The sequence below is a fragment of the Chionomys nivalis genome, chromosome 3, assembly GCF_950005125.1.
Source record: "Chionomys nivalis chromosome 3, mChiNiv1.1, whole genome shotgun sequence".
In the NCBI taxonomy this organism is placed as follows: Eukaryota; Metazoa; Chordata; class Mammalia; order Rodentia; family Cricetidae; genus Chionomys; species Chionomys nivalis.
Genome location: NC_080088.1, coordinates 6,488,101 through 6,559,156, shown reverse-complemented (window position 1 = coordinate 6,559,156; position 71,056 = coordinate 6,488,101). Strand labels below are relative to the sequence as shown.

The 71,056-nt window shown below is 46.3% G+C and overlaps 2 protein-coding genes across 2 annotated transcripts; both read left to right on the top strand.

Moving 5' to 3' along the window:
* The first annotated feature begins 16,001 nt into the window (after positions 1 to 16,001).
* Slc5a3 (solute carrier family 5 member 3) lies at positions 16,002 to 42,569 on the top strand. The gene is made up of 2 exons (XM_057763622.1): positions 16,002 to 16,139; positions 32,990 to 42,569. The coding sequence occupies exon 2, from the start codon at positions 33,319 to 33,321 to the stop codon at positions 35,473 to 35,475; it is 2,157 nt and encodes a 718-aa protein (XP_057619605.1). The 5' UTR covers positions 16,002 to 16,139; positions 32,990 to 33,318; the 3' UTR covers positions 35,476 to 42,569.
* Positions 16,008 to 67,204, top strand: Mrps6 (mitochondrial ribosomal protein S6). The gene is made up of 3 exons (XM_057763623.1): positions 16,008 to 16,139; positions 55,651 to 55,790; positions 66,721 to 67,204. Exons 1-3 carry the CDS (start codon positions 16,095 to 16,097, stop codon positions 66,911 to 66,913), a joined length of 378 nt encoding a protein of 125 aa, XP_057619606.1. The 5' UTR covers positions 16,008 to 16,094; the 3' UTR covers positions 66,914 to 67,204.
* Positions 67,205 to 71,056: the final 3,852 nt, after the last annotated feature.

The following is a 71,056-nucleotide window of genomic DNA, read 5'->3' as shown; positions in this document are numbered from 1 at the left end:
TGGCTAACAAAGGAAAACATGGAGTTAGAAAAATATGTGAACTATGATTACAAGGATATAAATAAATGTATCCATGGTTAAGTCTTGGAGAAAGGTCTAGAATGCCAACACTGGTTATGCTCAGATTGTGGCATATGTTAGTTCTTCATTTTGTTAACTCTCTGTGATGTGACTATGCATCTTATAACCGAAGAATGTACATAATAAAATAATAATTTAAAATGTAAAAGTCTAGTTGAACTGGCTGGGTCTTTTCTGGGATTTCTGAGCTCAAGGCTGGCCCTGGCCTGCCCTCAGTCTTATTCCCTTTCACTCCTGGGGCCCATCACTCCACACCTGGGGAGGCTTAGGGCAGGGCCACTCTGGGAACCAGGCCCTGCTCCCTGGGGTGGGGCATGCAGGCCTCAGCTTGGGATATTGGCTCTTAAAATGTATGGAAACATTTAAATCAAAACTTTATGGCTTTTCACTCAGTGAGAGAACGGGAAGCTCCCTGGAAGCGCTGGAGGCCTGTTTCCCACAATGCACTCCTGAAGATGGTTTAGAAAGCTCCAGAATATGGATTTTTTTGGGTGTGGTCATTTTGGGACCTGCAGGCCACAAGAAAGCAATGCCACGGGGGCCAAAGTAAATTAAATTCTGATAGGCCAGGTGATCCAATTTAGGAGATTAACTAAAATAAAGGAATAGATCTGGTTCTTGAGGTGGGAACAGGTTCCTACAAGTTGTTCTGTTTTCTTGTCTGCACAGGTAGAATACAGGGCTTCTCACAGGCAGGGACCCCTGGCCCACACCCTTGCATAGAGGCCGGCGGGCAGTTTACTCTTTCTGGAATGATCCTTTGCATGCATGGGTGAAGAAATACCTTTGCCTCAGGAACAATGTAGGAGTGGTCTTCAGGAACTTGGAACCTCGGAATCAGACACGTGGGTGAGGTTTCCTCCATTTCTGGCCAGCTGGGTGGTTTGGGAACAAAACACTGACATGTTTCCAAATCCCAGCTCTCGTTCTTTTTCCCCATGAGAAAAATAAGAACTCCCACCAAACCCTTCCGGGAGGATGGAGAAGACAGCAATGAAGGGGCCCGACTCCACCTGAACAGTTTCCAAGTGCTCCTGTACATTCTTCCTCTTAGGAAAGGACCGGAAGTTGTTTATCAGAGGTGACCTTGAAGGGCAAGCCCTGGCCAGCAGAAGGATAACTGGATACTCAATCCAAGCTGCTGAAATAGAGCCCTTAAATCTTGTCTGCTTGTTTCATTTCTCTCCTCCCGATCGCTGGAGTACGGCAGTGGAAAGAGGCCATGTTTAGGAGAAGAAGACTCAGACAGGTGGGGCCAGAGAGAGCTCAGTCAGGAACATTCTTGACTGAGGACCTTGTGAGCATGAGGACCTGAGTCTCCCGTACCTGTGTGAGAACTGCTGGATGTGGTGGCACGTGCTTGTAACCCCAGCAACGTGTGGCACACACTTGTAACCCTGGTGACGTGGTGGCACGCACTTGTAACCCCGGCGACGTGGTGGCACATGCTTGTAACCCTAGCACTGGGTGGAGTGGAGACAGGTAGATCTCTAGGCTCGCTGGATGGTCAGCCTGTTCACCCACCACAGGCCAGCGAGAAACTCTGGGTCCAAAACAAGTGGGTGGCGCCTGGAGATGACACGCAAAGTTGTTCTATGATCTCCACATGCACAAATCCACATGTACAGGTGTGTCAGCACATACATATGTACCCAGGTAACCCCCACCCCTCCACACACATGCCTCAGACAGGGTTGTGGTGTTATCAAGGCAACAAAAAGCAAACTTTGCTAGTGTGAGATCCCAAACACACACACACACACACACACACACACACACACACACACACCTCCCACACAAGTCCAGCTCTCTCTCGTGAACTTACACTTTCCCCAGCCTTTAATGCTCTACCCTTGCCCTTCTACCATGAGAGGACGCAGCAGGTCGTCCCTGATCTTGGAGCCCCAGCCTCCAGGCCTGTGAGAAACAGATTTAGGTTTATAATTTCCTGAGTGTGTAGTATTCTGCAGCACAGCACAGACCGTGATGGTGCCTGTGTGAGGGCAGGAGTGTGTCACAGTCATGAGGGGGGCTTGATAATCTGATAGAGTAAGGAAACTGCCATATTAGTTTTACAATTTTAATGTGAAACTTTTTGTGGTGCAGGGAATTGAAATTTTGAACCATTTAAGAGACTATAATTAACTAAGTTTATGAGTTGACTTTGAAGGGTGTATTACAGAACTATAGCCTAACCTATTGGTCAATATAGATAGATGTTCATTTCTCTCTTATTTGGTAAGTTAGACAGAAAGTGATCTGCTGTACTGCCTATCATTTTTGTTCACTTTTCATTGGCTCACTGTGCTGCCAATCATATTTTATCACTTCTCATTGGCTCATACTCAGTCACATCATGACATATAACTGCAAAGGAGTCTGTAAAATACAATCTGTGCTTGGGAATCAAAACTCATCTGTGTAAGTCGAATCAAAACTCATCAGTGTTATTGAAAAGTCAAAAGGGTGGGAATTCATGGTCAGAAGCAGTTGTCAGCTAATCACTGTCTTTCACTAGATTTCTTAATTCCAGTCATTTCAGGGGCATAGGTTTGCCCTGTCATATTTTCGAAGATCAACTCTAGTGTACCCAAAATGTTTTAGGAAATTAATCACTTTATAAAATTAGATATTTAGGGGAATTTATGATGACAAACTTTAGTCATTTCAATATTAAAGAGAAAATGAAGCTGATGAATCTTATTTTTATACAGAAATACTAGATACCAATAAGCTATAGTTGTGTGGTGGGACATGACTGTGATCCCTTCACTTAGGAAGCTGAGACAGAAGGACTGTTGGTGTGGGCCAGCCTGGGAAGTAGAAAATTTCAACCAGTCTTGACTACATTAAAAAAATTAAAAGTATGAGTGAAATGCAAAGGTTTAGAAGAACTTAGGTCATAAACGTTTGACTGCAGAATTTTGAATAATTTATCAAAACAAGTAAATGTAAGTGGTCACCTGCATCAAGGAAACCTCCCTTAGATGCTGCAGTCTCAAGGGATATGCGTTGGGGTCTGTGTTAGTTTGCTATGTACTGTTGTAACAGGCCACCTGAGACTGGATAGCTCATAAAAAACAGTTATTTTTTTCACTGTTTTGGAGATTTGGAAGTCCAAAGTAAAGCAGTCAGGAAGGTTGGTTGCCTGGGAGAGGATGTCTCTCCTTCTAAGACAACATCTTGAAAACCGCATCCTTGGGAGGGGAAGATTTGCTGTTGTCGAAGATGAAGTCACTTTAAGGGCGGCTGAGGATGTAGTTCAGTTGGTTGAGCGCTTGCCTAGCGTGCAAGGGGTCCCGAGTTCCACCCTAGCACTGTCTAAACACATGTACTGTTGCTGTAACTTCAGCACCTGAGAGAATGTCAAGTTTACTTTTGGTTCAAGGCTAGCCTGGGCTACATGAGACCTAGTCTCAAAAAATAGTACAAAACAACCAAAAGAATCACAAAACAGAAGAAAATAAAACCAACTAGTCCTATATGGAGCCTTTGTGACCTAATTCCGTCTTCGAGACTCCAAATACATTTTGTGGAGGACACTTTTAGACCACAGCAGGGCTCATGGTTTCAGCTACGTCCAGAGAAACCTGATCAGTACTTCCTGAGACCTCTCCTCCTTTTTCCTTTTGTTTTGAATTCTGGGATAGGCATCCGCACACTCGGCTCTACCTCATGGTTTCGTCCTCCAGTGCAGGTCTTGTATGCATGTTTGTAAAATTAGCTTACTTTCCCCATACAGAATAACGGGTTCCACTGCGACGTTTGCACCCACGGCTATAACATTCTTTGTTACTCGCTCTTATTCTCCCTTTCTTCCATTCCATAATACTCTGCCTCTTTCCTAGTAGTCCCCTTTCTACTTTTTTTAAAAAATAAAACTCTGAATTCCACATATGAGAAACAATGTTGCATATATGTTTCTTAAAGTTAGGACAGCCCCAACCGTGTGTTGTGGAGGCGCTGCCTGTGGAGCAGATCATCTCATCTCCCTGTGCCATCCGGTGCTTTTCCTAACTGTAGCTTTCACGTTAACTGTTTCAGAGGCAGCTCTTGGCCGCCATGGTGATGTGGTTAGGCTGATTGGCCCAGTGGAGGGTCTCTGGCCCAAGCTAGGCTAACCTGTGAACAAAGCGAAGAGTGTCCCCAGCTCTGTCTAGGCAGTTAGGGGGATTATATACAGTGTAGACCAAGGAGCCCAGAATGGCTCTTCTATGGTGCAAACGGAAGGCACAGAAAGTGGTTTCTTAACTAAGCTGATGGATGAAGAGAAGCAAGCAGAAGACGGAGAATCTCTCTCTCTAGTCCATTCCAAAATCCGGGTCAGCTGCACGTTGCCTTGAGTCTCGAGAGAAGAGTGTCACAGTAAAAGTCTGTCCTTCCCTTATAGACGAGCTACAGCTGCTGTTGTTTGTAGCCTAATAAACCTGACATTCATGAAAATACACTAAACTCGTTGTTTGATGCGAACTTGTATGTTATGTTTTCAGTAAGTAGAAGATCCCAGTGGAGAATTGATCTCTGAGTTATGGGCCCTGGCAAGTCGGTAAAATAAAATGTAACTAAAGCCTAACTCTTTTAGTAATTTTACTCTGATAATCCCTTACAGATGCCCAGGACTAACCGAGTATGACAAATCAATGACGGTAGCTGTGGGCCACATGGGGGTAACTGCGTGGCCACAAGAGGATAACCGTAGGAAGCCATCTGAGACCGTTAGCTCCCCACCCTTCTCCAGCTGAAGTTAAGTTCACCATTTCCTCTAGAGGTCATGGAACCACAGAGACAGTACTAAGTAGTGTATTGGATTCCCTGGAATCAGAGTTATAGACACTGTCAGCCACCCAATGTGGGTGCTGGGAACTGAACTTGGGTCCCCTGGAAAAGCAGCAAGTGCTCTTAACTGCTGAGACATCTTGCCAGCTCCCCACTTGGGATTTTTCTCCTGCCTTTCATAGGCAGCCAATTGTTCTCTCTCTCTCTCTCTCTTTTTTTTAAATGTTTTGTGTTTCTTTAGAATTGATACTTAAATCTTGCCAGGCTGTTTACACTTAAAGACATTTATGGTTTCTCTTGCTAGATTATAACTTCTTGAGGACACAGGCTGCTTGTCACATATATTTGTTTTGTCTATAGAGATTAGTAAAATTCACCCAATACTTATTATTAATTTTAACTTGATTGACTTGAATTCCAGACCTTTACCTTTTTCTAGGAAATTGGAAAAGGGGAAACAGGGACTGTGCAGATAAAGTCATCAAACCATGATCTAAAATTACATTCATTCCTCAGGGAATAATAATGTTATGAACATTTTCACAGTTTTTGAAGTATAATTGTCTTCTAACAATCAGTACATAACTAACCAGGCCTGGTGGTGCATGCCTGTAATCTCACCTACTTTGAAGACTGAGGCACGGGGATTGCAAGTTTGAGGTTTACCTGAGCTAAGCAGAGAATTCAAGACCACGCCAGGTAACTTAACAAGACCCTGTTTCAAAAATAAAAATAACAAAGGAATGGGAACGAAGCTCAGAGGTGGAGCACTTGCCTAGCACGTACAGGGCTGTACGTTCAATCCCGGTGCTGTAAAACATACAAGCAGAGATGGCTGCTTGGTAATATCTGATATGAGCACACATTCACTAATCAAGATAACCAAGAAATGAGATCAGTCCCAGGCCCCCAAGGTTTCCTTGTGCCCCCGTAATCTCTACTTTACTCCAACTCACAGTGACAATTGTCATTTTTCATTTTAAAATTTTTATACAAATGAACATATTCAATATGTACTTTTTAAGATCTGTTTTTTCCAGACCAGCTTCACTGAGAGGCATCCATGCTGCTAACCACACCAATAATTCATTCCTTTTTACTGTTGAGCAGTATTTCATCCTGCGGATACATAGCGGCTCGCTCAGCCACTTACCTCTTGACGGCCGTTTGAATTGTTTTCGGTTTTAATCCTGTGAACAGTTATTTGCATGGTTCTGCGCCCTTCTTCATCATGTGGAAGTAAGAATAGAGTGTTTGAGTCACATGATATCTGGATAAGACATTTAAGAAGGTGCCACAACGAATTCTCTGTTTTCATCCCCACTGAGTGTTTCAGTGGCTCTGAGTCCTCCACGTGGTCTTTGGAGTCCTTTGACTTTCCTCTCCTCTAAAGGGCCTGCACCGATAGTACACCTTAGCTTTAACTTGCATCTGCTTAGAAGTGATAATGTCGAACACCTGTTGTGGGATACTTGCATGCTGTGCAAAGTTGTATTGCTGTGATTGGTGTAAGGAAAAGCCGAGCAGCCAATAGCTGTGCAGGAGAGCACAGGTGGGGCTTCTGGGCAGGGAGCGAACTTTGGGGAGACGAAAGGTAGAGGAAGCAGGATGGGCAGTAGGCAGACCAGGTAATGAGCCATGTGGGAAAACATTATAAGAACTCGTTAGGAACAAGTCTAAGCTGAGGTTGAGCTTTCATAATTCATAAAGGGCTCCTGTCATTATTTGTGGGCTGGTGGTCCTGACCAGAAAGTACTACCACAAACACCTTCTCACATTATTACATGCCACAGGACCGGCCCTGTTCTCTTCCTCTTGGACACTGTATCCTATTTGAGAGACTAAGCTGTTTTCCCCTGGCTGAATTCTGACTTTTCTCTGTGTTCTCTGGGTGTAATAACGTCTATCAGATGTGTCAACCTCCATCAGGACAGTCCGATATGTCAGATACAGTCCGACTTCACACTGCCATGATGTTCAGCCATGGTATGGGTGACTTTTTGGTTGCTGTGATAAACACTGTGACCAACAGGCACTTATGGAAGAAAGACTTTCTTTTGGCTTCGGGTTGCAGAGGGAGAGTCTCTAAGTGGTGGGGAAGGGAGGCGTGACTGATTGCCAGAGCAGGAACTGAGAGACCACATCCTCAACTATAAATAGGAGGCTGACAGAGGTAACTGGAAGTGGGGTGAGGCTGTAAACTTTCAAAACCTGTGTCCAGCGATGCACTTCCTTCAGCAAGGCCCTACCTCCTGAAGGTTTCATCCCCCTCCCCCAAACGGCTCCACCAATGGGGACCCGGTGTTTACATATGGGGGACGGTTCTTCCTCAAACATCAGTCACTGAGGACTATGTGACTTTAGCCTAAATGGAGCAGAGGCATGGAGGGACAGCAGTTGGGGACCTGGCCAGCAGTTTTCCACATCCAATAAGGTATGCTAGCGTGGTGGTGGAGGAAGCACAGGTGGAGACCACACAGGCAGGGGTCCCTGACTGTCTTAGTGAGGGTCACTATTGTGGGAAACACTGTAGTCAAAAGCAAGCTGGGGAGGAAAGGATTTATTTCACTCACAGTTCTATGTACCAGTTCTTCATCAAAAGCAGTGAGGGCAGGAACTCACACAGGGCAGAAACCTGGAGGTGGGAGTTGATGCAGAGGCCAGGGAAGGGAAGCTGCTTACTGCCGTGGTCCCAATGGCTTGTTCAGCCTGCTTTCTTATAGAACCCAGGACCAACTAGTCCAGGGATGGCACCACCCACCATGGGCTGGGCCCTCCACCATCAGTCATTAAAAAATGCTCCACAGGCTTGCCTACAGCCCGATCAAAATACAGACCGGAAGTTAGCAAAACCATCCACACTGCAGATGAAAGTGCTGGGTAGGCCACTTCTTCGGAAAACCTTTGCAATTAGCTGGAAAAGCTGTTTTGCATACCAGGAAGGCACATTCCATTCCAAGGTCCTGGTCTTAGCAAACGCTCACAAGTGCACATCTAGATATGAGTCTACAAAGGCAAGAATGTTTCTACCGGCTGTGTCGGTAATAACCGTCCACCTGACAACCAGCCCGTCATCATCGATGGTAGAATGCAGGCATGGAGGTTTCATTGTACAGTGCTGTATCCGCAGAGGAAATGAGCTGTGTTCGATGACTGGATGAATCTCATCAACCTAATGTTGGGGAGGAGAACAAGACACCCAACATTCAAAACAAGCAGGAACACGCCATCGCTTAGCAACGTGTATACAAAAGATAAAGACCTTGAAGAAAAGCAAGGAAAGGGTCAGAGGAGCGGTGGTATTTCTACAGAGGTGTGGAAAGGGTCGTTAGCTGACGCTCTTTTAGATTACATGTGCTTTGTGCAACTTCTGCTTATGAGATATCGTTCATAATAAAAAGAGGGGAAAGTAGGAATAAGCCAAATGAAGGAAAAGATGTGCAGGCCAGGCAGAGGGCAAAAGTCAGCAGGGTAATAGGCCTGCAGAGCTATAGGCGAGACAGCAGGAATGATGGCCTGGCCAGGAGCGGCCAAAGGAATGGAAGCAGGCAGGGCCCCCTGCAGAGGGAGGAATCTGGACTTCATCCTGGGGGCGGTGGGGAGCCCACTGCTGTATATGGACTGAGGAGAGACGGAATCAGCCGTCTTCTGTGGCGACTCTGAAGAAGCCTTTGACCACACCTCAGAGGATGTGCCTCATGGTACCCAGGTGAGTGGCAGTGGAGTGGGGAGTAGAGGGTTTGAGTCCTAAGGGTGTTGTTACTGCAGGTGGCGTCACCCAGAGCCCTGCCTGCATCCCAGAGGCTGTGTGCCCACGTGGAGTCCAGTTCAGTAGCGCTGCTCCCAGAGCCCCTGGACCAATGGCTCTGCTAGTTGCGATGATGCAGTGGCTGAATCTGGGACCTTGTCACTTCCTGATCACAGAGTTGTTAAGGACGGGGGCAGGGGCAGATTCTCCTGTCTTGTTGCTCTTTAACATCAGCCAGGTTGATATGTGATTGAAGAGGAAGTGTCGTCCCTGATCCTGGACACCATCTCATTTAGATTTTGAATATTTTAGAGCAAAGGAGAAAAGACAATAAAGGATTCTGGTCTGAAAACAGCGGATTGCTGGAAGTTAACCCTGTGTAGGAGCCATGTGATAAACTAATAATGTAATAATACCAAATACCACTAACGATGTTCAGCTTGTCGCTAAAACGACTTGCTTCATCTGCAATAATAACAGAGCCTCTGTCTTGGGAAAGGTCTTCTCAGACTTGGGGGCTCCTTTGTTCAAGTTCGGAACCAAGTTCCCTAGACAGATTCTACACACACTCTTAGGTTCTCAGTTCAGGATGAAGGATACTGAAAAGAACCACCTGAAAGTTCCCAATTGCCTTGTAATTTTAATTATATCTGAAGGATTTACCCCCAGGTAGTATAGATAGCTACTGACATTGTTGCCACTAAATTTATGTTTTAAAATAAAGCAACCTAAACACACACACACACACATACATTATATATTGAAATAGTATAGATCAACTTAATAATTCTAAATTCAAAATCAAGAACATTTCCCTTGTTGTAGGAGGCCGCTTGTTTATTCCTCGGCTGCCCAGACTCCCAAAATAACTACACAGACGCTTTATTAATTAGATCACTGCTTGGCCTATTAGCTCTAACTTCTTATTGGCTACCTCTTACATCTTAATTTAACCCATCTCCATTAATCTGTGTATCGCCACGAGGCTATGGCTTACGGAGTTAAGTTTTGGTGTCTGTATCCAGCGGGGCTATGTGGTTTCTCCCTGACCCCACCTTCTTTTTCCCAGAATTCAGTCCAGTTTTACCCACCTAGCTCTGCTCTGCTATAGGCTCAAAGCAGTTTCTTTATTCATTAACCAATAAAAGCAACACATAGACAGAAGGACCTCTCATACCATATCTGCTTATGAGGCGTTTAGCTTGCTATGAGATATCTTCTCCTGTAAAAGATTATTTATTTCTCATGTTCTCTGTTATAATTCCCTTTGCCTCATACACATATCAAAAACAAGATTTATTTTTATTATTTTGAATGAAGAGTGTGTGTGTGTGTATGCAGGCATATGAGTGCATGCTCCTGCAAAGGCCAGAAGAGGGCATCAGATCCCCTGGAGCTGGAGTTAAAAGGGGTGGGAAATGTCCCACGTGAGTGCCGGGAAGTGAACGTAGATCCCTTGGAAGAGCAGGAAGTGTTCTCAACCACTGAGCCATCTTTCCAATCCCCATTTCTCTCTATTCCTTTTCAATGAATCTGTTTGTCTTGTTCCACAATAAAAAGGAAGCTCAAAACAGTTCAGATTCAGCCCGGAACTATTTATTCAGACAATCTTCATGCTAAACCAACATGTGCTGAACAACTATTGAGCATGATTTGGTGCCTGTAAGACTGATTCCCACGACTAATCCTCTGTTCAGTCTGAACACAGTGTTCCCTGTTCACACTGGAGTCACCTCCAGACCGAGCCTGCAAGCCACGGGTGGGATGGTCTTCGCCAACCGGAGATTCTTGGACATTGACCTTACCAGGAAGTGTTGGCTGGTGGTACTGACACTGTCTATCAGCATTCTCAAGGTGTCAGGATCCTTTAAAGGGAGGCTCCTGGGGGCCTGCTGTGTGACTGCCCTCCTTGACTGTTGAGGCCAGAGTGATGAAAGATGCCACTGTAGCAGATCCGAAAGTCGTATTTCATGAGGGAGAATAAATGAATTGAACTGAGAAATAAGCCTTATGAATTAAGAGCTGAGGACATCCCCAAGACAGGTATGACCTGAGCCAAATGAAACTGACTCAGGAGGAGACATCCTACCAGTCCTGAGCGCTACAGTTCGGGTGTCCTCACATGTCTTTAACCTTCAGGAACTGAGGAGCACCCCCTTCGCCTGCTACAGCAGCCTGGGCACTGCGCTCTACCCTTGTCCCCTTTGTTCCCCTCCTGCTCCAGCTTCTGTCATGGTCACCTGCAATCTCAGAGCTCCTTCTGCAGAGCCGCCCAGCCCGCCGCACCACTGCACGCCTAGCCTCACTTGGAGGACCCCCCCCTCAGAGCCTCACTTGGAGGAGCCCCCCCTCAGAGCCTCACTTGGAGGAGCCCCCCTGGGAAAGCTGATGCTGGAACCCCTGGGCAGATGGTGTTTGTCTCCTCTCAGGATCCCCCAGCTGCTTACCTTTCTTCTTTTTGCTAAATCTGAAAAATGCTTCCAGAGAATTCTTTTTTTTTTTTTTTTGGTTTTTCGAGACAGGGTTTCTCTGTGGCTTTGGAGCCTGTCCTGGAACTAGCTCTGTAGACCAGGCTGGTCTCGAACTCACAGAGATCCGCCTGCCTCTGCCTCCCAAGTGCTGGGATTAAAGGCGTGCGCCACCATCGCCCGGCCAGAGAATTCTTATGCATTTGTTCTGGTGGCGAGAAAGCTGCTTTGTCCCTCCAACATTATTGACACTGAACACCAAGGACCCTTGTGGGCCTATGACAAGCTGGTAGGGGCACTCACGACACTGTTAGCAAAGAAAAACCAGCTTGGCAAGTGGGAGTATTTTGCCTTTAAAAACTATCGTTTAAAAAAATCTATTAAGTATCTCTTTACTAGAAAATGTGGTAAGAGCATCTCTCATAGAACAGCCCATAACTTTTCTAAGAAAAAAAATTATTTTTATCACTTTAGTGTTTTACACGTGTGCGTGCGCATGTGCGTGCATGCGCGCGCGCGCGCGCACACACACACACACACACACAGAGGTTAGAGGTGTTGGATTCCCCTGGGGTGAGCCACACCTCGACACACATACACACTGGGAACCTCTCTAGGTTCCCTGCTAGAACTGTATATATTTGAACAGTTGAGCCATCTCTCCAGCCCCAGCTTTTCTTTTTAACAGGAGAGGGTGAGGTAAGAGAACTTATACCATGAAGACCTAAGCTGTTCCTTTTTTTTGTTGTAGCAGAGTCCCAGTTTGAAACCCTTCTCCCTCAAAATTTACTTCATCAAAAATTTTAAAAATAATTTTGAAATTGGCAAATGAAAAGTGAGAAAATGTTTAAAGAATTCTTCAGATTTCTGCCTTAAAAAATGTTCCATACAGCAATCTGTTCTGCTTTCAGGGTCACTGATAGATAGCACATACAAACTGATCTAGACAGGCAATGGTTAGTTAGTCCACGTTTACTGAGAAGAAAGGGAATCTGAGGTAAGTGGGCGTGACCAAAGGGTAGGGAAGGGTTCATGAAGGCTGCATGTAGAGGTTTAGGAAAGACCAGAGAAGAGAGGAGAGTCACAGGTAAAACACTTAAAATAAGTCTGGAATGTTGTGGCCTAAACTGGTCCGCTGGCTGACAAGCACAAATGCATACTGAGCCACCCGGCAGGCACAGCGGGGGCATGCCAGGCCTTCCAGGTGTAGGTCATGGGAGCAGAAGGCTGTGCAGCAATCCCCGTCCCAACTGAGAGCACGTTCAGGAAATACACGCACTGTGCCTTTAAGGCAAGCTCCTTTTCATGAGGGAGAAGATGACAGGTGGGTGATCATTTGTTAACAGAAAACTTACCTATTTCTCCACTTCCTTTTCATTTTTAATTATGTGTATCTACGTGTGTGTGTGTGCGCGCGCGCGCGCACACACACACACACACACACACACACACACACACACGGCCTCTCAGTGTCCAGAAGAGGGCACCAGATCCCCTGAAACCGAAGTTACAGGTCGTTGTGATGTGGGTGCTGGAAATCAAATTTGGGTCTTGTGGGACAACGGTAAACATCAGCTCCCCACCCACATTTCTTCACTTTCTGGAGGGTATATTTAGGTACAGCAGGGGTCACAAGCAAAACGATTTGGATGTGACTTACCTCTCCCCAGTAACAGTCCTGCACCCTTTAGATTAATCCACTGATAACAGCAGAATCCAAGGCTTGAGCCCACAGATGGCGAGAAGAAGCTGGTAAGCTCCTTTGAGCTGTACCAGCCCAGGGCTGTGTGACTCAGGATAAATAATTTACCTTGCTTCCTTATCAGATTCCCTATCTACAGACCAAGAACTCATCACTTTTATAGACCTGCATCACCACAGTAGACTGGGATCCGGGCAGGGATCAACTCAAATTCCTTCCCAGGCAAATTCCTATGCACCTGAATTAAGGGAACTTGGGTAATGGCCAGCCCCCTTGTGCCTTTAATCCTAGCGACCGGGATGCTGCCTCTGTTGGAGATCAGCTACAGGGACGGGGGGGGGGGGGGGGGGGGGGGGGGGGACGACGGGGGGACGACGGGGGGGGGGGGGACGACGACGACTCAAAGGGATTATCAGGATGGCAGCGAGGATCCTGGTGCAGATGCCTGGGAAACAGCTCCTGGAGAGGAGACCCGGAGACTCTGGAGTAATAGCCAGGGCAGACACAAACCTACAAAGTCTGGAAAGGGGGCAGAGTAGGTTTGGAGACCCCTCGAAAAATGTGGTTGAAAAGAAAGAAAAGTTGAGAGGGCAACAGGGCTAAGACAAATAAAAACAGGCCCACAGTGGCTTGAGGGGAGGACTAAGCCTTAGGGGAGAGTTTGGCGGGTGCTGGAGTGCAGTCACGTGGGGTACTGTTAGTGGACCAATAGCTGCAAATTGGTTAGGGGCCCCCCCCCGAGAGGCTGTGCAGTATTGGGGTTAAGTGTGCAAGTCCAGAATTCTGTCTGATTTGGGGCAAATGATGGAAGATCTATTAAATCTCATTTTCTTCCTGTGTATGCGGCAGTGGTGCTAATACCTATCTTTATGGTCAGAAATGAATATCAAATGCAAGGCACTTACAGTGCTTCCTGGTTCACAGCGAATGTTCAAAATATCAGGCCTGCTAATAATAATAAAATACTTCAGCTGTCTTTGAGTGTTATGACAGAGAGCTCAAGGTCAAATCTCTCACACTGTAGTAGCAAATGAGAAGGCAGCTGCGATTAAACTGACCCAGGGCACATTTGATTTCAACTTTTGTTTTAAGTTCTCTCTTCCTATTACTCCTCAAAAGAATTTACTTGAAAATTAACCAAAATCTTTGCTTAAGAAACTCTTATGTTATCGACCACATCAAATATTTTTCAAGATCCTAAAAGGTATTTTCTAGATCAATAACTAAATAATGTAGGAATATCTTATGATTCTACATAGAGTATATATACAATTTAAAATTATCCTGATAAAACTTCAACTTGACGTTTTACTTGGAAGATGCTGAATTTGCATCATCATCTCTCATAATTTCAAGAAAAAAGTTAACGAATCACAACCACTTATTAAAAAAATTGAAGTGGGAGGGGGAAATTATGACAGGTAATTTCTTTTTCCATTTAAGATACGGGATGAGTCTGTGGGGGTAAGAACTTGAGAGGGTTATGGGGTGCTGCCTCCCCCCTGTGGCACTGTGTTATGGGGCTGATTTTCTCACCTCCCTTGCCGGGCTAGACACCCAGGATGTCACTCCTCCCTGGGCATCAGGGAGGACCTGTGGTGCTTTCAAGAGGAGATGCTCCCGCCCGGCCGGTCAGCTCAGCAGAGCTGTTTAGTGTTTTGCTTGGCTTGGGAATGTGGGCCTCCTATCTTCTCATTCCTTAACTGGGTCATGGAATTGGTAACAGGAAGAGTGGTTGAAGTGGGATGTTAGACAGATCTGGAATTCACTTCTGAAAGGCCAGAAATTCTTTCTTCCTTTTGTTCTTTTAATATGCTGTCTTAAACAAACAAACAAACAAACCAAATACAATAAAATCCCCCCCCCAAAAAAAAACAACAGGAGCGTGGTAGAAGCTAAGTAGGTGACTTATAGATTGTGTAGTTTCTGTTTAGAAGGGTGCTATGGACAAACCTGAGAAATGAAAATGTTAAGAACTCAGGCTCACGGGTTGTATTCACAATCTTCATGTTTGGTGGCAGGAAATTCTAAATGGTCTGTGGAGGAGGTGGCAAAGATAGTCTCTTTACAAAGCTATCTAATGTTACTGACTAGGACCAACATCTTGGCCTCGGGGGAGGTTCAGAAGTGTAGGCAATGAACCTACTTTTCAGACAGTTGGGCCCCAAATTGTGTCTCTGCGTGCATATGACCTTGGACTAATTAAATTATCCTTGCATGTTTATATTTGCTAATACCTAAAATAGGTTGAGTACGATTTGCTTCACAGAACTCGTGAGAACGACTCTTGCAACAGCCTTAGTGTTGCGCCTGATACAGACCTTAAGCGCGCAATAAATTACTACCAGTTGTTAGAGCACTTTAAACTCGAGAACATTTCAGTTAGAGACCCTTTCAGCGGGGTAAGCTGGGACCAGGGGACAGGATCTGCAGCTGGAGCAGCGCCCTTGGAGCCGAGCTGAGAGAACAGCACCTCACTCTAGTGGCAGAAGAGAGGGGAGTCCTGAGCTCTCTGGTGTGTGTGTGTGTGCAGTGCTTGTGTTGGGGAGTGCTGAACCTGACCCTCTACGACGCCCCTCCTCACCACTCTGGTACCCTATAGGGAACTCTCAGGATCCTTTACCTGAAAGCAGGGGTAACCTTTAAAGAATAATTGACGTAGAGTCTAATCATTAGCCTGCTTTTGGGTCAGGCCAGGCGCACACAGCAAAAGCCCATATTAGCCCTTCGGTTCCAGGCTTGTAGGCTTGTTTCTTTGCGGCTTGGTGCAGCAGGCACTCGTTAGCACCCCGCCTTGCTCCATGGGGACGCGGGCGAGGGGCGCACACCACCCTGCCAGACCGCACCGCGGCGCACGCGCACACGCTCGCCTAGCGCCCAGCGGAGGAAGGCCTAGAAAGTTCCACCGGGTTCCAGAGACCAAGGTTGGTAGGCGCGGAGGCGGCGGGGAACGGGTGCGTGTCGAGCGAGGATGCGGCCTCCCACGGGTTGCTCCAGACCGTGTCCGCAGCCCGCAGGATAGGGGACAGAGAGACTGCCCGCGAGCTCGAGCAGGAACCCGCGGAGGCGCAGCCGCGGGCGCCCGGAGGGGCGGGGCGGGACCTGGCCTGGTGGGCGGGGCTCCAGGTGGGCGGGGCGTTCCGTCTGCGCAGCTGCCAGAGTCTTTAAGCCCGGCTCGCGCGGTCGCACGGTGCTTTCGCTGCCCGGGAGCTGACCGGCCCGTCTTCTCTCGTTCCCCTCGCCGCTCTGCGCCCCGCGTCCCCGCCCTCGGAGTCCCGCCACCCCGGCTCGCCTCGATTCGGCGCCGCGATCCCGGGCCATGCCCCGCTACGAGTTGGCTTTGATTCTGAAAGCCATGCGGCGGGTAAGTGACCTTCCCTCAGACCGGTTCCCGCGCGGGCCCGCCCCGCCGCCTCTAGGCCTCCCAGCCCCGCGTCCCCGGCCATCTGCACACCGGGCGGGCCCCCTCGCGCGATCGGTCCACGGGAGGCCGGGTGCGCAGAGGGGGCGCGCATGGGTTCGGGCGCCCGGCGCGGCCGGGTGCGCGCGGGAGGCGGGGGAGGGGGGGTGTGCCCGCGCGTGTGCGCGGTCGCGGGAGGGGGGGTGTGCCATGTACGCAGGGGCCGAGGCTGGCCTCGGACCCCGGCCCTCCGGAGTCTGGTGGAAGGACCGCGGAAGGACACGCGAGAGAGCCGAGGCCGGCCCCGCTCTACTCCCACGCGTCGAGAAGCTGCTCGTGGTCCCCGCCGGCCGCTCGTCCCTACTGCCTGTCCTCAGCGTCAGTGATCAATACAACCTTCCTCCAAAGCCTGTCGGTGCCGACTGTGTACCCCAGACGCTTGTCCCCGCTGTCACACTTGAAAAAAAAATCCTTTTGACCTCTCTTTTTCTGACTTCAGCGAAAATCCTGCTCCTGGTACCCTTAGCCCAGTTTTCATTCATCCAACGGTGGCCTTGCTTGCGCCTTCCGAAGACATGTTCTCCCCCACCCTCAACCCCCAGCTTTTGATTGATCTTGAGGTAGGGACTTTCAGGTCTGGAGGGATGATAAGCCACCAGGAGCCGGGTCACGGACTGGGGTCGGCGGCGGAGGGACTGGGGTCGGCGGAGGCAAGCTATCTTCGTCCTCTGGTCCTCTGTTCTGAGTCAGGCTCTCCTCAGTCGTCGCTGACACCCCCATTCTGCTGAGAGAATTCGGTAACGTAGTGTGCTTTTATGCTCTCTCCTTCCCCAGCAGGTATAATTTAAAACAAAACAAAAGCATCGTTGTGCCTTGCCTGTACTTTGGAAGCAGCCTTCTTCAGCACCGGGCATGTGGGCTTGGGTCAATTTCAAGTAGTCACTTCAGTTTGCATATGCTAATCCAGGGATCCTGAGCTGCAGCTCTGAAGGACTTCATTGCCATATAGCATGAAGAAGTGTTAGGCATGCCTTACACAAGGTTGCCTGGGAAGGGTCACTCCAGCCACCTGATGGTCCTGAGGGCTAGTCAGCATGCCATGGTGTCCCCAAGCTGCCTTGCTCCCCAGCTCTGGGAGAATTTTGTGTTGTTTCACCTCTTGGTAGTACACTTTCACTTCCCTCCTTCCCCTTTGGATTGTACAGCTTTAAGAGGATGGGAATAACGGGGGTGGGTGGTAGTGGGTACAGAGTGTTAGAAGGGACCGTTCTGATTAGGTGGAGATAGTTTCCGGCCTCCTTTCACACTTTTTAGATGGTGTCAGAGACTGAAGAATGTGACCACCAAAATTCCTTTTCGTCTTGTCTTAGGCAGGGGTAAGGACACAAGCAGGGGATCTCTCAAAGAGGTAGGGTAGAGATGTAATTTTGTAATCCTTTGAGTGAAAGCATACACCCTTGCTTAGCGCGCTTGCCAGCTAAATGTATTTTACCATATAGATATGTGTTTTCGCTCTAGGTCAGAAGTTGTGTGTAATTTATTAAAATAACCTGCTCAGAAATCTTTGCTTAGAAAGTAGATGTTCAGACACTCCCTGGGTAAGAGGGACCATGGGATAGAGAAGGCACCAGCAACAGTTCTTAAACCCAACAGTGTTGAGATCTCTAGCCCAGATAAACTAACAAACCTCGGTTTTTTATTCTGACTTTGTAAACAACTAACAAAGATGTGCAGGTTTTAGATAATTTTGTTTGTTCTCAGTTTTAGAAAGCTGAATTCTAACAGGATGTTGGGGGTATAAAGGAGAAAGCGCTTGTTTAATATGTAATACCAGTGCCACGCTGGCTCGCACAGTAAGAGCAGGCATTGGGGAGCCACGGTTCCAACCTTGGGCAGTTGCTGCTGCAGCAGGAGCCCTGAACCCTTAGTTCTGAACTGCAGGCTGGAACCCTCCCTTCTGTCCTCCAAGCAGTTTGTGTTCTTTGACCCGAGAGGGTTAAGCCTGGCAGCAGGAAAGGGAGTTAGAGGCTAGTTTCCAGCCTTTGTCTCCCAGAGTTGTGCTTTTGTTTCTTCTTTGCTACAGAACAGTTGTAATTTCTCTTCCCTTTGAGGTTGTTCTGCAGCTGCACTTTCGAAGTGGAAGATACATGCTGACCCCACAGTGCCTCTTCAGTGGGCTGCCTGTGCGAATTCTGGGGCCATCACCTCACTTCGTAGTTGGGGCTGATTATTATGAGCCCCTGTGTTTGTTGTATTTCCAAGTTTGTGTGTTTCTGTGTGCAGACCACCATCTTCAAGATTGTTGGGCTTGGATGTTAGTGTAGTAAAAAGTTGTGATTTCCGTATTCTGTAGCCTAAAAACAAGGTAAAAATGTGGCTCCCATCTGAATGTAGCACAGTGACAGGTGATTGGAGGTGCTGACCAGGCCATCTGAGAAGTAGTTGTTTAGAACAGCCTTGGATGGTATCCATAGAAGAGACCTGCTGTGGAGCTCCAGGCTTCCTGGAGCTTCTGGAAGGACGTAGCTGCAGAGGGAACAAGCTGCAGCTCCCAGCTTCGCGGTTCACAAGGATCACCTATGGGGCAGTGGGTGTTCTGCTCCCCACCTGCAGAGGACCGGTCCGGTGGATTCGGGTGGGGCTGAGCTGTGGTGTGTGTGTTGTCTGGGAAGAGAGCTGCTCACCTTCACTCTGTAGTTACTTCAGGTAGGTGAAAGTCGTTGTGGACACCAGCTGACACATTCCGGTCCCGAAGTTCTTTGTAGGGCTGTGTTGATGTTTTTCAAAACCTGGAATGGATGTAGAAGAGGCAATTTTTAGAAGAAAAATCTGTGTGGTATGTAGATATTTTTCGGTCACATGGTTCAGAAACACATTGTTAGGTCAGAAGATGGGTCACAGTAGGGGTAGATTTGTGACAGCCCTGGGGAAATGCTTTTCTGGTAATCATGCCATCATTACTCAAGAATTGTTAGGTGAGTTTAAACCATATGCATATTTAAATAACGACTAGTTTTATTAGATGAATGGATGTACAATAAAATAGCATTTATGTTCCTTCTATATATACAGATTTTTAGAGATAGGGATTGAATGGTGCGGTGGTACATGTCTGTCATCACAACACTTGGGTAGTGGAGACAGGATCCTGCGTAGTGAGTGGGAGGCCTGCGTGGAATGCATAAGGAACTGCTTCAGAAGAGCAGCAGACATACTACACGGGGGTAAGATAGGTACTTATCTCATGAAGACATCATGTTCATGCTCCCCGATGTTAGCTTCAGGGACAAGCAGATTCTGTTTTCAGTAACTCACTTAAGTCGTGTGTAGGTTGTGGTTCCGGGCATCCTGTGGCGTTAGATACAGAAGACTGTCAGAAATGAACTCTTTAAGATGCAGAGGGCACTGGTTTCCTAAGTTCGGAGCGGAAGAGGTTCTCATAGCTTCTTTCACCTGGGCCTTTTTGGTAAGACAGCCTGGCCACAGTTTTGTGGAGTTCCGGAGCTATGAGTAAGTCAGGATATTTGGGAAGGGATGCTGGGATCGGCAGCCTCCTAGGGGCCTTTCAGAACTCACAGGTGGGCTGGCCGGCCTGGCCACTGTAGCCTGGCTGGCCTGACAGCATTTGTTATCAGGACACGGCCAGGTTTCTGTTGTTGGTCGGTGCAGAGGTGGGGCAGAAGTGTCCGGCTGTCAGGTGAGCATGTCAGTCGTTTCTGTGTCTTTGGGCCCAGCCATATCAGCTTAGCTCGGGTCTCTAATACCCTGTCCTGGTGCTGTGCTAGAAGCTGTGCATTTTCAAACACTCTGTGAGCAGTGCTCTGCTTTGATTTGGCGTTTTAAGTTCTTGGGTTCCAGTTCTCTGCAGCCACAGGGGACAGAAGGAGGAGGCCTCCTCTGCCCTGAGCTGTGAGTGAGGAGTCCTTCCCTGTCAGACATGGTTTGTATATCTGACAGTCCTGTCAGATGCTCACCTTCTACCCCACTGGACTCCCGCACTCACACTAATGCTCACTGGAGATTTTCTACTAAATCTTATCACTAGAGAATCTCCTTAAAATGTCACACAGTGAGAGACCGTTTGTGAAGAACACCTTCCATATAGTACTGTTGCTGTGCTTCTCAGATTTAGTTGGTTTATCTGGTTTGGCTGAACGTGACAGTGGAAGGAAGGGTGGAGGAGAGAAGTCTGTCATGATTATTCATATGGCTAAAGGCTTTGGCAGTTGGTTTAATGGTCAGATGTTTCCTAGTTGACCTAGTCACTGGTTTTATAGTAGAATTTGTTTATGTATTCTCATGAGTTTATATATGCAAGAGAAAAGGGAACCTCCTTTTAATATTTCAGCTAAGAAGGCCATATTATGAAATGATGAGATTTGTTGTCAACACATGTAATTGTTTTTGTTTAGGAGAATCAAACTTAAGGAATTAAATAAATGCCTGATAAGTTGTCAGTTTGCATAAAAGAGAAACTGCTGGACAATTAATCTGTCCCTCTTGTCCTTATGTTATTGTAAAAGTAGAGACTGGCAGACTGTTTCCCCCACTACTTACCCTTTTTATGGGCAGTGTTCTAAGAAAGGGTTTTACATTTGCTAGTTGAAAAAATGAGCTATAGTTTATGGGTCTATGGGATTGAGAAAAGTCCAGATATCACAGTCTGTCAGCCAGCTTGTATTGAAGTATGATCCTGTTAAGTTTGTCATCAGTTTTCTTGGCTTTCTGTGGTGCTGTTTTCTGACTTTTCTTCTTTGATACTCCCTCATTTACATAATTACGCCTTTGATCATTTAGGTGATGTGTGGTTTTTGAATCAAGCCCCCAACTGGCTTTCCCTCTGCTTGTCATAGATGCTTAGATACCACCTTGGCATTTCAAACTCAGTGTGGTTCAAACTTAGTGGATTGTGGTTCCCAGAATCGCCTGCTAGTTGCTTTCTAACTTCTCTGTTCTGTGGCCTGGGACCAAAACCTTCCCTTCTGTAGTCTCAGTCGCATGTGCTTCTAGCCTCAGATGAGCACCCTGGGATTCTTGAAGTTTTGGTGGCTTCTTTTCATGTATCACTGAGGAGATGAGTTAGTACTCGTAAATACACTGTTGGAGTGCAAGGGTGTTTGTTCTCGGAACACTTTACAAACCTGAGATGAATTTTAATAAGGAAATAGCATTGTGTGGCATTGGATATCTGGTTTTCACACCAGCTGATACTGTGAATGCTTGCTGAGTCAGGGCACACTCTTCTCAGAAGTCAGAGATGTCACCATGTGACGTCATGGGGGCTCTGGTATAATTCCAGCCTACTTTTTCCTAACGTCCTCACTGCCTGTGTTCTCCGTTCCAGATGCTGAGTGGCAGAGCTGTGGATCCCTGGATCTGCAGCTGCCTTTTGTTTCCTTGGTGCATGCATCTCACTGCCTCTCTTTCAGGAGGGCTTTCCCTTTCCATAAAACCATGCTGCTTCTATGAAAGCCTCCAAGATCTTTTCAGCTCGCTTGCTACCTTAAGCAGGTATCAAGGCCTTCCTTCCGCTGTTAATAGTGTAGACAGATAGCAGTGTTCCCATTGTGAGCACTCCCCATGGCATGCGTCTTTCTCGCACAACAAATTGGTGAATGAACCTTACCTCCTGTGTTAGATTGCAGCTCTCTGTGGTCAGGTGTGTTGTCCCTGTGGTCCTGTGCTGTGAGCATAACCGGTTTGCCAGCTGCCTTTCAGGGTCATTGCTGTCTGTAGTATTAAGAGACTATAGTATGGTGACCCCCTGTGCCAGGAGGTTTGCTGTCAAGTCAGAGGAGCTTTCCTGCCCAGAAGTTCCACTGGCTTCTAAGATGATTTTATGGCAGAAAACCTTTTTTATAGTAATTTGCTTATCATATAAATTGACCAAATGAAGGTAAACTTGACTCTGAAATCCAAGTTGGGATCTCTGGAATGTCTTGATACAAGGTGAGTGGCTAGAATCCTGGCTATAGGAGAAGGAGTGCCCCAGAGTGTCGTGGTGTCCGCGTCTGTGCGTAGATTGCCGTAATGAAGCTGGATGTGCTTTGAAGATGCGGCACAGCTGGCGCAGAGAGACTGTCGCGGGGGAACTGGATCATCAGCACCATTCTCCAAGGGCTCTGGTCCCACCTTAGGTTGACAGATGCACATAGTTCATGTACTAAAGCATGAAGGGCTGTGGGGACGGCTTATGATCAGATGAGGTGACTGGATATGAGAAGAGCTCTGCTTCAATATATGCAAAACCAGGGTTTTGTTTTCTAAATGAATGGAGGAGCGGAAGGTCCCAAGTAAAGATATGGTTGCTATGGTAGAATCAGTAAGAACTGGCTGTGGGAAGACCTGTAAGGTGCTTTAAAGGTAGGTAGAACTTGTTTTAGATCCTAGCTCGCACTTCTAGGGTGTTCAACCACTTCAGACCCCCATTTTCTCATCTTGGTGAGAGTGACTTTTTTTGGAAGGCCTTTGAAGGTGGAGTGGGAAGTAGGTGTCCAATACGCCTCTAGAGGAGCTCCCCGGACTTGTCTGTCGTTCCGTTTACTGGTGATGCTTTGTAAGGTAAACTGACAATGCTTATTGTATCGACACCCAAGACTGAGATGCAGCTCTTCTCAGGCAGTGTCTGGAGTAGAGATGTTGGTGCTGCTCACTGCAGTCTGGCACTCCACTTGGGATTCTGGGCGCATCAGCTCTTTTCTCTCTTGCTTCCTTACAGAAACCCAGCTTATATAGGAAATCAGATTTTTAAAGTGTTGCCCTGTGGGCTGATTGAGGTGTGCCTGGATCAGTTATAGCTCTCATTTTATAGTTTCTGATTTAGATATTGGATTTAAGTGGCTGGTTTGAGCCTTTAGGAGCATTTATGTAGACAAAGCCCACCTTGTTAGTCTGTCATTGGTTTATAGTAGATCCAATAGGACCAATAACTACTCAGCAAACACCAAGCATGTTCAGTTCTTAAGAAACAGTGGCACCCCAGTTTCAGTTGCTAGATCATGTGACCATTCAGGCTGAAGTGTCCAGCAGAGGCTTCTGAGTTCCAGGAAACAGGATGGTCTGACAGCGCGAGTCATGAGAAATGGCCCTGCACTTAGCTCGGTTTTGATTCTTGGATTATTTTAACATACTTAGTTCTTCTTTTTGTTTTTCCTTTGTCTCCCTCCCCCCCTTCTCTCCAGGTAGAGTTTCAACTGTGCTAACCAGGATGGCTTAGAGCTCTTTCCATAGCCCAGGCTGGCCTTGGTTCTTGGCCCTGCTCCTGCCTCAGCCTCCCGTGGACTGGTGTTACAGGCTCATCAGGTCTATTCGATTTGCACCCATTTTCTTAGTTTCTTAGGGGCTTGTACGGTGTTGCTTTGTGTGGAGAGTGACACCGGGTCAGGGTGCGAGGAGGATGGTGGTAGGTTAACCTGTGACCCTAGAGTAGAGCATTAGCAAACACAGTGAGGACTTGAGACTTCAGAGTAGAAACCAAGTTGGTACCACAACTAATTTTTTCTTCTTGTCTTTGTCCCTTCTTTACTCCTCCAGATACCTGACGTCAGATTGCAAATTTGAAACCTGAGGCCCAGGTTTTTGAGCATATCTTTTGACCTATGGTTCAGTTGACATGCTTGGCTCCTTTTCCCTAACGGTTTCTTCTGTGGTTACAGCATCCCTGCTAAGGGTATCTCTACCTACTCTTTGGATACCCAGAGATTGGTACCTGGGTGAGAACATAAGAAGGAATTGCGGTTGAAAGCTCAGACTTAAGGAAGTATCTACTGGAGTCCTCACTCTGCAGGAACTGGCACTTGGTTGCTTTCCCCCGTAACCAACAACTCTTGTTTTTGGCTTTGTTTAGATTTTACTTGAAAAAAAAATGTTCTTCTTGACACCTATTCTGGCCATCAAATTCTTTGATTTTTGTCAGCTACAGCTTTGGGAATCTAGATTACTGTTTGTATAGCCCAGTGTGAGAACGTTGTCCCCTGAGGAGGAGTGCAGAGCTGAGCATGGTCAGTGGCTGGGAGAGTGAGAACGTTGTTCTCATGAGGAGGAGTGCAGAGCCGAGCGTGGTCAGTGGCTGGGAGCGTGAGGACCTTGTCCCCTGAGGAGGAGATGCAGAGCCGAGCGTGGTCAGTGGCTGGGAGCGTGAGGACCTCGTCCCCTGAGGAGGAGTGCAGAGCCGAGCGTGGTCAGTGGCTGGGAGCGTGAGGACGTTGTCCTCGTGATGAGTACAGAGCCAAGCGTGGTCAGTGGCTGGGAATAGGTTCTCTGCAGTACTGTGCAGTGAACCGCAGAGAAGTACAGAGATGGTTTTATCTCTGATATATACATTGCAGATATGAAACATCCACCGGGTACTGGGATTTTGGTTCCGTTTTAAGGTGAGTTTCAGGCAGACGGCAAGTGAGAAGCTAACCGTGGGCTGTTTGCCTGACAGACAAATTCTGCTTCTGTTTGCCCTTTAAATTACTAGACCTTGTTAAGTAAGCGGTCAGTATAGGTTGTTGTGTCTCTTTGGCTGGTGCACTGCCTGCCTTCTGTTTTGTTAGCTCTCTCGAGAAAGCACCTGTATGGAGTTTGTGGTCCCACAACCGTAAGTCATCCGGGTTCTGATGGGGGCAGTCCAAGCCTGAGGCCTTGGGGCACTTCTGGTCTCACAAGATTCCATTTTATACACATAAAAAGTTGTTTTTTTCTTTCAGATTTAGTCGGTATGAGAAAAAGAGCGAAGAAAACTTGAGAATTTCTCCTAATATCTTTGTTGTTGTTGTTGTTGTTAAATTTTATCTGATTAGGATGAAATCATTGGAAGTTTTTTCTAGAGTTTCCAAGATGTTGTGTCTTCTGTCATCCACAGGAAAGCAGTTCTGAAATGTTCTCTAACTTTTGGCCCTTCTCTTGTCTTAGCTGCTGACATAGGAGCGGAAAGCCCCGCTGCGCCCCGTCACAGCCTGTGCTCCTGCTGTGCTGGCTCGGGTTCCCTTCAGATGCTCTTCGGTTATTCTCTTTCTGCCCTTAGTTTTCTTTCTTGAAAAAGAGTTCTCTGCCCTTTAGGGAAAATTAGGACACAGCTAAAGTGTTTTTCAGAGGAGGCACAGGCTTAGGAGAGCTAGAGACTGGTCTACAGGAACATCTGTCTGATCATGTGAGCCAAGAAGCCATGCTTATGTGCTCTAGGAACAGGTTCTCTAGGGACAGGAACAGGAACCAAGGAGGTCGGACTCTTTGTCTCTCCACCCCTTCTCTCTCTCTCTCTCTCTCTCTCTCTCTCTCTCTCTCTCTCATGCGCGCGTACACACACACACACACACACACACACCCCGTGAAGGTGAACTATATAACGCTGACTTGGCTGAGTTTTACTGCTTTAAGCTATGTGGGTGTTAGCCGTAGTACTGCCTAGTCTTAGTGATTCTGAAGCAGATGCTGTGTGTTTTTCCTTCACTTCGGGTTCATCAACATTTTGAAGATGAGTGTGATTTACACTGCACAGGCAGAGAAAAGGAGTGTCCAGTGTCACATGGCTTAGCCAGGCTAGTACGCTGGTAGTCCGAAGTGAGGAGTCATGCCTTGATGACTGCATCCAAAAAATAGTGCACCTTGTAGCTACACTGTAGTTACAGTCCATGTGTCGAGGAAGGGGCCGGTGCCAGCGTGTATTTCAGGAATGCAGAGGCTAATGCGATGAAGGTTCAGTGTTGATGGTGTTCTAGCAGGAGACATGCTAGCTAATGCTATAAGGAAACTAGTCAGGAGAAAGACCAGAGTGCGCCGAGGTCCACTACAGTTAGGATGTTCAGGCAGGATGGAAGCTCAGTGAGATGGACTGAGGCCGTTAGCTGCAGTGGGACCAGGTCTTGATGAGGTTGTGTTAATGCATATGCTGTTAAATAGGGTGACTGCCGCTTATGCTGCTACATCCAGCTTCTTAGAAAAGCCTTCCTTGGGAGAGATGGCAGGGCATAACAATAAGTGATCTAATAAGGCATCTAATAAGTGATGATGGAGTCCACTGCTTTCACATCTCACGTGTTAGGGTGTCAGGGATTGGCCAGGGCTACCTGCATGCTTCCGGCTTAGCTGGGTCCTCATCATCTCCACAGTTCTTTTTTTTTTTTTAATATTTATTTATTATGTATACAATATTCTGTCTGTGTGTATGCCTGCAGGCCAGAAGAGGGCACCAGACCCCCATTACAGATGGTTGTGAGCCACCATGTGGTTGCTGGGAACTGAACTCAGGACCTTTGGAAGAGCAGGCAATGCTCTTAACCTCTGAGCCATCTCTCCATCCCATCTCCACAGTTCTTAAATTGATAATCTGTCTGATGTTGCCTTGAGGTGTGTTTCTGTAGTCTGTAGGTGTGAGACGGTTTGGGTGTACATTAGTGCCATCACTAGCTCTGACAGGTCCATCGACACCAGTCTTAGGGTAGCTCTACTATTATTACCTTTTCTGGAGTGTGTTTTATATTTCCTTTAGTCCTTATAATTTCAGACTGTTACAAGAACTCCATTTGATAGTCTGTTGCGTAGTGTGTATATATATATATATATATATATATATATATATATATATATATATATATTTATTTATTATGTGTACAGCATTCCTTCCATGTGTGCCCGCAAGCCAGAAGGGGCTACCAGGTCTCATTATAGATGGCTGTGAGCCACCATGTGGTTGCTGGGAATTAAACTCAGAACCTCTGGAAGAGCAGTCAGTGCTCTTAACCACTGAGCCATCTCTCCAGCCCTGTTGCGTAGTTTTTAATTCATCACTGATTGTTAGAAATCATCTTTCTCTGTTTTAACCCAGCACTGAGTGGTGCATACCTTGATGGTGCTGTTAGGAGTGACGGCCTCTCCGGTGCAGTACAAGCACTGCACTTGAAACCGCTACAGTGTTCGGTTTATACTGAAATGTGTTGAATCAAGGGTCGTGCTCTTATTGTTTGGTTTCCTTGGGCAGTCTACAGCCCTTTTCAGGAATGACAGTGTGCATTGCAGACTCCATTATTTCGGGGTCTTCTGTGGTTCTCTCTGTGATAAGAGGAAGATTTGATATGTTAGTAGGTGTCAGTGACAGTGCCTTGTGTTGGGGTGTGCCTGTGTGCTTTGCTGGGGAGAGTAGGCAGTTGTCGGGTTAAGGTGACATGCATTAGATTACTTCATGGTGAATGGTAGCTCCTTTTCTCTTCTAATAAGTGATGATGGAGAACAGACTTGGAACTGGACATCTTGTTCTTAGCCGTTATCCACTGGCTTTTGTATTTGAATCAATTGCTGCTGGAGGACTTCACTATTGTCATGTTTCTCTTTAGAAACAGCTACTGCAGCTTCATGGTGGTGTCTCTTTACAATTGTTTATTCAAATCTGAATTCAAACAAGTTCTACAGGTTACCCTTCGCTCTGGCCTCACCATGCTGTTAATGAGAGCAGCCATCCTCTGCACAGTGTTTTGTGAGTTTGAATATTTTCTGGAAGCTGGTGGGAGAGATATGAGTACCTAGCCAGGCCATAGTGGCACATGCCTTTAATCCCAGCATTCAGGAGGTAGAGGCAGGTGGATCTCTGAGTTCGAGGCCAGCCTGGTCTGCAGAGTGAGTTCCAAGAAAACCCAGTGTTACACAGAGAAACCCTGGCTTGAAAAACAAAAACAAAACAACAATGTAAACAAAATGAGTAGCTGAGTTTGCATTTTGGGGAGTATTTCCATGGTTTTGGTGATGACTGTCCTGTAGAGAGAGATAGACTGAGCATCAGTGAATGTAGGCAGCCATCCACTTTAAAGTTCACCGTCAGCTTCCCCAAGAGTCTTAGCAGGGACTCATTGCCACAGGTGCATTATTGTGCAGGGTGGCTGTGGGTGGTTATCATTTCCTTTTTTCCTGATGTGTGTATATTTCTGCTCTATCTGTGTGTATCTTCCTGAAGAGTACAACATCTACTCCAGAGACAGTGTTCCTGTCCTTCAGTGATCCTAGAGACCCCTCCTCAGTTTTTGTTCGCTTTAGTATCACTGGGACTCAACCCCCAGAGCCCTGCACATGCCAGGCAAGTGCTGCACCCTAGCCGCACCCCAGCTCTTAAGTCTTCTTACCTGAAAACTGGGGTGATTGAGTCTGTGAGTGTGGAGGGGCTTCTCCATGAACTGTAACGGTGCTGTGTGGTCGGTGCTGATGCAGGAACCGTTTTTATCTGGGGTGTAATTCAGCTAGCGTGTGGGAGGCTCAGGGATAAGTGTCCCACACTAATGATTGTCATAGTGAAGAGTGGAGAAAATAAAAGTTCTTTGTAATACGTTGCCTTCCGCAGGAAGCTTGGGCTTGTATTTGTATAGCGTGAGCTTAGGGAATGTGTGGGAGCCATCATCAGAGAAGAACAAACACAAAGAAAGCAGCAGAAGCAGCAGTGCGGTGTGGAAGCTGTTCTGAAATGGAGGTAGCAGTGTGAAGGCGCTGTGGACTGGGGCTGGAGCTGCTGGTGCCTCTAGACACGGGTGTTCAGTGCTCGGGACCTGCTGGAGTCCGCATTTAACAGAGGGTTTCCTTGCTCTGGCAGGCTGGCCTGCCGTTCTACACACACTTACTTGAAGTCAAGGGAAGGGCTGCTGTTTTCCTCCAATGAGTGATGTAATGCATGTGTTGAACTGACAGTTGGTGGATGGCTGGGAACCGCGTTAAGACATCTGCGAGTGGATTTACGTGTTCAATACATTGTTTACTTTTGTCCTTTGATTTTACATGTGAATCACATTTGTGAAGACCCTAACCTCCCTTGCACACACTTGACAGTTAAATTTGAAAAGGCCGGTGTCATCATTCCCTGTCCATTCAGGTTGGAGAGAATAAATTGAGCCAAGCCACCAGCCTGTGGTAGTGCGCAGTGTTGGGAACGTTCTCCATCTTTGTTATGCCCCTAGTGAAGCAGGGGCTGCATATTCACAGGGCCATACTGTTGCAATCAGAATGGAGATTTTGCAGCCTGCTCTTCAGAGAGCCACTGTTTCCTGCTTGCTGTGTGCAGTGCCTGCATCTTTGTCCTGCTCACCTCCACCCACACACCCTCCCCTGATGCATGCCATCTGGGCTTAACTTGTTTGTTGCTTTGTGATGGAGACAAAGGGAGCTTTGGGTGTGACAGTTCTGTGCTACAGGAGACCTTCAGAGTTCTTGTATGACCCTAGGTGGTAATGGTACTTCTCACTTCTGTCATTGTACGGGTTTAACTAGCCAGGCCTCCCAGGGACAGTGCTGAGGTCCTGTGCAGTGTTTGTGAATTTAGTCCAAGGTAAGAACAGTGCAGTTGCTTACTTCTAGGGTCAACAAAATCTATGTCAGTGGTTCTCAATCTTCCTAATGCTGCAGCCCTTTGATACAGTTCCTCATGTTGTGGTGACCCCCAGCCATAAAATTATTCTTGTTGCTGCTTCATAACTGTAATTTTGCTACTGTTATGAATTGTAATGTAAATATCTGGCATGCAGGATATCTCATATATGACCCCCCGTGAAAGGGTCATTCAACCCCTCCAAAGATCACCACTGATAGGTTGAGAACTGCGGGTCTGTGCTTTGTTAGCTCACATCTAACTTGAGTTGTGACAGGAGTCCCCACTGAGCTCCATGACTCTTTTCCTTGTTCCCTGTTGGGATTCTGTGTCAGGTGACTCTTTTAGAGATCTGCATCCTGGATTATAGATTGGTGCAGAATCATTCCCTGGTTTGGCAGATAAATAAAATGCTCCCCCTAGACTGTAGAAATGAGATTTGGTTGTCTGACTAGTTCTATGTTCGTCAGTGGAAGACTTATGAGTTGATCTCAGTTGGGGCTCATGTCTTCTCTCTAGTTGGCCAGATGTGGTGCCATGTGCATTTCCCTTCTCTTTCTGCTTTAATGCATTTAAGTGCATGACCATCGCATCTGCATTCTGATTTAGTGTGAAACAAGGTCACACATTACCAGTGATTTTAGTGGGGAAAGTCCTATTTCAAAACCCCTCTGTGTTTGATGTTAGCCTGAGTTAGTTCCTCTTTCCTGGGGACCATTTCTGTGCTCTAAATACTCTAGTTGTGGGAATCATTGTTTTTCTTTTTCAAAAAATGTCATGTCAAGGAAACATGTTAATTGTGAAAGAAAGCTTACAGATACAGAACACAGTCTAAGAAGTTGTGTGTTAGCTGGAGGTGTTTCCATGTGTATTCTTTCTAAAATAAAGGAACTCTGGGCCTGTTGTTGTTCATGGTGCTACTGGTGAAGAAATGTTCACTCTTTAAACATGGAAATATACAAAACTCACGTGTATTCTGTTGGGATTCCCTCTCCCCTTAAAGAAGCGTGAACTCTGTCTCCTGCAGGAAGGCTGGAATCCAGGCTCTGATAACTGTGACAGACATGTGGAGCTCATTCTCATTCTACCGTGACATTCATACCTTTCTGCAGTCTGAATGGACCTGTTGTGATTATTTTCCTTCTGTTCTGTAGGAAGCATCAATCCCTGTATGCATTTTAAGTTGAAAAACTAAAAACATCCTGCAGGCCAGTGCAGGGCCTGGTGAGGCCCCTGAGCAGTGGCTCTGGAAGGACATGAAGAGGGACGACAGTTAAACACACTCTCTGGTTCTTGAGACAGTCTCACAGTAGCCGAGGCTGACCTGGGACTGAAGCGGTCCTTTGCCTCAGTGTCCTGAGTGCTGGGATTACAGGTGTGTGTCATCATGCCCAGCCTTGGACAGCTCTGAGCTCAAATTTGGCCAATCTGCTATTTGCTATGAAGGCATGTCTAAGGAATGAGGACTCAGGCTTTGTATGGGACTTTGAGCCAGGTGAGCCACCTCTGGAAGCAGAAGACGGCTTAGTTGATGCTGTGAGTCACATTTAACACCACACTGGTCCTAGATTGATTTCTAGTGGTGGACAGGACATGTCTACTTTGACTCTTGAGCACAGAAGCTGCTACCTCAGCAGGGGTCAGAAGCTGAACCCTCCCCCCTATAGACAAAGGCTCTGAAAACATGCTAAGCTTCCACCAAGAAGACTTTATCTGAAGATCCTGAACCAGCAAGGCTCTTCCTCCTGTGTAGGTGGACGAGTGTGACTGCAGTACGCTTGATCTTGCTTGGGCTGGCGGAGAGTCTCCATTGAAGGCAGGACCTCATGACCAGCCTCTTCCCACTGCCATTGACTGAAACATTTATAGAGCTTACTGAAATTTTGGAGGGTTTTTTTTGTGGGGGGGAGGATTAGGAAAGCAGTCATAAAATATGGTCAGCTTCAGGATTTGGTGGGTATGAAGTAATGATGGAAATTTGTACTTGAGTTTTTTGTTGTTTTGATTTGCTTTTGGCAGTATCTTGTTACTGATATGATTTTCAGGAGGTAGATAGGATTTTAATGTGGTTTTATTTTCATTTTTTATGTTAGGTGTAATTATTGTGTGTTTTGACTTAGAAGAGAGCTGGAAATAATAGGACCGACATTCTCTAAGGAACAGTATGGGTTCAGCCTGCTGGAGTGTAGTGGGATCTGTTTAGGGAATGACTCGCTGACTTTCCTTCTGAGAGTCATCAAGTTTTTAACACTGCAGCTTTAGTTCAAGCAGTTTTGAGAAAACTGGCCTTATTTTTATTTATGGCTCCATGGCTTCTAAGTTTACTGTTTTTTTGTTTGTTTGTTTGTTTAAAGAAAATGCCTAGATTTATCAGAAACAGCAGTTTTTTAAAGCATGGAAAATCACTTATTTTGAAGTTTCCTCACTGATAAGCAGAAGCACTTAGACGCTAATATGTGGCAGTATTATTTTGAATAATAACAATGTTATTGATCTGTCAGCTTCTTTTATAATTAACTGAAGACTGATGATTTCTTTAGTAAGAGGAGAATCAGATTTATCCATTTGATTTTAGTCACTTTTAAATGTGTGTTTTACAGAATAATCTTAATTCAGAGCTGAAAAATGTCAGATGGATTTATTGAAGATGATTTAATGGTTAACTGTTTTGTTTGGGTTTGGAAAACAGAAATCAAATTATTCATCCTTCCAGAAAAATCTCCCTTTGCTTTTCACACAGGAAAAAAGAATTAGACATATTACAGTACTGAAAATATTCTATAAAATCAAACCTTGAGTGAAATGCTTTTGTCTTCTTACGTTTTCTTTTGGGGGGGGGGGATTATTGCCTGCAGAAGGAAGGGAAAGAAGGAAATTTTCCTGCTGAAGGGTTCTTTTCTCCCTAGCAGAGTGCACACAAAGGCAGCTGGAGTCCGGGAAGCTGTGTGCTGTTTGTGTAGGGTTCCTTTTTCTCATCAGCTGTGTATTATCCTAGGTTCCCTGTGACTGTACATTTACAGAGGGACTTTTACCGTCTCAGGTACCTGCTATTGCATAGGACAAAGCTGGCCATAATGTTAGCTCCTCTCCCCATCACTGCAAGAATTTGAAGATCTGTTTTGCTTTGTTAAGGGAATCTAGTGTTCGCTTTCTCCCTTGGGCACTTTAACGTCTTGATTCTTGTTTTGAGGTGCAACTGCAAGACAAGGTGTCTATAGCAAGACAAGCAACAGTTTTGAGACATGGTGGGCAGTGGCTCCTTGAGACCTGAGGCGACTGATGGTCCTTTTGTTTTTAGCTCAGAATGACGGCTGCCATCACTCTCCTCTGTGACAATAGTTTGTGCTTTGCTGCAGTTATTAAAGTGTATTGTAAAAGTGTTTTTTTATAACAAATGTTGCGCCATGTTTGCTCGATTGAAAGTTTCCTCACCGCTTGATGCGCCCCTCCTCTAATTCACTCTTTGTCTTTTGTCTTTGCTGCCTTGCAGGGTTGGTACAGTAGGCTCCACTAGACTTAGCTGCAGCTCAGAGTTTCTCCTCCAGCACCTGAGTAAATGCTGATGGTCTTGTGGACTAAGAGTGCGAGCTAAATTCTCAATCCCAATTGAGAAGCGGAGGAAATTTAAAACTGTCTCCTTCCAAGCTTACTACAACCACCACCATCAAGACAGCAAACAAAGGACAAAGACTTTGAACTGCTGTGTTGCTCTGTGTAGTCCCGTTCACGTGTGCTTTACAGACTTGGCTGGGTTACTAATAAGTAAATAAGAAGTTGGACACTTCTTTCATTCGGACATTTTATTCACAAGTTACCAGAATGAGGGCTGTGCTGGAGACGGCAGACATTGCCATAGTGGCCCTGTATTTTGTCCTGGTCATGTGCATTGGTTTTTTTGCCATGTGGAAATCTAATAGAAGCACTGTGAGTGGATACTTCCTGGCCGGGCGCTCTATGACCTGGGTGGCAATTGGTGCCTCTCTGTTTGTGAGCAATATTGGGAGTGAGCACTTCATTGGGCTGGCAGGATCTGGAGCAGCGAGTGGATTTGCAGTAGGCGCATGGGAATTCAATGCCTTACTGCTCTTGCAACTTCTGGGATGGGTTTTCATCCCTATTTACATCCGGTCAGGGGTATACACTATGCCTGAATACTTGTCCAAGAGATTCGGTGGCCATAGGATTCAGGTCTATTTTGCGGCCTTGTCTCTCCTTCTGTATATCTTCACCAAGCTCTCAGTGGATCTGTATTCAGGTGCCCTCTTTATCCAGGAGTCCTTGGGTTGGAACCTTTATGTGTCTGTCATCCTGCTCATTGGCATGACCGCTCTGCTGACTGTCACCGGAGGCCTTGTTGCAGTGATCTACACAGACACCCTACAGGCTCTGCTCATGATTATTGGGGCACTCACACTTATGGTTATCAGCATGATGAAGATCGGAGGGTTTGAGGAAGTTAAGAGAAGGTACATGTTGGCCTCGCCCAATGTTGCTTCCATTTTGTTGACACACAACCTTTCCAACACAAATTCATGTAACGTCCACCCTAAGGAGGATGCCCTAAAAATGCTGCGAGATCCAACAGATGAAGATGTTCCATGGCCTGGATTCATTCTTGGGCAGACCCCAGCCTCGGTATGGTACTGGTGTGCTGACCAAGTCATTGTGCAGAGGGTTCTAGCAGCCAAAAACATTGCTCATGCCAAAGGCTCTACTCTAATGGCTGGCTTCTTGAAGCTTCTACCAATGTTTATCATAGTTGTCCCAGGAATGATTTCTAGGATACTGTTTGTTGATGACATAGCTTGCATCAACCCAGAACACTGCATGCAAGTGTGTGGAAGCAGAGCTGGGTGCTCCAATATTGCCTACCCACGCTTGGTGATGAAGTTGGTTCCTGTGGGCCTTCGGGGCTTGATGATGGCAGTGATGATTGCGGCTCTGATGAGCGACTTGGACTCCATCTTTAACAGTGCCAGTACCATATTCACCCTCGATGTGTACAAGCTTATCCGCAAGAGCGCGAGCTCCCGGGAACTAATGATAGTGGGCAGGATATTTGTGGCTTTTATGGTTGTCATCAGCATAGCATGGGTGCCAATTATTGTGGAGATGCAAGGAGGCCAGATGTACCTTTATATCCAGGAGGTAGCAGATTATCTGACCCCTCCAGTGGCAGCCCTCTTCCTTCTGGCAATTTTCTGGAAACGTTGCAACGAACAAGGGGCTTTCTATGGTGGAATGGCAGGCTTTGTTCTGGGAACTGTCCGTTTGATACTGGCTTTTACCTACCGTGCTCCTGAATGTGACCAGCCTGATAACAGGCCAGGCTTCATCAAAGACATCCATTATATGTATGTGGCTACAGCATTGTTTTGGATCACAGGACTTATAACTGTAATTGTGAGTCTTCTCACGCCGCCTCCCACCAAGGACCAGATTCGTACCACCACCTTTTGGTCAAAGAAGACCCTGGTAACAAAGGAGAGCTGCTGTCAGAAAGATGAGCCATACAAAATGCAAGAGAAGAGCTTTCTACGGAGTAATGACAATAGTGAAGCTATCAACCATGTCATTCCCAATGGGAAGTCTGAAGACAGCATTAAGGAACTTCAGCCAGAAGATGTTAATCTGTTGGTGACATGCAGAGAAGAGGGCAATCCAGTAGCTTCCATGGGTCATTCAGAGGCAGAAACACCAGTAGATGCTTATTCCAATGGGCAAGCAGCTCTCATGGGTGAGAAAGAGAGAGAGAAGGAAACAGAAAGCCGAAGCCGGTATTGGAAGTTCATAGACTGGTTTTGTGGCTTTAAGAGTAAAAGCCTTAGCAAGAGAAGTCTCAGAGACTTGATGGATGAGGAGGCCGTTTGCTCACAGATGTTAGAAGAGTCTCCGCAAGTAAAAGTCGTGTTAAATATTGGACTTTTTGCTGTGTGTTCGCTTGGAATTTTCATGTTTGTTTATTTCTCCTTATGAACTTAAGAACATGGTGAGGCACTTAAGAAAATACTGGTCTTTGAAAACAAAAATGTAACTGTTGCATCTCTCAGGCATTGTTTACGCTGAAGGTTTTAGCCAAATTTTACTTAGCAGAAAATCATCTATTTGCAGGACTATTTTCCTAGAGATGGATGAAATAAATCTTCAACTTAAATGAAACAAGACAGAATGAATTGTGCAAAAAAAGAAAATGTGGTTTTAGAATTTTCCATACCAAAGTGAGGAAAGCCCAATGCTTTTCACAGGTCACTTAGAGCAGAACTGTGTTAAAGTACCATGATAAAGTGTCTTGTCTGCATTGCCAAGTCTCATAGACCTTGTGCTGAAGTAGATCTATCTGCTCATTTATAAGGCTTTTGTCTCTAATCCCTGCTATGATTAAAAAATTGAATTCATAGAGATGTATGATTAGTTATGTCCCGAAAGTCTAATGTGTTGTATAGTGATCACTTCAGGACAACTTTGTTTGCCTGGCTGGTTTTGTTAGCATGAGTCCATGGATTCTGCTTGCCAAAAGAAAGGAAGAATGTTTTCCTGGAGGTGTTTTTGTACCCCTTGTGTGTGGAATGGTAGTGGCTTGGGCAGACTTTGTTTCAGTTCCCTCCCTCTGTTCTTCTTTCTTAACCTGAACCATACGGAATGACTACCAAGTCTGTATATATATATTTTTTAATCAGGGGGGAAGTAATTATTGCTGATGATCCCCACATTTATTGATGAGATAAGGTGTTTTAAAATATAGTTTGAGAATTAACTACCATGCAGCGCTTGATAAATGTAATGCTAAGAGGATGCTGAATCATCTTCTGCCTGTGTCCTAGCTGCTTCCTTGTTATTTTGTAGTATTCCTTGTTAATCAGCCAGATGCCTTCCCCATGGTCCAGTTGTGAGAAATGTTCAGTGTCGCCACAGAAGTGGGCACAGCTTTTGTGTGCTGAGTTGTGGCCCTTGACTAGCTGTGATACACTGATGTTGTGTTTAGAGGGAAAATCAAATCCTGACTCATACTGCATTCTCTATACGTTCTTTTCCTGGTTTTTGCCTTTCCTGAAGACGTGCTGCGGGTGTCAGCACACACGCATGTGTCGTTACAAACTGGCCACCCGCCACAGAACTCTCCTCACCCTTGCTGTTGATCAGCGTAAGGTTTCTGTGGATGCCCAGCGTGGTCATGCGCTCTTTGGAGGACATCACAGGATTCTGTACAGACCTCTACCTTTATCCAGTCACAGCATCCGTGGGCAGCGGATCTTTGTTATAGCTGTTTCTACCTAGTGAGGATGGCCCAGAAGGAGTTAGAGAAGAACTCTTAAGGATGTCTGTAGTCCTGTGTCTTCAACACTGCCTGTTCTCCATGAGAGATGGAGAACACTAACTATATACCTACTTTCTTTAAGCTAATAACTTTTTGAATTATATAACAAATTTATTAAGCCTTGTACTCAAGGACAATTATTACTTTTATAGATCATTTTGTAGATTTTGAATCAAAGCTCAATCCTGATAATTTTTTTTTTTTTTTGGTAATGCATCAATTTGTTTGCAGATGATGGACTTGAGCCCAACACTGACTTTGGGGCTCATTGGGTCCATGCAGTCCTCCTGTCTTCAGGAGGGTTTCTGATGGACTGAGCCTGCAGGTGGAAAAGGTGATTCATGTACGAATAGCATGTATTTCGGAAGAACTTAGAGTGCCTTGTACAATTTTTCTCTCAATTTCTATTGTGAGGTTTATAACTGAGGGACCAAGTAGATAGGGCTTCCTTGTCTTGAGTGGATGTCGAGGCTGTGACGCGTCCAAGGTCACGGGACCTCGTGCAAAGATGAGAAAGCAGTTCTCCAGATCTGGATTCAGAGTTTGCCCACATGTATCTGAATGAATGGTTTGTTCGTGGTTGTGACAGTCTTCTCTTAAAGAATTTTCCATTTGAGATAACCTTTTAGGCTATGAAAAACATTCATAGGATCTTGGGTTGCCTGAATTTGTATCAAGTTGTAGGAGTTAGTATTTCCTTTGAACACATCCTTCTGCACTTGGCAAGAATTAACATGTTGGCTGAGTGGCCTTACCAATCCACATATTTACATCGTAAGAGAATAGGTGTTCATGTGAATTTTTCCCCTTTATTTAGTGTTGAGTCCTAATAATTTGGAATGTTAGATCTTCTTACCTCTTTTTGTTGTCTTATAGTAAGATACATACAATATATCATGTGTCTGTGTAAATAGCAGTGGGTCAGGTTTAGAGTTCTATATCTATAAATAAAAAATGACTTAACATATCCATGAGGTGTTCATTCTTACCAGTGTGAGCATCGCTGTACTGACTCTGAAGTTCCTATAGCTTGTCTTCCTTACTGCCTCCCACGTGGAAGGGTGTGAACTGGGGAAGGCAGCTTCATTCCAGGAGATCAGGCTTCAGTCTATAGGTTGTTGGAATGACCTTGGAATGATAGATGGTTATTTCAGGCTAGCAAAGTGTCCATTCTTCCCATGGATATATGAGTCCTAAAAGATGGCGTGGATCTGTTCAGACATTTACACATGCATTTCTGTGCTTGTGCAAGCTAAGGTTCTGAACTGAACAAGATTCACACTGACTAAAATGTGGCTAAAAGTAAAAACGTAGGTGGGGCTGTTGGTCTACAAACTCAGGTGAGAAATAGTTATCCTTGGTGTGTGGGCTCAACTTCTCCATGTTTTGTCTTCCCAGGCAGTTTGTGTCTGGGTCTAGAGCATAGGGCTTCTGACAGCGGCCTGGAGAGTGATTGTTGACTCGGCTGTGGGACTTCAGGTCTCTTTCATTTCTGAAGACTGTGTCCTGCCGATCTATCCTCCAGCTGTTCTTTCTAGGAAGTGATTGCTTTTGTTTTTAGAGGAGCATCAAGTAATAACTCCTGTCCTTGGCTCAGATCCAGTGGGTCTCATTTCCAGGGCTTCCTTTCCACTGGCTCCAAGGATCCATCATTATCTTGCACACACAGGGAGGCTTACCAGGGCTGTGTGTCCTTACCTCTTAGAGATGTCACCATAAGAGATTAGCAGAGACCCTTCACTTTGTGAAACTCCCATTTAAGAATGGATCTCTGAGTTAATTGGTTCTCTGAGCATGGGGTTAAAAGCCTTGTCTGGGGTGGTTCTGAATCCTTAAATTCCTATACTGGGACTCTTTCTCTGTCGCAAGCGCATGATCTCCTCATCTCTTTGAATGTCATTTAGTGTAATCTATGGATGAGTCTTCATATAAACCAGCCTTGTCGTTAACCCATTGAGAGATTAGGTCTTGCATCTTCTCGTCTGACTGGTACTATAGTACTAAGATCGCCTCATCCCCTCATATCACAGCTTCATGAGAGGTATGATTAGAAGGAGACCACATAGGTGTCACCATTTCCCTAGGTGTGCACGAGACCGCGCATTCCTGTTAAACCGTGTGGCTGCACGGCCTGTTGGTGCACAGTCTCTAAGAAGAGATGAAAACTCCAGCGCTTCAGTGTTTCTAAAGTCAGGAAACAGTAATGAGTTCTCACAGGAGCCCTTGAGATGATGGGGCCAAGCGATGCAGAAAGCCTGGGTTTTGCCATTAAGGTGGTAAAGTTGGAAATGAGCTGGTACAGAGAGAAACACGTGGGCTGTTATGTCCGAGGCTGGTGCAGAAATGACGACTCTCACTACTGACTGATCTTTTAACAATGTTGTGAAATCGATGCCATTTATGCTTCTGTCTACACTCCTTTATAGCAGGCAAGGTTCAGTTTGCGTGTGAGCCACCCATCTCCCTAGCAGCCAGTGGCTGTTGCCCTGTAGCCTTTGCTGAGAAACGAAGGAAAAGACGTAGTGTGTGTCATTACTCATCTCATGCACTTTACTCTTTGGAGGAGCATGTATCTGCAGGCTCTGTGGATGGCCTGATTCCTCTAAGTGTGCCCAGGAAGGCCGAGGAGTTCTGTCTGGCATGCTGCCCTCCTGCCCTTGCCCCTCACCCCTCACCCCCAGGTAGCGTATGTCTGAAGACTGCTAGGGATTTCTGGACAGCACAACTTGACAGTATATACCCACAGCATAATTAGATGCATTTGCCCTGTTTTCCTAGGGCTGCTGGCTTTATAAATTTATATGTAAATAATACACACACAAATTTAATGTTCAGTTTATTAGTGTGAAAGCAGAATGTCATTAGTATCTCGTATGTGCATGTCTGTGTGTGTAATTGGAAACACATGGGGCATACTGAAATCTTGGAATGGCAGTTGCTAGTGTACAAGGTTTTCCACAGTATAATCAAAATTTGAGGTTTGTGTTTAGGTTGTAGGTAACCTTCTGCTTGCCAGTGTTGATCTGCTAGTTCGCTCCTGTCCCTTTCTTAGCCATAAGCTTCCTGTGCTTTTAGCTTTCATTGTAGCTAGTGAAGAAAGCTAGTAGAAAGTACACATTTACACGCTTTTACATGTAGTTTTTGGTTCACAGAATCAAGGCAGTTTTAAGTATATATATATATATATATTGTAGCTTAATGTTATTTATTCATCTTAATTTGCTTTTACATCTATAATTAAAACTTTAAAGTTACATTCTGATTCTGAGTATATTTTTAGAATGTCCCTGTATAGTTTGTTAAGGACATCTGAGCACTCAATATTTCCATGTGTAAGGAGAGGCTAAAGGTCCATAGAAAGCACAACACTGTTCATGTGTGTGTCTCCACTTGTAAAAAGCACAAACCTAATAGCATTCTCACTAACCCACAAGTGCAAGTCATAAGCCCACCAAGCTGTGCCCCAGGGTTGTCAGGACAACCACAGTACCGAAAGGCTAGACAGGGAGACTGCTGTCCAGCTAGCTGGTCCCGAGAGATGAGTCTGTGTTCTCCCTGCTTGTGCTGCTCTGATGGGGAGAGCTCAGCTGCTTATATCTGGGGAGTTGAGGGAAATGAGATCTGTGGACACAGACCCACAGTCTGAAACTCAGCTGGGACAGTGGGATTTCTGGGGGGCAGGCAGGTGACAGCTTTGTAAGTCATAGTCATTGGAATGCTAAAATGTTGTCTAGAAGTGTTACTAGTTTTCAACAGTGCTCTACAAACCATGAAAAATTCACGCTCGGTAGTGCAGATACTATATTGATCTTGCATAGGTTTGCATGAGGTGGCGTTAGCTTTGTGTTCTTTATGTGCTTAGCTGTACTTTTTCGTAGAGAGTTGGATCTCTGTGTTCCTAACATCAAACTATTTCTGGATAGACTCTATGACACTGCTTTTCCTAATAGTACTGAGAATTTTTTAATGTGTTCTGTTAGCTCCTCAAGACTAGATGAGTGGAAAGCTGTGGGTGTGCATGCAGAAATAAAGATGTATTTCCTCCCACTCAGCATTGCCCTTTCCCCTGGTTTGCTTTACCTCCAGATAGTCCCATGGTTACCAAGAATGAAAATGAACCGTCTAAGTTATGGCTACATCTTCAGATAGAGCTCTCAGAGGAAAGAGAGTGCCTCCTCTGTTTGGGTATTTTTCTTCCTAGGGAAACCGTATAACAAAGACTGTAGATGACAGACTAATGTGGTCCATCTTAGGAGAGTTCCCATGAACTGGGATGGTGGGGTTTCTCCCGTGTGCACCTACAGCGGCATTTCACAACAGGTAACCTGGAGGTGCAGGGAGGGTGCGGGTGCGGGTGGGGGTGGGGGCCGAGGGAGAGGCTGTGAGGAATGTCCTTGACTAGCAATATGTGACGATGTAGAGCAGTTAACTTTTGACCTCTGTATTCTGTACCTTTAAGAGAGTTTAATACAACTTTTTGAAATGCTTTTTAAAATCTCTTTGACACAAATGATTTTCATTTATAATTTCATGGAAAGAAAAGTAGTCATGGTGTAAATATGTATAATTTCCTGATTTCACTGTGAGAACTCAGACTGTTGAGTGGCAAACAGATCACCAAGTCTTTTGCTCATGGACTGCTCTGTGGGGTTATTAAGATGTAAAAGCTTTATTATTGTTATTATTATTTTAAATAGCGGCATACTGCATTAGTGTCTGAGGACGGTATGGAGCTGTTCCTCTGCTACCCTCGCCATTCTTGCTTCAGCCTGTGAGCACCTGCCAAGTTGAGACCCAGCAGGGGCTTGTCTGTCCCTGTGTGGACGCCGCTCTTTGTCTGGACCTGTTGGTAATCACCATATGAACTGGTCGGCTTTTCCGCTTCGCTTTTCTTTTTTGACAAAATGGGTTTCAAAAATAGTTGCTGTGCAAAAGTTAGTAGTCTTCTTCAAGAAGAGCAATTCTTTTTCTAGTCATATTCTGTGAAATTGCTTCGTTCATTCCTTTATTTCTAAGCCAAATGCCAGCGGAACACTGCTGCTTTTATCTAAAGAATTTTGATATGTAAGTATTAATGCATTTTAAAAAATATCTGCTTTGAGAAATGTTTTCCCGTGTACTGCCTGGAAGCTTTGTCCACACTCCGGGCTCAGACCTGTCAGTACACTGGGCCGTGTATTATGTATGTGGATCATTTCATCTGGTATTGTAGACCAAATATGGCTATGATGGGATTTGTGAACATTAATTTGTTATTGGTTAGCTTTTAATTATTTCCAGTTTACTCTCTGTTGTCCTCAGCCTCTTTTGTTTTCAAGTTTGACTAATAAGGTCCGTTTCATTGTGTAAGGCTTTAGTTTCAGAGAAATCAGAATTTTCTTCCATCTTGAAAAGAAAACCGTTAAACTGTAAATTTAAAGCTGTTAGCTACTTGTGACAGTTCTAACTTGCCTATACTGTGTACAAGTGAATTTTACAATTGTAGATTGTATGATCTTGGTTTACTGTGTTGTGTTACTGTTGTTTAAGCCAATCTGCTAAAGAGCCGTCAGTCTGCGTTGCTGACTGCAAGCCCTCTGTTCCTTGTGTACTCGTGTTATTTTGCCAGCTGCTGCATTAGCCTTCAGAAGTATTTGAAAACTTAAGATTTCTTACAAAGTCCGTTTCTTTCTGTGGTATTTTGTCCGGTAGCTGAAGTGTAGTAATTATTTTATGGAGATGTTAGCACTTCTGTACAAACTTTGAATAAAATGAAAACTTTACCTTCTGTGACTCTTTCAGTGTGGATGTCTGTCCCCAGATTCAGTGTCTCACTCCACCCCTGGCCCTGCCGACTTGGCTCTTGCGTGCTTTCCGAATGCCCACATGTTAGTATTGGTACCACTTTAGCTGTCGTGTGTCAGCACCGACCCAGTGGTACTTATATGTAAAACATGGGATAAATAAGAACGTTCGTGGGTTTTTCCTAATGGTTTCAGAGTCACTTCAGGTTACAGGGAAGTTGCCCTAAGACAAGGGCATGTAGGAATTGTCTTCACCCCGGTTGACCAGAGTCGCGCTGCCATGTTTGTTTTGCAGATATATCTTCATCTTCCCGAGAGAGACGTTTGCCCACATTACTCCCTTTAGAATTCTTGGGCACATCTTAAGGCTAGGGCAGCAGTATAGGAAGTAACAGTGAGTGTTTAGTCCAGACACCTCAGATGTTGCTGGTTAGCAACCTTAACAAGAAGTCATTTAGAGGTTGGATGCTGCCTTTCGCTTTGTGCCTCTTGTTTCCCTTGATCTGGGACAGATCCTTGTCCCCAGCCCTGTGTTTGAGGTCTGTGGTGCTGTGAATGCCCCACAACTTGGGATCATAATGTTTCCTCATGATCAGAACAAGACTGCATCGGGGCAGGAACACACCATAGCGAAGGCAGTGTGTCTCAGCACGCAGGTCTGTGCCCGGTTGTCCACAGCATGGGGCAGGAGCACACCATAGCGAAGGTAGTGTGTCTCAGCACGCAGGTCTGTGCCCGGTTGTCCACAGCATGGGGCAGGAGCACACCATAGCGAGGGTAGTGTGTCTCAGCACGCAGGTCTGTGCCCGGTTGTCCACAGCATGGGGCAGGAACACACCATAGCGAGGGTAGTGTGTCTCAGCACCTAGATTAGTGCCCTGTTGTCCACAGCATGGGGCAGGAACACACCATAGTGAGGGTAGTGTGTCTCAGCACCTAGATTAGTGCCCTGTTGTCCACAGCATGGGGCAGGAACACACCATAGCGAGGGTAGTGTGTCTCAGCACCTAGATTAGTGCCCTGTCATGTTGTCACGGTGCTGCCCAGTAGCTCCACTGCCGAGCTGTGTTCCCTGATGTTGGTAAGTAGTTTTGGGCGGTAGTCTGAGGCTCCAAGAGCACTGACTGGTCTCTGTCAAACTGGACCCCTTGTTTGAGCATCCACTTGGAAACTTTGCTTGAGTTATAGCTGACAGCACAGAATGGCTTATCGGTATGGAATATTAATGAGTTATGCAGTAAGTCATAGGCCACTACTGACAGTTTTTGTTTGTGTGTCCAGATTCAGCGAATGGGACCATCATAGAAGTTTTTGTCTTCTTTTTGACATGGTTCCATCAGTGTTTGAAGAGCCTCTTTTTAGTATAACAGAACTTTCTTGGCTCATCTTTCTCTATCCTAGTTGGGTCAAGCATCTGGCAGGAAGTAGTCAGAGTGTGCTCACGCTGGGAGAATAGCCCCATTTCACCCTTCGATATATAGGGCATTGTCTGCTGGCTCCAGTTCTTTTAATTTATCTATTTGGTGTGCGCGCACATGCCCGTGGAAGCCTGGCCTTGACATTGGCTGTGCCCCTCAGTTGTTGGTGTGCGTGCACATGCCTGTGGAAGCCTGGCCTTGACATTGGCTGTGCCCCTCAGTTGTTGGTATGCGCACATGCCTGTGGAAGCCTGGCCTTGACATTGGCTGTGCCCCTCAGTTGTTGGTGTGCGTGCACATGCCTGTGGGAGCCTGGCCTTGACATCGGTTGTGCTCCTCAGTTGTCTACGAGACCGAATCCCTCCTGAGCCGTGCTTACTGACTGTAGTTGACTGGCTTGTCCAGGATCCCCATCCCTGCTGGTTCAGTGCTGGCATTGCAGGTGGCCACAAGGTCTGCCCAGCTTTTATGTGTGTTCTGTAAATCTGAACTCGAAAAGTTGATAATACTGACTCACTTGTCACATTTACTCTCAACTCTGTAGAATTAAATGGCTTTTTATTTGCTTATTTAGTGTTTGGCTAAATATAGAATTGTAAGTTGGGAAACTTTCAGAACATTGGAAACTAGAAAAATAGTGGAAATTTGGAAGCCTAATAAGATTTTTTTTTCTAGCTTGTATGTTTCATGTTATAAAACTTCATAATTAGAAGTTTTGCTGGAAGTTGCTGGCCCCAGGTAGGCTCTTCGAGTGTGGCAACACAGTCCTGGGGTGTGTGTGGGAGGCTCTTTGTTTAGCCCTCGGAATGCTACACTTAATTTCCTCAGTCTTTTTAGGTCTTTGCCTCTTTCTCATAGGAATTTCTAAACTGTATCTTCTAGCTTTTTTGTGAACAAATTTAAGCAGCCTCTGTCAGCTTTTCATTTTAAGAGCTCCCTGTGACTGAGTCCTGTGACATCTGTCCTTGTTTCCTGTGTGTGGCTTCTTGTCGGCTGAGCACTGGCACTCTTGCCCCTGTGTCACTTCCAGACAGTTTCTCTCTGCCTGTGCTGGTCTTTCTCAGTGTGCGCAGGTCTAAGGCTATCCTGCTGTCTGATACGGTGAACAGTAGCAAAGGCGATGCTGTCTGCCTGGCTTTGCCAGCTTCATAAACTGAAAGCTGTGGCTGGAGGCGTAGCTCTGTGTAAAACGCTTTCCTAGTGTGAGGCCCTGAGCTCCGCCCTCACAGCACAGGGTTTCAGAATTCACTACCTGCTGTTTTCATCTTGTTGGTATGACAGCCCTGCTCAGCACAGTGCTTGTGCCTCCTGCCCATAGGCTACCCTCTGATGGAGCCCCCCAGAGACTCCTGCATGCGCATCTTGGGATCTACCACCTCCATGCCTTTCTCTCTCACTTGTTCCTCAGTTCCAGAGGCCCAGGGCTGAGGTCTTTGTGTACGACTGATCTTCCCTGATGTAGGTTTCCTGCCTCCTCCCTCTGCCTGTCTCTTTCCTCTCCCATTCCCCCCCACTCCACGGGGCTTTCCCCTAGAATGTGTATCAGTGTATCCTGTGTGTGTGTGTGTGTGTGTGTGTGTGGTCATGCATGCTGCAATAAAGCCAGGGCGTCTTGGTGAGTTCAGCCATTGAAGCTGAAGTCTCTGCAAGAATGCTGACCACTAAAAGCAAAGCTGGGGTGTACAAGTCTGTTTGTCCTCTAGAGTACCCAACTGTGAAGACTGATGTCTCTTACCCAGCCAAGCCTTTTACTGTGGTGCTTGACATGCAAAGTACACAGAGCCACACAACGCCACACAGATGGGGTGTGGTGAGCATCAGTTTTCACTGGATTCTATACATATCTTTCTGACATTGATTTGACAAATACAAATTTCCCCCGGTCAAGTTCCTGTGAACCCATTTTTGTCAACTGATAATCTTTATTTTATCTGTGTCTGCTTAAGATGCCACATTTAGTAAATGGTGGGTGTTACACTCATCTCGAGTCCAGCAGCCTCTCACCCATGCGCCTGTGATGTGCATCACTGCCTGCGCGCTAAGTAGTACCTCATTATTACACATAGGGTGTTGTTGTTATTGTTTTGTTTTGATTTTTTAAACAGTAATATCAGCAATGAAATCATACACATTCAAAAAATAAATAACAAAGCCCTTCCGCATCAGCATGGCACCAAATAGACTGCAAAAAGGACACGTGTTTATGGTAGGAGAGCCCAAACAGGGTGCGGCATTGCCTTGTTCTGTTTCAACTGGGCACGTGCGCAGCAGGCTAGTGACCTTGCCTCTGTGCAGGTCTACAGATAAGGATTTGGGGTTGCAAACACATCTTCTAAATAACTGACTTGCATTGAAGAGCAGACACATCCATGTGGCAGTAGCACACTGCCAGTCTCCCGCCCTAATACTCCACTCTCAGCAAGCCCTGTTTTAGGGGTTCATCTCATGACCCCGTAGCTCTGGGTTTCACTCAGAGTTCTGTCTCTGAAGTAGTTTTTTCCATTCTCCATTGAAATCAATGCACTCCTAAGTTTTAGAATTTGGTGTAATGTGCTCCATCCTCTGGGTCTTTGTCTTCATTTGCTTTCTGTCACTGCAACAGAATAGCAGAAACTAATTTACGACGGAGAGAAAGCTTCATTTGACTCATGCTGTGGTAACTGGGAAGTCCAGGAGCATAGTGCTAGCGACTCACTGCCACCTCCCATTTCAGCATGTGGAGGACCTTATAAGTTCTACAGGACATGGGACCGTAAAGAAGTGAGGGTACGGCAGAGTCGCTCGTGTGGTTAGCCTTTAGCCGTGAGTGTGCCTGTCGTCTCCCGGTGATCCTGCTCCAGATACCCTCAGCATAAATATTGGGACAGTGTTTCCCACACATGCAACTTGGGGGACACATCTGTCCTTAGCAGGTGTGCAGCTCAGGACACGAATTCCAGATCCCTTACCATCATAGTCAATCTTTGTGGATAAGGCCTGGGGAGTGAGTACTGCAAACTGCTGGGAACTGAGACTCTTTCCGTTTGAGTTCTGGAATTGCAGACATGGCCATGTACCCTGTGAAGGTCCTTTACCACCTTCTTCCTTGCTGTCTAGACATCAGGTGGGTGCCGCTCATTTTTCACAGATCTCTGACTTGGGTTTTGTACTCCAGAACAGATACTGCTAATGTTTAGCTGGCACTGATTAGAAAGGTACAGCACATGTACCTCTATACATGGAACACACACGTCCCAGACAGACAGACAGACAGACAGACACACATACACACAGACACCACGACAAGTAGGTACAGACATGAGGACCGCTGTTCTTTGACTTTCTTCCTTACAATTCCAGTGTCGCATCTTGTGACAGGCTCCCTGTTTTCTTAGGGTTTGCTAACTCTGTTTTCATTGCTTTTCAGAATCTTTCAGTGCACGCTTTAGAATTTGAGCATCTCCTGATAATGAGTGATAGTGAGGTTGGTTTGTTCTGTTCCATCCCAAGTAGCCCTGGAAAATGAAGACACAGTAACTCACTCACTTTCTCTGCCTTCCTGGCTCCTCGTGGTGACTTCTGGCTCCTGTACTCTAGCTCTGGTTTAAGTAAGAGTGCGCATTTGATTTGCTTTGCGTTTCTGCCTTTCAGAAAGTGGGAGTTGTTTCTTCTTTGCAGTGGAGATCTTATTTCTTCTGTCTTCTGACTGTTTTGTCCCCTCCTCCTCCTAGCTGGTTCACGTAGTAAGAGCTTTTACTTCTCTGACTTACATATCCATCAGACGTGCTGAACACCCACTGTGTCAGCTCCTGCTCCTCTCCAGGGACCTGAGGGTAAGGTGTGAGCTAAAGTTTAGTTCAGGAAGAGACACTCCCTCATGGCTATACTAGTAGAATGCTCATGGGGTCACCAAGGAAAGGTACTCTTCTAGCTTCGGAAGTAGCTGAATCCCAGTGGCCAACTTTATCATGTAATTCTAGTATTTTTGTGTCCTGTGTCTGTCTGCCCTGCTTTCCATGCTAGAAGGAATACTCTGAGTACCTTCCTTCCATCCCCTGACTTTAGCACCTCTGCCTTGGCCTAGCTGATGGTGCTGTAGTCTGCTGCTCAGCCAGACGTGTAGATCTGCGTCCTTTAACCATGCCTGCTTCTGATTCTAATAATGAATTGTTTAAAAGGTAAAGAACACTTCTCTTAATACAGTCTTCTCATTAGTATTTTCCTAAACATGGCCTTGGCATTTAGAAGATTCACAGGACCTAACTAGAATTTCCCTATGAATTTTTTGTCTTTGCTGTCAAAATCCTTTGTTGATTCAAACCTCCGAAGGCATCCCTGACACTCAGTGCTGTCCTATGTGTGAAGATGTTGAAGTAGGTGGTGAATACAGGGACTAGATGGTGCAGAGGCAGCAATCAGCAAGACAGCCTTGGTGATCTCTACCTGACCCCTGCTCTCCCCGTCCATTTCATGAGCTGCGGCTTTTCATTCACTTGCTGTCATAGTAACCAGGACTCCTGCCTGTCTTGCTGTCTCCCATCCTTTATTCATCTGGAAGGGGGTGGGAAGAGATAAGTGGGCCCGGCTAGAGGATCCTGGCTTTGGGAATGTTCTCAGAATAGTAAACATGGGCATCTGAGTTTCGGTTTTGTTTCCTGATGAAGTAGGAACCCCAAGTAGCTGCCTGCTGGGACTGCATTCTCCACTTTGCTTTCAGAGAGGACTGTAGTATCACCACGAGAAAGATTATTACCGCCTTAAAGGACTTAGAAAAGGTCTCTGTGTCCATATGAGGCCATTCAGACCCCAAAAGAAAGATCTATGTTCTCCCTCATGCAGATCCCAGTCTACGATGTATACATGTGCATACATGCATATACATAAACAGCTGTATGTGTGGGCACAGTATAGTGTAGAAAGGAGACCAAGGGACTGCAGGTACAGGTTAACATGTAGGAAGTAACCAAGGAGGTAGCAGGTGCTAAGGAAGGACAGAACACAGGTATAAAGTCTTGAGTCGTGATAGAGACTATAAAGCTAATTGTTTTTCTAGTTTAAATTATTAATGGTTTTATCATTGTGTGGTGGATAAGTGGACAAAGGTGCATGTGCATACGTATACACACAGGATAATAATGAAGAAGAGGAAGGCTTAGAACCTTGTTTACGTGCTGAGGACCGAGGTTCACAGAATACTGCTGATCTCACCTTTGCATCTGGAGAGAGTGGAGCATTTCAGGGCTAAGACTTGTTCTCAAAGTCAGTTGAAGTTTGAATTGATACATGTGGTAGAGATAGAAGCGTCTTTTTTCTTTATTCTAGACAGGGCCTTCTTAGCCCAGGCTAGTATTAAACTCAATGTGTGGCCAAAGATGACCTCTTGTTCCCTCTCCACTGTGCCGGGGTTACAGGTGTGTTGTCACTTGCTGGACTGTGTCTTTATTTTGGAGCTGAGTTGGTTGCAGTGTGTGTTGAGGGCTGCCATGCTGATCGCCTTCTCCCTGTGATGGCTCATGTGTAAAGGGAATGTTAGATTCTACTCAGGCAAGCCCGCAGAGTTGTTCCTGAACTAGATCTGAAGAAAGCCCTCTGACTCGAGACTCCGGAGAAGTTACTAGAACTGAACCCATCACAGTTAATTACGAAGCGTTCCCTATTAGTCAATAGTGTGAGCCTGTGCACACGTGGGTCACTCTAAGACTATCCATTTGTCTCCTGGATCGTCACTGATGGGCCAGCATGGACAGCTCCTGGACTCCTGTTTTGTTTCTGTTTAACGGGCTTCTGCCTGCCTTGTTGCTGAAGTGACTTCACAGTTATCTGATGCCCATTCGCAGGGTGAAACTTGTCCTGCCCAGTGACCTCTTGTATCATGGCCACATCTGTCTGTTCTGAGCTGATTCTAGGCTGGCGATCCCCAGTTCTTCCAGAGTTTAGCTTTGCTCTGCTTTCCCAAGAGACAGTGATCACTCGTAACAGCCATTGGCTCTGAGTAACCTGGAAACTGTCTGTATGCCTAAACCTGTGTGAATATGGAATCAGCAAATGTATACGTTTTTAGGGATAGATCTAGGATTCCCAGAATTCTTAAACTTTGTACTTATCACTCCCCCATGTGCCACCCCATCCCCAAAGAAGTTTGGTTCTAATGTGTCCGCTAAGGAACACAGAATCTAGGCTTCAAGCATAAGCAGAATGACCATGTAAACCTACTTCTGGAACCAACTGTGGAAGAAGAAATCAGTGTATTTCAGAGAAACCATTGTCCCCATGTGTCCTTGGTCACAGAGAAAATGCAGCACACACACAGTGAGGTCCTCGGCCACAGAGAAAATGCAGCACACACACAGTGAGGTCCTCGGCCACAGAGAAAATGCAGCACACACACAGTGAGGTCCTCGGCCACAGAGAAAATGCAGCACACACACAGCGAGGTCCTTGGCTGTAGAGAAAATACAGCACACACACAGCGAGGTCCTCGGCCGTAGAGAAAATACAGCACACACACACACACACACACACAGCAAGGTCTTCGGCCATAGAGAAAATGCACACACATGTAGTGAAATTCTCTGCTATAAAAGGAGTGAGCTTGTGTCAGTTGCACCAAAGAGTGGGAATCTGAAGGGTGAATTAAGGGTCATAAGCAGGCACAGAACACAAATATAAGTGCTTACTTCTAAAGAAGCTAAGTATGTTGGCCCTACAGAGGTAAAGAGCAGATGATTTCCAGAAACTGAGAATAGAGACAAGTTAGTAAGAGGTACAAACAGCAGTGTAAATGGATACTACTCAATCTTTTCCCAACTGCCCAGACCCAAATAATCACACAGAGACAATATTAATTACAGCACTGCTTGGCCAATAACTTAGGCATGTTCCTAGCTAGTTCCTAATATCTTAAATTAACCTGTTTCTATTCATCTGTGTATTGCCACTAGGCTGTGACTTACTGGTGGTGACATGTTACTCCTTTGGCTGCAATATGGCACCTCTTGACTCTGCCTACTCTCTCTATAAATCTTACCCAGCCTGGCTGTATTCTTACCTACCGTAGGCCAAAACAGCTTTATTCATTAACCAGTAAGAGCAATACATACAGAAGGACATCCCACATCATCTCCCCTTTTATCTTTTATCATAAATAAGGGAAACTATAACTGTTGGTCTTCAACTCCATCAAAGACCTGAGAAGGATATAATATTACCTAAGTAAACAAGAAGTGCATTGTAAGCAACTTCCAAAACTCTAGAAATGACAGGCATTTCGCTGCCTGTACAGTCACCCAAAGTTCTTCTGTGTTGTTGGGGCACCCATCTTCAGCCTACAGGCCCATAGTATTCAGCAGACTTTTCCATGAAGCAGGAAATTGGAAAAACTGTTTTGCCTTTATTGGCAGTTTGTCAGTCACTTTCTTCTGTGTCCTGTAGAATGTCTGGCAGACTCTTTCATGAAGCAGGAACCCTGAAGGACTGTCTCACCTCTTTTGGCAAGTTCAGCAGTCATTTTTCTGTGGGTCCTGCATGTGCAGTTCATATAGCATTCCATTAAACAATCCAGGCAAGAGCAGTTTTTTGCTTAAATGGCTAACAAACTCCAAGGAGCCTTTTCAATGCCCATCATCCTCTTGAAGTAATTGAGGCTGCCAGAAGCAGACATGTCTCACTATTAAGAAAAGTCTAAATTCTTAAAACTTTTCAAATACCTTATTCTGTAGGTCTTTAAAGTGTTGGAATTTATCTGTCTAACTGAACTATATCTCATATATATATATATATATATATATATATAAAACCTAACTGATTAATTAAAAGTTTGATTATTATCAGTGACTATTAATCTGTAATTTTAATTATACAGTTTTTAAATGAGCTGCACAAACATAATACCTTAAATAAAAGTAGAAATACATATATACAGTGTAACAAAATTAACCTTAAATTTGTGTCAATAGACCAAAGTTCATGCCAATGTATTTATCTCTATATCATATAACCCCTTTTTAGAAATTGATTTTGACTATTAATCATTTTTAACCAATCCTTTTAAAATATAAACAAACATTTATAAACAATCATTTTGGGAATTTGGATGTAGTTTTTCCCCAAACTTTCCTGCTGTTTGTTGGGCACAGTATTTTTAGGGTTCATAGAGACCTTTGGGAGGGTCTTGTTCCATCAAACCACATTAGCCTAGAAGGAATCCACAGGTTCTCATCTTCTGTGGAAACAAAAGCAGAACCTCTTTTCCAAAGAAACATATTCTTAGACTCAAATTTTGAAGTCAATAAACCTTAATATATATATTAAAGGTTTATATATATATGTTGGTTTAGCTTAGCAGTCTGTACAATGAAATGTCTCTCTGTAGTTAGCTTATTCACAGTCAAAACTTTTAAAGAAAACACATTAGTATATATAGTCCAGACTCTGTGTATTTTCCATGTTTATGTGGCCTTTTCACTGTTACTTTTTAATATTTATTTTATTATCTTTACTCCTTTAATCTATGACTGTTTGTGCTCCTCTCTCCCCCAAACCCATGTGCATTTATCCGACACTGTGACTCATTTAGAGGTCTTTTTCATCTGAATCTGTCTTTGTTGCGTATCTGTAATCATTTTCTAAGCAGGAACACTTCTTAAAATGCTAAGCAGTCTGACTAGAAATAAGGCTTTTTTTTTTTTTTTTTTGCCTTTTGCCTTTTGCCTTTTGGCTCTGTCCAGGCCAACATGCGGGTCTGTGTTGCCATTAAGCAACTTGTAGCACACTGCTTACAAGCCCCATTTAAGTGCAAGAGCTTGCAGAAGAGCCAGAATTTGTGCTGCAGCCTGAACCAGGAAGCCTTCTCTTAAAGAAGCTGTGCAGTTCTTGCTGCTCAGGCTGAATCAGGAAGCCTTCTCTTAAAGGAACCATGCCTCTGCTTGCTGCCAGCAATCAGAGCCTATCTGAAGAAAAATGCAGTACCAAGAAGATGCACTTGGCTCCTGTTTTTGTGGGTCTAGAAGCCCCCTTAAGCTTTTTTAGGTCTTATGTGATGTACATTGCTGAACGTTTGGGTGCCATTTTGTAAGCGGAGACTGCTCATTTGTTTCCTGGCCATCCAGACCCGAATAATCACACAGAGACAATATTAAATACAACACTGCTTGGCCAATAAGTTAAGCATATTCCTAGCTAGCTCTTACATCTTAAATTAACCCATTTCTATTAATCTGTGTATTGCCAGTAGGTTGTGGCTTACTGGTGTCAGCATGTTACTCCTTTGGTAGCTACATGGCATCTCCCTGACTCTGCCTACTCTCTCTCTATATCTCTTCAAGCTTGACTATATTCTGCCGTGCCATATGCCAAAGAAGCTTTACTCTTTAACCAATAAGAGCAACACATATTCAGAAGGACTTCCTACATTGCAGCAGGACAGGAAAGCTCCATTGCTTTGCAGCAAAGAGTGTAACTAGGAAATTAACATTTCAAAATAGCTAGGGGAATGGGTTTCATGTTCCCAACACAAAGAAATGGCAGGTGTCTAGGCATGGATAAGACAGTCTGGTCTGAGAGCTGCACGTTGTATGCACCTATTGAAATATGTTGATCCATACGTACGTACTGTTGTGTGTCCATTGGTTTTGAATTGTTTCTGTAACAACTTTCCATTGATTATTATAAAACAAGTGAGTGAATAAAGCATGATGATAAAGTAAACAAATGTAGATCCTCTCATTTGTTTTTCATACTTTTCCTCTGTGTGCACATAGAACATGCATGTGTGTTTTTATTAAATGTATATTTATTATTAACACATTCTATTGGCTGGTGAGGTGGCCAGTGGAAAGAAAGAACCAGCTCCCAAAGTTTTTCTTCTGACCCCTGGGTGGGTACTGTGACTTGCACATGCCCATGCATGTACACACAATACTGAATGAATGAACAAATGGGTGAAGCATACCAGCAAGTAAAGATCAATAGCATGGTTTTAATGCTTACATAAAAAGCTTCATTGAGCCCATCTGCTATTTATAGGCAGCCAATTACACTTAGTGACCTATGTTGTAAACTTTGTCATAATTGTCTTTATAGTTAGATTCTCATATGTGGATATGATAGGTTGTTTAGAGTAAGCTATTTAGTGATCTTAACCTTACACATTTTATGCTAATAAGCATTGCTGGATTGCTTTACAGAAGGCTTATATTTTACCAGTGTTGTAGGTAAGTTGTGAAGAAACCGGAGCCATAGACAGACTACTGCCATGAGTAGAAATGAGCCTACTTGAAACCCATCTCCACACTGATGTGACTGAGGCCCCGCTGGCTCCCTCCACCTTTCTCAGTGTAGAACCCAGTTTGGCTGCTTAGAAGCAATCAGGTTGGGGCCGTCTGGTCTCTGTTGTAACTACAAATCTGCTTTAAGGAGAACCAGCCATAAACACTTCAAATGCATGAGTTGGCTGTGTTCCCATAAAACTTAATTTCAAAAACAAAGTTTGAGGGCTCTGCTCTGTCTTTGGGAGTCTGCTTGATTTCGAGGTAAGGTATATGATTGAACAGCCTTAATAACCATAAACCTTTTATTGCTCTTTACTCTTTTTTTTAAGAAATTGCATGGGGGGGGCTCACTTTCCACCGTGTGCGCTTGGAGGTCAGAGAGTAACTTGCGTGAGCGTTCTTTCCACCCCCCACCACGCAGGTTCTGGAGATTGCCCTCAGGCTGGGTAGTGAGTGCCTTCAGCCACTGAGCCATCTCCCCAGCCCCCAGCCTCTCCTTAGACATCCCAGTGAAGTGAGTGTCCATTGCTGCGGTCCCCGCCTTGACTTTGACACAAACTGAAAGAATGTGTTCTGTTTTCTTAAGCTGCCTTCGTGGTAGATAGCTAGCTGTTCCTTTTTTAAACAGACACTATAAAACCCCTTTAAAAAAAGAATATCTCTTTGTGTTTGTATGGGGTGTGCATATGGGGTAGGGTATACACTTGGTGTGTACACGTGTGCATGCGTTTGTGTCTTCACCTGTGTGTGTATGCGTGTGTGGGGCGTGTAAGCTCATCTACCATGTTCATTTTTGAGGTGTGGTCTCTTAGGAAGCCTGTGCTCACAGTTTGATTTGCCTGGGTAGCCAGTGAGCCCTGGGGATCTCCACCCTCTTACACATTTGCACACGTAGGTGCACAGATGTGCACACGTCTGTGTCTGTGGCACTGTCCTTTTCTCCTGTCTGGTCCCCTTCCATGTGTCTGTGTTAAACTCATTAGACTGTGTGCTATGTTGCCCTTTTTGTTGTGATCCCCCAGTTTTCCTGTGAGATCCAACCCCTTTCCCACTTGGCCGCGGTTGGTACACGACTCGGGTGCCCTGACAACAGGCCGATCTCCTGGAATTTCTGTGATTGGCCCCCCTGATTCTGGCTGAGGCTCTTGAGAGTTCCCGTCTCCCAGAACCATGGAGCTTTGCCACACTGAGCTCTGTTCTTGCGAGCCATCGTGTATCGTAAAAGCCTTTGCTTCGTTTTCTTTATTTAAGTTAGTGAAAACCAGTTTCAGATGCTTTGACCCAGAGAAGTCTACAGTATGGCCTTAACTAATCATTCTCATTTTCATATTGATTGTGACTTTTTCTTTCTTCTCTTTAAAAAAACAAAACCAAACAAACAAACCTAGCCAGAGACAGCTGCTGCTTTGAAACGTACACTAGAATCCCTGATGGACCGAGGAGCCATCGTGAGGAACCTGGAAAGTCTTGGTGAGCGTGCACTTCCTTACCGGATCTCCAGCCACGGCCAGCAGCACAGCAGAGGCGGGTAAGTTTCTCTGTGAAATGGCTTCACGGGCTTAGGAGAGAATCCTGAGTCGTCTTAGGAACTGTCACAACGCCACCATCAGTCCCTGTTGTGCAGCTGCTCCTCAGGCATCAGTAGGAAAGCAGTGCTGTAATGTAGACGCTGTCTTGGTTAGGGTTTATTGCTCTTGTGAAGGAGAACATTTAACTGGGGCTGGCTGAGGTCCATTGTGGTGGCGGGAGTGCTGTGCTGGAGATGGAGTTAAGAGTTCTCCATCAGATCAGCAGCTCAGCAGTGTGTAAGCCACTGGGCCTGGCTTAAGCTTCTGAGGCCTCAAAGCCAACCTCCTCCAACAAAGCCACACCTACTCCAACAAAGCCACACCCACTCCAACAAGGCCACACCTCCTCAAACAAAGCCACACCTACTCCAACAAAGCCACACCTACTCCAACAAGGCCACACCTCCTCCAACAAATCACACCTACTCCAACAAGGCCACACCTCCTAATATTGCCCATCCAAACCACCACGGATACAGATGTTTGTTAACTGGCTTTAGTAGGCAGGTCCGAACAGAAGCTCTGGGTAGAGCAAGGGACTTGTAGGCTCTCACTGGGGGATTGTTTTCAAACTCAGACTTCTTTTTCTTGATGTTTAGCCCTTGCCTTCAGAAAGCCTCGGCTTACAGATACACACAGCAAAGTAGGCTTCCTTGGCTTCCAGCCAGGGCCAGCTGTACCAGCGTGGAAAGATCCAACTTACTCTAGACAATGTGCGGTTTCTACCTGCGTGTGTTCTGTCCAGGGTGCTGCTACTCTCTGGCACTCAGAACTTTGTGCCTTCTGCAAGCTTCTCTGGTCATCTGGGGCACTGACTTCAAGTCTCACACTCGGTTGTCTTGGGAATGGAGAGAGAATGTGCAGCTACGTGCTGGTCGGTGAACTGCTTTATTCCTGGTTTCAGGGTGTGGGCGATGGCCCCAGGTTGTACGGCATTCAAACCGCTTCTGGGATGAGGCCCGTGCTGTAGATGGCTTCATTGCCTCACCTTGTTTCCTGAGTGTTGCTAGGAAACAGGAAGCGCACAGTGGCTGGGCCTCTTCCACAGCTGTAATGACAGTGAGGGATGGGGCGTGTGTGCATGACAGGGCGTGTGTGCCCGTGCATGTCAGGATACACATCCTTTCTTCACTTTTTTTTAAAACTTAGTCACAAATTGGTGTGGCTTTACCACAGGAGTGTGGGTGTCTTTGCTTTTCTGTTTAAAAGGAACGCATGTGGTCTGTCCAGCGACGATTAGCTATTCTCATGTAGAAGGCGAGAAGTCAGTGTCCTCATCCATGTGGTGATTTTGGGGGAATCCATTTGGAGTGTCCCTTTCCTGTCAATGTGAGTTCTGTTTCCCCCTGGCATTTCTTTAACTAGTGTATGTACTCCAGCCAGCTGCCTGAGCCCACAGAGAGCTGCTGTATTGACTCTTCTGGCTTCAGGCCTCCGTGTGCAGTGCTGGAGCATGCATGGTGGGGGTGCTGCTGCTCTTCGTGGGTGGAGCAAATGCTTTCAGGCGCTGACCAGGCGTGTGCTCCTCACTAGGGATCCTGTTTCAGTCACTTAGCCATTGGTGTTGGAAGATCTAGAGCAGAAGGGCACCGTTTTTGCAGTACACTGCACGTGTGTACCTTGTGCAAGCCAGTGGAGTGTCTCGTGTCCAGGAGGAGGCTCAGGATCTATACCTGTGCTGCTGAGAAAAGCCACTGCCTACATTTAAAAGTTCTGTTTTCAAAATGCTGTATCCAAATGCTAATTTACAGAGATGCTGAAGCCAAGACTAGGTGTGTGACGTCAGTGCAGTGTGGGGAGCCCGGCATGGCCTGTCTTTCCAGACACAAATGGTGGGGAGTCCTTCAGTGGTCATGGTGCATGGCGTGTGTGTGTGTGTGCAGGGCAGGCCTGTGCATGCCACAGTGCGTGAGTGGAAGTCAGAAGACAGCTCTTGAAAGTTGCTTCTCTTGCCAGCTTGTGGGATTTAGGGGATGAATGCAGGTGGTCAAGATTACATACAAGCTCTTCCACCTCCTGAGCCATCTTGCTGGCCCACGGTGGCTTTATTTTTATATACTCTGACTGTTATCCATGGTGATATTTGGTAAATGAGCATTTGAGGGCTTTGAACTGCCTGAGTAAAGGTTTTTAATGCTGTCTTAGCGGGCTGAGGTCAGCTGGACACTTCATCCAGCCCTCCTAGGCATTAAGCCTAGCCCTCCTTGTAGTAGGCATTTTCTTCACTTGACACATTGCTTGTGTGCATTGTGCATAACCAAGAAAGTGTTGCACACATGACATGTCCCAGAAAGTGCACTGTTTGCAGATGGTTAAGAAACAGCATAGGGTTGTTGATTATACATTTAGCATTTAAAGGTTTGGTTCATCAGTATTCTGAAGGTTGTGACCTGTACTTATGGTTTGGTCAAGGCACTGATTGAAGTTTTCATGCTGTGTGCATGAGTCCGTATGTATCTAGCTGGCTGATTAAATGGGCCTGCATGTCCTTCAGGAACCCACATTTCATGTGGTGTTAGGACCATCGACCCGTTCTAGGGAATAGCAGTGTGTTTCAGTGGCATCCACAATTCTCAGGATGATTCTTGGGCTTGTTGTGGTTGCTGGTGTTCGCAAGTTTTCAGTCTATTGGAAGTCTCGGTGTGTGTGCTGACCTAGGTAGCAGCAGCGAGGGAGGACGAGTAGAGGTGCCAATACGGCAGTAGTGCCCCACAGGGCTGACAGAGTCTTTGCCACACAGATGCGATGAAGCTCCAGCCCAAGATGGACGTACACTAGAATCTTCCTCGTGGTGCTACACAGATTATTAGATATGGGTTAAAGCAAGATATGAGAGTTAGCCAGACTAGAGCTAATGGGCCAAGCAGTGTTTAAATGAATACAGTTTGTGTGTTGTTATTTCGGGGCATAAGCTAGCCAGGCGGCCAGGATCTGGGCGGCAGGAATGCAGCCCGCAGCTCCTTTCTACACCTGAAGGCAATCATGTCCGGAGTCATTTGGCCGCCAGGTCATGATCTTGGGAACAGAGCAGAGTTGAGAAGGTCCTGCTGCTGCTTGGGCCCAGTGGGGGAGGCTGGGAACTTGGGACTCCTGGGTCAGCTTTGCAGGTGGAAGCTCTGGCTTCAGTTCCCACCTGTTGTCACTGGGGAGTGCCTGAAAACCATTAGTATACAGCCTGGGGCTGCTGGGCTTGGACAGTCTTTGCTCTGGATTTATGCGGCCCCTTGCAGCCCTCTGGGTGACCTCTCCTTGTGCTCACCTTGAGGCCTGTCTGTCTGGTAGAGAAGGTCCCTTTAGAGGAACCCTTGCTGCCTTACCCTGCAGAGGGAGCCACGGGAGCAGACGCTCTATCCACCCTTTCTCTTGTGGGCTGCTCATGTCCTGCTGCAGGCATAGCAGCCAGTCCTACTCCGGGCTGCACAGCCCCTGAAGCTCTTTCCACTAGATGGGGCTGGATGGAGTGTGGTTTCTAGAGCAGGAGGACCGAGGACCGATGACCTCTGGTGCTGAGCTATGTGTTTCTCAGGTGGCCTGTGACTGACCAAGTCTATAATGTAACAACTGGGGGGCGGGAGCTGGGCTGACCTCATGTCCGTAAGACTCTTTAGGTGTGGAAGGAATTTGGTCAGTGCTCGTGGCAGAGCTCTTAGCCGTGCACAGAGTGCTCTTCTATTTACAGCTGCGCAGAATGGTCAGCATAGCCGGCCCTGCAGTGAATCAGTGGAATTTTACTGACTTGTTTCCCAAATGTGTCTGCAGTTTGCTTACTCCGACAGCCCTGGCACCCTCTCTAGAGGAGGCTGATTCTCCTCTGTAGTTTTCCTATTAGTTAATATATCTGTGTTCATGTTTTCCTGCCAGCATCAAGTCATGCAGTGTCCTGGCCCCACTTCTGTGTGTAGGTACTCTGCAGTTTGTTTGGCTCAGGAGTGCTCTGCCCTTGAAGGTTTCTTTTAAGTGGCATTTCCCCAAGATTTGTGGAAGTATTGCTTCTTAAAATGCACCAGACCCTACAGATAGGAAAGGAAATGGGGTTTGTCTATAGAAAGTGAATAATTTGTTACCCCTGTGAAGTCTGAAATCAGAAAGCTTTAACCAAGACAGTGTAGGAACCGGCATCCACACAGTTGGCCTCTTGTCTTCCAGCAGGTTCCAAGATGCCCTGGGGCTACAGAGCCCTCCCCACTCCCCAACTCCGCACCCACTGGGAGCCAGTGAGCCCTTCAGTGGAAAATTCCACCGTCTGGTCTGCTTTGGGAAGGGGAGGGTGCCTGAAAGGGACAGTGACAAAGAACTCCAGTCTGAGCAAGCTCTTTTTGTGGGCTTCCGACAAATGGACTGAGAAAGAATGCAGCCTTTATAGCTAAGAGCACTTCCAGGAAACATTTCTTCCCCAGCACCTCTAGCAGTGGAGCTGGGGGCTCGGTCCCCAGCAGGCAGTGACAGCTGCTGACCCTGAAGAGCTGGAGGTTCCTCAGGGAACACTGCTGTGCAGGGGGCCAGCTTGGAAGCCTTGTTCCCAGTATTGGGCATGGCCTGCCCTACCAAAACATATCTCAGGATCTTCTCGGATCTCTGGAGCACTGGTCCTTGTGGAGAGTTTTGTGATGTTAAAGTGACTTAAATTCACAGGGGGGCACGCTGTATGTTGTCACCCTCAGACAGTTTGTGCGAAGCAGGTCACTGCTCTCCGGCCTTGAGCATCACATCTGTAGTGAGCTGTGCTTTAGTGGACTGGATCTGTCTTGGCCCTGCCTCTCCCTGCTCAGCAGCAGTGAATTCCTCAAGTCCACTTCTGCAGGGTTGGTGTGCAGCTCTGTGCAGAAGGGAGATGCTTGGGAGAGCAGATGTCATCTCTGTCCATGAGAAGATTCCATGATTAGAACCACACATAGGATAACCACACACTGCTGGGCTCTGTGTTCAAGGCTGCCATAGGGATGCTCCCACCTCCTGGCTACCTGGTGTGCGCTGTGTGTGTTCTTCTGTTTGTGCAGAATGGGACTGAAAAGTGCTGAGATGTGTAGTGTAGTTAGATTTTAGATTATTGCACTGATGTTTTCCAAAATGATTTGTCCACTTAGTGGTTCAATTACTGATTAAAATAAAATCAGAAAATGGAAGCTAACTAACTAGAGTATTTCATTACTATTATTTTATTAGAATGTCCTCTTTGAGGCCTGTCAAGGTAGTTGCAGAGGGGTCATGGTTCTAACCATCTACCTTCAGTGAGCTGGACGGAGACTCCACATACTAAGACTTCAGTGGAGCTGGACGGAGATGCGAGAATCCACATACTAAGACTTCAGGGTTTTGTTTGGGCCTTGTGACTCCAAGACACAAAAAGCCACTGACAGCTTTGGGACCCAGAAAGTTACAGAATTAGCGGTTGTAGCAGATAAGGACAATATAGCCTAACCCCTTGGTGATCACAAGAAGCATACACAGTTGTCTCGTTGTGGCGTTGTCCGAGGCTCTGAGCCTTTCTCCAGCCTCCTCCAACTCCCCTTCTTTGTGTCCAGCTGTGGAGTCTGCTGTGGGGTAGGGAGCTGATCCCAGAGAGGTTCTTGTCAGAGCTGCCCTCTCTGCATGGGGCTTGCTTATGTCGTTGTAGGCCTAGGCTGTCAGGAGGCAGGCAGTACCTGGCCTCAGAAATTGCCCGCCCCCAGCACCGTGTAGGTGGCACAGCTGTAGTGGGAGGTGTGGATCGCTGCAGCCTGGCCGGGGCGGGAATCTTACGGAAGTTGTAGTAGCCTGAATTTCTTCTGGCACAAAACCTTGGTGATTTTTTTCTTAATATCAACTGGCCAAAGGACTGAGGTTTGTCTGCAAGACACGTTCACCTAAGTTTGCTTAGATAAATTCGTAAGAAAAATTATTAAGAGAAAAAGAATACTGGCTGGAAGCAACAACTTTTTTGTGTATGTGAGCAGCCATGCGGATAGACGGATACTGAGGCACACAGGTAGAGTATGCCCTGTAGCTTAGGTTTAAGGCAGCTTGGCTTCTGAGGAGAAGGAAGAGGTTTGGCTTTCAAGGAGAGGTGAGTATCTGCCCATCTCTGAGCTACTTACCCCTCCTCTGTTGGGTGTTTCCTTCTCATGGAAATTTCCATGGTATAATGGGGAGTAGGGGAGTAGGAGCAGTCTTTGCCCGCATCAGCCCCGGGCACAGATCCATAGAGTGATAAGCCTGAAATGATGGTCACACGCTGTGGTTGTGGGCACAAACCCACTTGCAGTTTGGCCAGAGCTCTTGTTTGGGTTTGGTTGCCAAAGGACTGGAAAACTCGAGGAGGTGGATTAAAGGGCAAAGGCCACAGGGTTTGGTAGCAGTGAGGGCTCTTAGAAACCAAACCCTGGCCCAGTCTGAAGACCTCCAGGCCTTTGTTTTATCCTTGAGAAGCCTCCAGAGCGCCAGTAATACGTTGTGAGAAATGAGGTCTACCCAGGGACTGCACCAGGTAGACCAGTTCTCTTTCTGCTTGTTATTTCCCCAGTTGAAGGCGCTGGGCAACATTTTCCTGGCTATCACTTATAGAAGACCTGATCTGTCTGAGTCCTCACTGTGCCACACACAGCAGGGTGAACTGAGGATATAGATAGAAGCTTCCTGAGTCTGCACTTCTTCATTTAGATGGTGAGCTTGGGAGGAGGTGATGTGTAGGAAACCATACTCTGGAAAATGACACTGGACCCAGACCAGTGCTCAACCTCAGCCTCCTTCTTCCATTTCCTCACCTGATATACGTGGGGTTTCTCCTGCCTGCCATCCTTTCCTCAGAAGGTGTTGAAGAGATGTGAGGGTACTATGGAAATCGAGATGCCTAAGACCCTTGTTTTCAAGGTCTGAACCAGGAGGGGTCTGGTACACTGCGCTCTGTGCTTGTGTCCATCCTCGGGGATTCTTTTTGCTCTTAATCACGAAGCGATGTTTAAAGGCTCTGGTGGTACGCGGCTAAGGATGGTTTGGTAAGCAGTGATTACAAGGCCACGAAGTGTACCATTGAGGGGAAGAGGTCTGAGTTGACTCTTGGCGCCTGTAAACATTCTTTCTCTGGAATATTAGACCTTTCTGCCTACAGATGTGCGGCAGCTGAAAGTAGAAGAGAGCAGTGCTTGCTGTTGACAGCACTGTAGGTAGAGCCGAGGTGGTCTCGGGCTGGTGTGTAGGAAGGGTAGCACTTAGATCTTACGGGGGGGAGGCATCATAGGGCAGGCCCTAGTGCTGGTGTGTCACAGGGCTCGCGACAGCCAGGGCACGATGCTTATCCCTCCATGTCACCTGCCAGTTCAGGGTTCTGCACGGACAAAGGCAGCGATGCAAAGTAAAATAAAAGGAGCCTCCTCAGGGTGAGTGGGCGTGCTCTCAGACTCCGCTGTCTGCTCAGGTGGGTGTTAGCAGACAGCAGCCATCGCTGCTCATGGTAGTTTGGAAGGGCATTTTGATCAATACTGAGTAAGAGAGTAATGGACACTGGGAAGAAAGAAGTGCTGAGGTGTGTGCTGGATTGAAGCGTTCCACCTGCCGCCAAGTAGCCAAATGAAATGGGTGAGCTGGTGCTTAGCATGGAGGGGGTGGTTTGAGGTCACTCCACTTAACATTTTAGGCTCTGCTTCCTGGCTTGCGTAGGGTAAGTAATCATGATTTAGTGTTGAACAAATGAGCAATTCATAAATTGGGTGGTTGAAACCCTTGAGGTTTTTTTTTTTTTTTTTTTTTTTTGTGTGTGTGTGTGTGTAGTACGAATAAATGAAATTAAGCCTTGGAACGTGTAGGGAGGTTGGTGTTTAGTTCCCATAGTCATCACAAGTGATTATCTATCTAGTGAATAGACAAGTTACTGCCCCCAGGAGCCATTCTAGTGGTGTGGTGGTCTAAATGAGAAATGTCCCCTATAGGCGCCTGTATTTGAACACTAAATTTCTATTGGCGCTGCTGTTTGGAGAGGTATGGACCCTTTAGAAGTGCAGCATTGCTGGAGGAAGCCCTTGTCTGTGAGTGGGCTTTGAGGATTTATAGCTACACCCTGTTTCCAGTTCACTCTCTGCTTCCTCTGCGCAGCTCAGAAGTGCTCTCTCGGCCTCCTGTTCTGGCCACCAGGCCTGTGTGCGTTTCTGCCATTGTTGGACTTCTGGCCCTTGGGAGCTTTAAACCAAAACAGACCCTTCCTTAGGTTGCCATTAGTGGTCGTGTTTTATTCAGCAACAGAAAGTAACTAGTGCAGTCATTTTCTCTGGTTCTCGTCTGTATCTTATTGCTGACCTGTAAGTGTCTTTCTTAGTGTTCTGTGGCTGTGAAGAGACACCGTGATCACAGCAACTCTTAGAAAGGAAGGCATTTAACTGGGCTGGCTTACAGCTTGACGGGTTCAGTCCACTGTCGTCATGGCGGGGAACATGGTGCTGGAGAAGGAACCGAGAGTTGTACACATTGATCCGCAGACAACAGAAGGAGACTATGTCATAGTAGCTTGAGCGTGTGAGACCTCAAACCTGGCTCCACGGTGATGCACACACTTCCTCCAACAAGGCCACACCTCACAGTGCAAACACCGTGGCGTTCTTCCTTGACTCCATCATGTCTTCCTTTGATCCGTTCATTTACAGCTATTCTTAAATTGAGGCTTAGTTTGTTTTTGTTTTAACTTACTTTGTTCATATTTTAAATTAAATTTTTGAGAGTTCTTTGCTAGATTCAGGTATATTATTTGAGATATAATTAACAAATCCTGTCTGCAGCTTGTCTTTTTACTTTGAGAATTGTTTTTAATTTTGATGGTCTGTTTTATTTTTTTTTAATTATAAATTGTACTTTTTTGTGTTGCCTGATTAATCTTGGCTTAATCCCAAAGTCACCAAGGCTTTTCTTTTACTTTTTTTTTTCTAGAAATTCAACAGTTTGATTTCAGTCTGTCCCATTCTTGAGGTAATTGTCCTGTCTGGCACACACGTGTGCAGCAAAGCGTACTTCTGAAGCGTCAGGAACTGAGCGGGTCACCACTGCTGGGAATACTCTCCTCCCTGCCGTGTCTCTGTCATGCTCGTCTCTGTGGTCTGTCTGTTCATGCTGTCTGGATCACCGTTGCTTCTTCTCTTGAAATAGGTGGTGTTTGCTGTTGAGCTTTATTCTTCATCAGAGCTGCTTGACCATTGTGCGTTCAGTATATTTCCAGATGAACTTGAAAATGTGCTTGTTGATGTTTTGATTGAGCTGTTGGAACTGTAAGTCAGACTGGAGAGAATAAATATCTAAATAACTGAAGAATTCTTACCCATGGTCGGTCTAAATACCAGAAAGGTTCTTCAAAGAATAGTCTTTATTTAGAGTGAGAGAGCTTTGCTCTGGGAATATAGAAGACACAGTAAATGCATGGAACATGGACAACAGTCAAGAAGGCTAAAGCAAGGGCAAGTTTCTGAAGGCGAAAAGGAGACTTTGTGTTACGGCACTTGGACACAAGTTCCTTACTTATTTAGGTGGTTGAGGAGGAGCATCAGTCTAGATATTTGCTTGTAGCGGGCTTTCTTGGACCGCCAGCCCCAAATCACGGCTTGAGACTTATTATTGTGAATGCTGAGCCCTAGCTTAGGCTTGTTTCTAGCTAACTTTTTTTTTTAAAGTAAAATTAATCCATTTCTATTCATCTGTGTGCTGCCCAAGACTCATTTACCTATGCAGCACCTTCCTGCCTTGCACTGCAAGGGCTGGCGGCAGGAGCACACTTCCTCCCCGGATGGATAGTAAACAGATCTCTCCCATGCTAGCAGTGGTACAGCTTGATCAAAGGAGAAGCAAGGCAGTGAGGGAGACAGTGTGGGCGTGGGCGTGGGGTGAGGCTGCTCTGTGGGAGTGGTCAGAGGGCTTCCAAGAAGACATTTGGACAGACCTGAGAAGTGGGTGGAGCCCTGTGGAATTTGGGCAAGAGGAACATTGAGGACAGAACCTATAGATAAGATTGTACTTAAAGAGTTCGGAGAAGGCATAACTGGAGAGAAAGATATGTCATGCGGCTAGAACATTGCCAGATCTTCAGAGCGCTCTGCCGACTGTCCTAGCCACCGACTGTCCTAGCCATGCCATCCAAATCACTCGGTGCACAGGCAGCTTCAACCCTGCCCTTGCCCTTTAGAGACCTTGAGCTCCCTAGCTGGCCTAAATGTACTATAAAGAGCTGCTGACTTTGAACTTGAAGCAATCCCCCTGCCTTTTCCATTTCAAATGTTGGTCTTACAGGTGTGCACCACTATATCTGGCTACTGGTGAGTGTGGACAGTAGGGATGGACTGGGGACAGTCCTTTGTGACATTGTCTGACAGGTACTAATAAAGTTTTGGCCATAGCTATCTCTAATGGCATTTAGCATCAGTCTGACATGAATATTAATTGTCTTACTGAAGGGCTGCGCCATCTTCACTGTGTTCCTTGTTAGATCTTGTTCCTACAGAACAGTTCTGAGTACGTCTATCTCCTTCCTGTGGGACAGAGCTGATTGACTAATGTCTGACTGACGTCTGTTCCTCTTAGGGACGGAGTCACTAGTAAAGTCCTTTGGAAAACTAGAAGACTTCCTAGTGTTTTCGTGAAAAGAGTCAGATGATTTAGAATTCCATTCTTGTTGATAGGTTAGAGAATTCTGAGTGTATAATTTCACAATTATTGTATTATTCCCTGCTGTGGCTGACGTCACAATATCTCTTTGCTGTTGTAAAAGTGGTTTAGGATTGCTTTCACAGGACGTAATGTGTGACCCAGCCTGGAAGGAGACCGGGTGTGCCCCTGCACTGTTGAGTGTGCGTGAGGAGTGTCTCAGCAGTGAGCTCTGTCCGGCCAAAGCAGCAGGGATGTGAGTCCCGATACAGGAGCTCACTCGTTTCTGTCTTGTTGCAGGTATTTTCTGGTGGATTTTTATGCCCCAACCAGTGCTGTGGACGGCATATTGGATCACTTGACTCGAGACATTGATGTAGTGAGACCAAATGTTGTGAAACACCCGCTGACCCAGGAAGTAAAAGAGTGTGGCGGCATAGTCCCAGTCCCGCTGGAAGAGAAACTGTATTCAACAAAGAGGAGAAAGAAGTAAGATGATCCAGACCTCGGCCGCACACCTAATCCCAAGTACTCTGTGGCTGCTGATGGCTTGTTTTCTAGGATGCTCTAGCCCGTGATCCTTCTGCTGACTGAGACCTGCCCTGTCATCTCTGGTGCCTACAGACCAATCTCGGTTTTGTCAGCACTGTGGGATCGCCAGTGAGGGGCTCACCTTACCTCTGCAGCGTTGGGGAGAGCAAATTGATTGTCATTCACACTTGGTTGTCTTGCAAAACTATATGGAAACCAGAGCGCAGAGTAATAAATGTGACTACCAATCTGACTTGTGTATTGCCTCTCCCCTGCCCCAGCAAAGTGTACCCCCAAAGCTGGCTGCTCCCATTTGTACTGTGATGGCCCCCGGTGTTAGGAGCACTGTGAAGTTGGGATACCAGACAGTCCGCAGAATTAGTGCTTTTCCTCTGTCCACATAGCACTGGTCTTTGAAGAGGGACAGTGTTTGGGAGCAGCTGGGCCTCAGTGTTGCTTCCTGTCATCCCTTCGTCACTGGCTTCAGCCTCCTCCGCTGTCCCTTAGCCCTAGAAGGCCCTTTTGAAGACTGCAGAGGGATGGTGTCCATTAGACTCACAGACTTTTCCCTGGAATAATAGTCTCTAGGATCTCACCCTTGGCTCCCTGGAGCTGGTGCCTTCTCAGATGGTCCCTGCTTAGGGTCTGCTGTCACTGCAGGTGACAGCTGCAGCTGGCAGGAAGCAGGAAGTGCCCGTCACCTGGGTTGCTGGCAGGAAGCAGGAAGTGCCCGTCACCTGGGTTGCTGGCAGGAAGTGCCCGTCACCTGGGTTGCTGGCAGGAAGCGGGAAGTGCCCATCACCTGGGTTGCTGGCAGGAAGCAGGAAGTGCCCGTCACCTGGGTTGCTGGCAGGAAGCGGGAAGTGCCCATCACCTGGGTTGCTGGCAGGAAGCAGGAAGTGCCCGTCACCTGGGTTGCTGGCAGGACACAGGAAGTGTTCTGTTACCTGGGTTGCTGGCAGGAAGCAGGAAGTGCCCGTCACCTGGGTTGCTGCTGGTGTTGATTTGTAGCATCAGATTGTCTTACAACAGGGAGAGGAAGAGGAGGGACACTGTGAGACTCAGTGCCACTGTGGCGCCTACCAGGGCTCCTCTGCCAAGCTGCCTGTCTCTGCACTGGCCGCTAGTTTGTCACCGCTCCCGACCTGAGAGCCCAGGTAGCTACCCAGGAGCTGCTTCAGCTCCTTCCAAGCAAAAGTTCGACGGCATTTTCCTGAGTAGCAACAGATCAGGGCCAGAGAGATGGCTCTGAGGTTAAGAGCGTTGGCTGCTCCTCCATGGAGCCGGATTCAATTCCCAGCCCCTACATGGCTGCTTACAACCATCTGTAATGAGATCTGGTGCCCTCTTCTGTCATGCAGACAGAACATTATACATAATTAGTAAATAAATCTTTAAAAAAGAGTTTTAATTAAAAAAAATAGGCTGAACTGTTGCTTGTACCTTTAATCCCAGCACTCAGGAGACACAGGCAGGCAGATCTCTGAGTTCAAGGCCAGCTTGGTCTATAGAGCAAGTTCCAGGACAGCTAGGGCTACACAGAGAAACCCTGTCTTAAAAAACAAATGAAACAAACAACCCCGTAGATCACTTAAGAGGTTCAGAATTTGAGACTAGGAATAAAAGGGTTAGAATAGAAATGGCTAGATCTGGGGAAAATGGGCTGCCTCCTGTTCATTAGGCATTTCCTATAACTTCCGGTTGTTGGCCGGCTCACAAGAGTCCACGCTCATCTGTGAGACAGTGCACATTCCATGTGCTTGCCCTTGAGGTCACTGTCTCCCTCAGCTGACAATGTTCATGGCACATGGCATGTGTTCTCCACTAACTCAACCTTTCCAGCCCTTTGAGGGAGCACTGTTACCCATGCCTTTGGATGAAGAGGCTTGGCACGGACTTGACCTTAAACCCAGTTACCGCATGACAGCTGGGATCTCGAGCTGGGGACTCTGACATTCCTTGGTTCTTGTCTGTTTGCATTGTTGATATTGACATTGCCTCTGAAGTTAACTGTGTCCGGTTCATAGTGTCTGGGGGACGCTGTTGCTGAGGGCTTACCCTCTGTTCTCATAGCCCAGGTGTGGCACTTACCCTGAGAAGATGATTGTCATCATTGGGCAATCCAGGTCACGCACGTGTCCAAAGCCCTGGGCACAGTTTGAGTGTTAGGGAGGAAGGAAGTGGCTAAGTAGGACACCTGTGCAGTGTCCTAGTTCCCCTGTATGGATGGTTAATGCTGATGTCACCGACCCTCTGTCCTGAGTGATACAGTGGACCTCAGCAGCGTGTTGCAGCTTCTGCCCATGCATGCCTGGTATTTGAGCACATGCCAGTGATTTCCAGGATGTGTGCTTTCTGTCAGAGGTAAGTGTGCAGTCTTCCTGGCTGGTTGCAGTCTGAGGAGCTGTTACAGTTCTCTGCTTCTTTAATGAATGAGGATGCACGAAAAGCTTGAGCATAGCAAGCAAGGAAGCTGATAATTAGTGGGTTAGGATACAGAATGTACCAAATGGGCAAGTTCCACCAATGACAGCTACAGAGGGTGTGAGAAAGGGGGACCTGAAAGTAAGAGATACCCAAGGCCCCGAGTGGGAGGACAGAGGATCAAAGGGAAATGGGCATGAGAAGACACCAAGGGGCTGCATCCAGAAGTCTGGAGAATTCTGAGAAACTTGTTGTGGGACAACGTACACTGTAAAGATTTGTCACTCGTATTAGTTTAATAAAATGCTGATTGGCCAGTAGTCAGGCAGAAAGTATAGATGGGACAACCAGACAAAGAATTCTAGGAAGAGGAAAGGCAGAGATGCAATCATCATCCAGAAGCAGAGGACGCAAGATGAGAAAGCCTTACTGAGAAAAGTTACCAAGCCACGTGGCTAAACATAGACAAGAATTATGGGTTAATTTAAGTTGTAAGAGCTACTTAATAATAAGCCTGAGCTAATAGATCAAATGGTTTATAGTTAATATAAGGCTCTGTGTGTTTCTTTGGGACTGAATGGCTGCAGGACTGGGTGGGACAGAAACTTCTGTCTAATTAAACTTGAAGAGATAGGGACCTGAACTACAAGAAGCCTGAGAGCTTGGGCCTTAGGGCCAAAGCTCCCTTCCCTTGTGAATTCACATCCTTCCAAAGGGTGTCTTAGGTTTGTATTCTTGACTGTCTGGTCTACCTTTGACAGGGTCATCTTAACTGATACCCTTGCCTTAATCCAATTGCCCAAGGCAGGCAGAAGCCACCCAAGTGGGCGCTACCACAATGAACAAATATGTAATGGAGAGGTGTGTGCACTAGGGAGAAAGGCAGAACTGGAGACATGATGGCGGTGGCAGGTGACGGAGAGGGCTGAGGTCTGCATGCTGCCATTGCCCAGGAGGGTCGGCAGGATGATGCACACCAGCCTGGAGCTTATGCTGCCCAGACTCAGCCTGCTGCCTGGCCTGGGGATCCCCCTGGCTCTGTGCTGGGGGAACTCCTTCAGCCAATGGCCTTTGGTTGGTTGGTCCAGTTTGGGTGTGGCCTTGGGTACTATAAATGTGTGCTTTCTCTCTCCCTCCCTCTCTTCTTCCCTCCCTCCTGTTGGATTCGGTTCCTGTTCCCTGCTCATGCAGAGGATTATAGATCTGTGAGTCTACCCCTAAATAAAGAACCCTTTATTAAACCCCATTCGGAACTAGTCTGGGACCATTTTATCTCATCTACAGCTCTGGGCAACAATGGAGGCCCGAGATGGGGGAAGGTTCGTGTTCTGGATTAGATCTCCTTGAAGGATTGCCTTGGTTCCATGATGACACCAGAGGCCATGTTGGTGACAATGGTCCATGCTGCTGCTGCAGGCCACGATGAAGCCTGAGATCCATGAGGATGTACGCAGCCTGTGCCTCTGCCCAGTGTCTTGGTGATGTCATCAGGTTTTGCTACCTCAGAAAGCCATGCTGCTGTGAGTGGCATGTGTAACCCTCTGAGGCTATGTCAAGGCTCATGGTCTGTATAGCCACTGAAGGACATGAGTAGGTCAATGGTCTTGATATGACCAAGGGCGGGATTGATGTCTGTGGCCTGTGTCACCACCACCAAAGTCCAAGCAGATGTCTATGATCA

What these genes read in the sequence shown, in the direction of transcription:
- Mrps6 (XM_057763623.1), top strand. Translation starts at nt 16,095, where the DNA reads ATGCCCCGCTACGAGTTGGCTTTGATTCTGAAAGCCATGCGGCGG. An exon ending in TTCTGAAAGCCATGCGGCGG is followed by an intron (nt 16,140 to 55,650) that starts GTAAGTGACCTT and finishes AAACAAACCTAG; the next exon opens with CCAGAGACAGCTGCTGCTTT. An exon ending in CAGCAGCACAGCAGAGGCGG is followed by an intron (nt 55,791 to 66,720) that starts GTAAGTTTCTCT and finishes GTCTTGTTGCAG; the next exon opens with GTATTTTCTGGTGGATTTTT.
- Slc5a3 (XM_057763622.1), top strand. Translation starts at nt 33,319, where the DNA reads ATGAGGGCTGTGCTGGAGACGGCAGACATTGCCATAGTGGCCCTGTAT.